Source organism: Quercus lobata, chromosome 7, assembly GCF_001633185.2.
Source record: "Quercus lobata isolate SW786 chromosome 7, ValleyOak3.0 Primary Assembly, whole genome shotgun sequence".
In the NCBI taxonomy this organism is placed as follows: Eukaryota; Viridiplantae; Streptophyta; class Magnoliopsida; order Fagales; family Fagaceae; genus Quercus; species Quercus lobata.
The window spans coordinates 7167471-7239559 of record NC_044910.1 but is presented as its reverse complement, the minus strand read 5'-3'; the positions used below and the strand labels follow the sequence as shown (position 1 = coordinate 7239559).

Below are 72089 nucleotides of genomic sequence, written 5' to 3'. Positions count from 1 at the left end.
CTACTTAAAGGACGGAAGGCTTCCAGAAGAGAAGGACGAAGCTAGGAAGCTCAAGGTCAAGTCAGCCAGGTATGTGCTTATGGACGAGGTGTTATACAAGAGAGGTTTTTCCCAGCCTCTCTTAAGGTGTTTGGCCCCAGACGAAGCGAATTACATGTTGAGGGAGGTTCACGAAGGAGCATGTGGGAACCATTCAGGAGCCAGATCACTCGTCCATAAAGTCATCCGTAGCGGATTCTATTGGCCAACCATCCAAGCTGATGCTAAAGCATATGTCAAAGTATGTGATCAATGTCAACGCTTCAGCAACATTCCCAGACAACCAGCAGAATATCTCACGCCAATGATGGCCCCTTGGCCTTTCGCGCAATGGGGACTAGACATTTTGGGGCCCTTTCCGACTGGAACTCGGCAAATGAAGTTTCTGGTGGTGGGAATAGATTACTTCACAAAATGGGTGGAAGCTGAACCCTTAGCCAAAATTACGCAGTAGAATGTCAAGAACTTCGTCTGGAAGAACATTGTATGCAGATTCGGAGTACCTAGAGTACTAGTATCTGACAATGGACGACAGTTTGACAACACACCTTTCAGGGAATTTTGTGAACAGCTTGGAATGAAGAACCATTACTCCTCACCCTCCCACCCACAGGCTAATGGCCAGGCAGAAGTAGCAAACCGATCCTTGCTGAAGATCATCAAGACTCGGCTCGAAGGGGCAAAGGGAATATGGCCGGATGAATTACCAGGTGTTTTATGGGCTTATAGAACGACAGCGAGAACTCCAACAGGAGAAACTCCTTTTAAACTAGCCTACGGAAGCGAGGCAGTTATACCAGCAGAAGTACACATGACGAGCCACAGGGTGAGGAAGTATCAAACTGAAGAAAACGAGGAACAACTCCGTCTTAACCTTGACCTTATGGACGAGGTCAGGATGGATGCAGAACAGAGGACAGCAAGGTACAAAAATCTCATGGCAAGACAATATGACGCTATGGTGAAGCCTAGGCGTTTCAACATCGGGGATCTCGTCTTGAAGAGGGTTACCTTGGCAACAAGAAACCCGGCCTACGGGAAACTTGGCCCAAATTGGGAAGGACCTTATAGGGTTATCAACTGTAAAAGGCAAGGATCCTACTATTTGGAAGCTTTGGATGGGCGGAGGCTGGAACACCCTTGGAACGTTAAGCACCTCAGGAAGTACCATCAATAAGTGCTGACTCTTCACCAGTGTCCTTGGACGAGATATCTGGACGAGCAGAAATGTTTACTACTATCAAGCGTTTTTAAGTATTTTAATAATCCCCTAGAAAGTACATTAGTGTTTTCACTTTTGTGCTGTTCATGGATGAGTTGGTTTGTATTTTTAATTCAATAAGGCACTAGCTCATGAGCATGTGCCATGCCTGTGGACGAATGTTTACATAAGTTTGGATTTTCAAATATATATATTGTTTTCAAGTATATTGTTGGAATCCTTATATGTTCAGTCAGATTGATCCGCAAAAAGAAAGCGAGCATGGACGAAGGAAATCCTTGGACGCAAGGATATATCGTCCATAAGCCTTCCTCCAAAGGAAAGATGAAAAGGTACATCCGTCCGAAGCAAGAGACGAGATGAAACCTAAACTGAAAATAAAGCAGTTTCATCCGTCCAGAACATAGGACGAGATGAAACCTAAAACTGAAAATTAAGCTAAGGTCCATCCGTCCAGAAATAGGATGAGATGAAACCTAACCTGAAAATGAAATTAAGGTCCATCCGTCCAGAACATAGGACGAGATGAAACCCAAGCTAAAAATAAAACAGTTTCATCTGTCCAGAACATAGGTCGAGATGAACAAGGCATACTCGTCTAGACCTCAAGACGAGGTGAATTCCCAAAAGTGTTCGTCCGAGACACGGACGAGCAAAGACTTCAAAACTAGCTTAACAATCCATTACATTGGACGAGAAATTGCTAAAAAGTCTAATCATCAAGGACGACAAAATGATCGTCCATAATTTTGGAATGATGAAAAATCTAGCCAAAAGGAATCAATTTATTTCATCCCGGTGATGTAATAAAATTCACCCCCATGCCTAAGACGGGGTGAACTGAATTCCTAGATGGACGAACCACACTGATGAAAATAAAAATTTCATACATAAAGCTGGAAACGTATATATTCAAACACAATGGAAGTAAAAATAGAAGTATTCATTTCTTTCATGAAATTCAAAGGGTGGACGACCAACGTCCAAAAACCCCTTTAGTTTTGAATATGAAAATGTATATAAAATTCGTCCATAATCCCTGACGAGATGATTGTACTAGCAGGAATTTTAAAAAAAGAAAAAGAAGTAAAAAGCCCAAAACAACGGGCACCTCCATGAAAAGGCAAATAAAAGTAAATTTTCTAAGGCAATAGATTTCACTTGGGCAAGCTCGTCTTGGGGTCGTCCTGAGTGACTTCAGTGTTAGCATCGTCCATGATGTTGACGTCCTCAGAACTCTTCTGCAACACGGAACTCTCTGTAGCAAGAGGAAGCTTGAACGCGTTGAAGTCCAAATCAGGATACGCCTCTTTGGCATCAGCACGGAAGTCTTCATACCCAGCTGCATAATGACTGTCTAGACGATTCTTATACTCGTCAGACTTCTTAAAGGCAGCAATTGCTCCCTCACGTGCCTTCTCCAAGGACGAGGTAAGCTCTGAAACTTGTCCCTCGAGATGGACGATGCGGGTATCCTTCTCTAGGTTGTCAGCTTTGAGCTCCTCCACTTCGTTCTTCAACTTCGTCTCGCTTCCCAGCAGACGATTAAAATCCTCTGTCAACCTAATGACCTCCCCCTTCTTGAGCAAAACCTCATGGCCCAGCTCCTTAGCCTTATCCTTGGCTGTCTTAGCCTCTGAAGCAAGCTCCTTGGCCTGGCAAGTCGCTATATAAAACTTTGACATAGCCTGCATTTGGACGAAAAGGAGTTAGACATTTCATTCAAAATTAAATGCTTACACACAAGGACAAGGAAGAAACTTACCTTGAAAAGGTCATGGATGCCAGAGCGCTCAAACTCCTTCACTGACATGTTGTAACATTCGTTAACTTCATGTTCAGTGACGATCCCTTTGAACGTCCGCCATGCATAACCCTCGTCCAGAACCAAATTAGAGGGACGATCAGAGGACTCAGACGGGTCAGGTTTGTGAGAATTTTTGGGAGCAGGGGGAGGATCAGACGGAACAGGATGAACCGTTTGGACGGGCTCCACGTCCACCACAGGCTCGTCCAAGTTCACTGTTGGTGGTACGAACTTGGGAACCTTCGGAAGGGAAGTCCTTGGCTTTTGTTTTTTGTGGCCACGACGACTGGGGAGGTCGTCCAGATCCACCGTACTCGAGATTGATTTAGACTTCCTCTTCCCAGCCTGGACGGAAGCCACTTTTGCAGTAGGGGCAGCAACATCCTCGTCCCCGCTAGCCACTGTTTTCTCTTTGTTTTCCCTCATCGTGCTTATTCCTATGACGAGGAAATAAAAAAAAAAAAAAAAAAAAAAAAAAAAAAAAAAAAAAAAAAAAGGGAAAGGAGAGCTGAAATAATGGACGATCACTTACTTCGACGAGTGAGCTCCTCGTGACTTAAGTTCTCAGCAGTAGGAGTTGGACCGAGTCCCCAAGTTGCTAGACGAGTGAAGGTAACCAAGTCGTGGAAAGTCCTTCCTGGAAAAGTGCGAACCACTTCTATCCGATCCAAGAAAAACTTATCCAAGCGTGGACGAACGACAGCTGCATCACCAAGATAAAGGGTTAGACGAATGACAGATAAAAATTTTTTTGAAGGACAAACAGGATAAAATGGAAAGAAAAACATACCCTCAGGACGAAGACGACCTAGAGGGCTGGTAAAAGGAGGGAAGAGGGGAACACCCACATCAGCTGGGTCCCCAGTCCAATTTCCAGAAATAATAAAAAATTCTTTTTTCCAAAGCCGGTCAGACGAACTACGGCCCTTTATTAAACTGTAATATGAACCTCTGGACGAGAATTGGTAGAACCCAGCAGATTTTTTGATCTCTGAGGGCTTATAACAGTAAAGGAACTCGTCCACTGTAATTGGACGATCCCCTCTCAATGCCTCACGCCATAATACTTGCATGGCAACTATCGTCCTCCAACCATTGGGGTTGAGCTGGTTTGGCCTAATACCCAACCTTTGGAAAAGGTCTCTGCAGAAAGAGTTTAAGGGAAACCTAAGGCCAGCTAATAGGTAAGAAGCGTATACCCCTAAGCTAGAGGAAGGGGAACAACACCATTCTCCAGCCTGGGGTAGACGAGGGTTAAGCTCTTTAGGGATTTGATATCTATCTACAAGAGTTTTTAACTTAGCACCGTCTAAGGTGGATGCTACCTCTGGGGCACAACTATAGATTACATCTTCGTCCTCTTCCTCGTCTTGTAGAGGACTTGATGGTTGTCTGGACGAACTAGCCCCAGATCCAGAAGCCGCCCTACGTCGTTGTTCCTGAAATTCCTCTAAAGGAATGCCAGGAACCCCAGACGAGTAATGCTCGTCTGAGGAATCACTACAGGACGAACTATCTACACTACCCTCACTCTCAGAAGAACCGTCCTGGTAGTCGTCTATCTCTCTCTCTAAACTAGAAGTTGAAGACATGGTTGAAATGTAGAAGACTTAAAATGAGAGCCTAAAAAGAAAGAAAGAGGAAATACCTGATGAATCTAGGACGAGAGCTAGACGAAAATCTTGGACGAGTTGGCAGAAGAGAGAATGAAGAAAAAAGTGAGGGGCATGAAAGAGAATGCGCTATTTATAGGCCCCAGCAACAGGGTCAACGAAGCGACACTCATCATTCAGAGATCGACACGTGGCGAACTCTTTGGGAAACGAGATCGACGCGACTGGCCAACCAACAGTTTGGTGACACGTGGCGTACAAAAAAGAGAAATTTTGTTGAAATCACGACAATGTCCTGGACGACCCTTTGAACAAAGGGGCAACTGATAGAGAAGCGGAAAATAATCCATCTCCATCTCGTCCAAATGGCTCGTCCAGAGCCTAGAGCACAGATTGATTCCAGAGTACTGTCCAGAAGAAGAAGAAACGTCCATGAATAATAGCACCACTCCATAAATTAAGTCTTCTATGGACGACATGATCGTCCATCAGGTTCGTCCATGAGCAATCGTTAGATATCCTTGGACGACTAAACCGTCCTGCACCAGACGGACGAAAGCTCAACACTTAAGACTTTCGACTAAACCCGCAACTATCTCAACAAACCCTTCGAATAAGTTAACTTCCATTGGCAGTTACAGTTTTATATCCGTTGAGGTGGTTAACTCCGGAGTTGTTGGTTTCCACAAATCCTGGGACGGTTATTGGACAAATAACCGTCCCAGGCTCCCTATATAAGGGATCGGTCTGAACCCGACAGAGGTAAGATTTTCTCTCAGACATTTTTCCAAAATACTTGGAATTTCTTTCTCTATGAGACTAACTACTTCATCGGAGGGGGTTCGACCGGTCTTCTCCGGTCTCCTCTTTGATCGCATTTTCTTCCTTGCAGGCCAACAACCGTTTCGATAGCCCACCGAAGCCAGGCCATCCACCTTACTGATTCGGAGTGATATCAAATATAATCGGGTTTTTTTGAAAAAACTTGATACTTACAGCAACTTACAGCAACTAGTGACCATCATTGAAGCATCAACTTACTAGATCATCAACAACATCATCTTCTTCTTCGTTTTAGCCACTTAGATCTTCTTTTTAGCCATTGTAATCACTCCCTTCTTCATCTGCTCTCCCCCTGCTTCGTTTGCTCAGCTTGTTGAAATTCTTTCTCTACTTTTTTGAGAAGCTTTCTCTGCTTGGGGGAGAGCAGACGTAAAATTTAAAAGCAAATAAAAAAGAGGCTGCTGTACCTATTTCGCTTGGTTTCTCCGCCGAAAGCATAAAAGCCTCTTATTTTATTTGCTTTTCCCAAAGCCATGTGACTCTCCATGGTTCTTATCTCTTGTTATTTTGCTCTTCCAAATTTCAATTACTTTTTATTTTTTATCTAGTCAATTGCTTAGATGGGCAAGTGTCAACTTCTAGACTTCTAGTGGCATGGAGTTTAGTTTAACTGATTACATGGGTCATAAATAAAAATTTAATTATTCTTTAAATGTATTAACAAATTTTTTTAAGTCCTAAAGAACATAGAAGGGATAAGTTCTAAGAGAATTATTATTATTATTATTATTATTATTATTATTATTATTATTATTATATAAAATAACGGTAAATCCGAAACGGTACACCGGTATTGACCGGTATCCGAAATATATCGTACCGGTAGTCAAACCGGTACAGCTTCCGGTATGGTATTGACTTCCTTGATCACATTTATTCAAATCATTTTGTCTAAAGCAAGAATGGAATAAATCGTTCTACCTTTTTTTTCCTAAAAAAGATAACTGTGAATAAGAAACATAAACAGTTTTACTTATGCTTGATCCCTGATGCAGAATATAGAAACATAAACAGTTCTATCACAAAAGTTTATTCGAAACTTGCTATATGTAGCTAGGTAATAAGATAAAAGACTATAGGGGGTGTTTGGTTTGTGTTTTTAAACAACCATTTTCAGTTTTTAAACAACATTTCACGCATTTCAACGCACTTTTTCACCCACACGTATTTCCACAAATATTTTCAAACAACAATTTTCAATTTTTAAACACATATACCAAATGGGCCTATTTCACTTGAATCACATTTTTAGTTTTTACTGTTTGAAGCTCGAAACAATATTGCACAATTAATCTGGTCGGGTAAACCAATACCTTGTTAAACTTTTTAATAATCTTAACAATAATTCAATACCTTTAACATTTAACATTCACGTCATTCATACTTCACTATTTTGAGGCGAAAAAATCTCCTTTAATTGATATATAGAAAGTTAGAGACTAATCTCACTGATCGTACTAGCTCTTATTCTTTGAATTCAGTGCCACCGTTTCTCCAATTTTGGTGTAGTCAAATATTCCGTTTTCACTAAAAAGATGACCCCAAATGGATATATTATTAGATAAGTACCGTAGCACAGAAAATGACAAAGTATATATTTTTTATGGCAAGAAAAATTATAAAGACTAGGTTTATTGCAAAAGTGTGTCATAAAAATTTGCAATCTAAGTCAAGTCAGGAGGAACAAGTCGTGTGCATTTAATCAAAAAAAAAAAAAAACAAGTCGTGTGCACTGTATCATTGAACTGTTGTAGGGAATGTTTTTTTTGCAAAAAGGGCCAAAAATACAAGAATGACCCAAATCTTCCCTCGGGTTCTTTAGAAGTGATTTTTTGAGAAGAGTCAAGTCCAAAATTCCAATTAATTGTATGATGAACAAAGGCTAATAATGCTTTAATGAAATGCCAATAACTGAAATCGAGAAAAATGCTTAAAAACAACAGGTCTAAAACTTTGAACTACAAACGACAAGAAGAGGAAATTAAGAGAAGTCAGGAGGAAGAGAGGGGAAGTTACCCTGTACCATTATTTTCACCCCTAAAGTTTCAATACCAAGGGTAAAATGTAGCCAGTCATTTTTGAGCCGATGAGAGGCATTTAATATAGAGTTTGGTTTTTGGGTAGTAGAAGAGGCTTTTAGCCCCCATGACACTAATTTTGTGTCTTGGCTTAAGTTGCTTTTTTTTAGGGAAGAGTTTGGCATGCAAGCATGATTTGGGAAATAAAATGGCCCTAACTCAAGGGTTGTTGTTTCTTGATCATTGCAACTCTTGGGTATTGTATTTGGTGGCCAAAATAGCTAAGCTAGGCTAATTATAGTTTAGTAGCTGTGTTTTTTTTTTTTTTTTTTTTTTTGGGGGGGGGGGGTGGGGGTGGAAAAAGAGAGCAAGGCAGCAAACTTTGGCTACAGACAGCAAAAACATAAGACCTCATTTTGGGGTGGAAAATTTTGGTACAAGACCTCCTTCATAGCCTAAGATTCCACCAACATCCCTAACTCACTTGGTAGCATATATGCATGGGCTAATAAGCTCATGCAAAAGTTCTGAAAGGAACCAACCTATACCTTCCAAGCCACAATCCCTCAATTTTCCCAATATATTACATGGGCTTGGGTCATGCATAAAAGAATAAAATATAATATAATACATGAATTGAGCTTGTAAAAAATGTGTCATGAAAATGAGTATCAAAACTGTAAAATTATCAATTTTTCCAAAAGTTTGAGCTATTGGGAAATAGTAAATTCAATCATTTAACTATATAATTTTATCATTCCCTGTTATGTGTGGGCTCAAACTACCTTTTAATAAGTGAGATCCAATACCTGAGATTTTAAATAGGAGCTAGGTAGAGTAGAGAACGCAGTGATCGAACTCAAAACCTCCTACTCCGATATCAAGTTAAGTAACTAACTGTATATTAGAAGAGTTGCATAATTTTTTTTTTTTTTTTTTTTGGAGAAAAAGGGTATCATAAAGCTGGTATAAAAGCAAAGACCAAAATAAAATTATGCATGTTTAAATACTGGACCTGTTAAAATGGATAAAGACATAAAAGCTAGTCACTATCAATACCTTATTCAGAAAAGTGTACCATATATGTAATGCAACCCAAGCAAGTTTCCCTTTTTTCGGTAAACAACCCCAAGCCAGTTTCAGTGTCTTTTATATCTGTTTCCACATATCTGGTAGATTAAATTTTAAACTTGTGATTTTATCAAGTCATAAAAAATATAGTTGATTAAGAAAAGTCAAAAGTGTGTATATTTATTCCCAACATTTAAATATTCGAATAGAACATGTTGGCCTGAAGTACATGCAGTAGTTGGTTTGTGATCTAGACAGTAAGGAGTGTTTGCGGCTGATCTTTTAATAAGCTGCTTGTTCTTTGTAATATCTTTGTATTTGTGCTCCAAAAATTCTTGCTCATTCATCAAAAGAAAAAAAACAATGCAGAGCCTTAAATTTCTCAAGCAAAGTTTCAACGCACTATCAAGTATATATAAATTAAATTCTAGAACTACATGGAACGTTGTCTAAGAGAAGCAGGGGAAACCAGCAGTGACCACGACCAACCTGCTGAGGAGGCACAGTCAGAGGGTTTCATTCCCAAAACGCTTGCAGGAAGCCAGGTTTAAAACGGTAACGGAGGCAGAGGAAAATTTGATGAATCAATATCCAACCTCAAATATACAGAAGGTTAATTCTCTCTGCGACATGGCAAGAATTAATTTCGAGATGAACTATGAAACATGAGTGGCATCATTCAATTCGGTCCTATCCATCATGGTAACCCAAAGTACCAGCTAGGAGAGAAGTACAAGCTTATATTGACATATGAGTTTATCCGACGTAGCGGAAACGATATATTTAACACTATCTACTCATTTCTTTGTTTTATTTTTAAATTTTTGAAGCTTTATATACGTACTAGTTGTTAACACAATAATAATAATAATAATAAGTTTTTTGAAAAATTAACCAAGTCTCAAAAAGGGTTCTTCAGAGAATTTGTTATTAGCAATGAACACAATATGATAATAGTTTTTTTTTTTTTTAAAAAAATAGTGAAAATCTAAAAAAAACAAATTAAGACTGTAAGGTTGAATTTATTCAACCATCTAATTGGCTTTATTCCGTGCCAAATTTGCTTGTAATTCAGCATTTAGTAACCCTGTATTTAGGTGGGTTTGATGTAAGGGTAGTGAGTGAGATAGAGTGAAGTTTGCTCAAGAGTGTGCAAGAAAACAGAGTCTCGCGGCTGGGTCTCGCGGGTGACTCGCGGCTTCAAGCCGCCAGAAGCAACCTCACGTGCCAAGCATGCTGGAAGATGAACAGTCTGCTAGCTGGAGCACTACAAGACAAAACAGGACAACTGGCCATACGGTTATCTCGCGACTGGATCTCGCGACTTAGTCAAGCCGCGAGGTCAAGCCGCGAGCCACCCCTGTTTTGTAAAAACCTGACGTTTCACATTCCTCTCCACTCTAGTATAAATACCCCTATTACCCACGATTGAAAGAGAGCTTCCAGAGAGAATTTTGAGAGAGAAACCCTAAAGAAAAACCAGATTGTTTTCACCCACAATCTCTACCTTAGAATCTCTTCAAATTCTCAACTCTCTTCCTCTCCATTGTCAAATCCTTGAGAGGCATTATACCAAACCTGGTTCTCACCATCATCATCACTGTGAGACAGTTGTTTGGATTTCTGGGAAGCAGTTAGGAAGGAGCCAATCTTCATTGGTTGATGCTACGGTCTAGTAGCGGAATCCGGAAAGCTAGAAAAGAAAAAGGTTGGGCGCAACCTCGTTGGAGCAAGAAGCTTGGAGGGCTTAGGTGCACTGGGTAGATTAGGCTTGGAGGGTCTATTGCTGTCCTTGTATCCCAACTATATTTTCTAGTGGATTGATTACCGCTTGGAGGGCGGCGGAGAGGTTTTTCGCCGAGGGCTTCGGTTTCCTCTTCGATAACACATCGCGTGTTGTCTTTGTGTTTGCATCTCCCTTCCTCTATCTTTGCCTTTAAATTATCTGCTGTGGATTTTATTTTGTTATGGCTTAGATAGTATTTAATCAATTTCGTATGATAGCATATGTTAAGTTTCCGCACACTAGTTGTTTGACATATTGCTTAAATTGATTAAGTTGTAATTTGGGGGTCTAAACGTTCAAAGGTGTTTTTACACGTTTTTGAACTTTCAAAGACATTTTCATAAAAAAAAAAAGGCCTTAAGAATTCTCCGAGAGTCGTGATTTCACATGGGTCATCCCAAGGCCACATCATTTTATAAGTTCTTTAACTTGGTTTTGAAGTTTTCATGCAAGTCTAATAGAAGTTAGTGTGAGTGTACTTTCTAATTTGATGTAATAATCTTAATCTTGCAACCAAAAAAAAAAAAATTGCGTTAGGTGAATTGCATCAACTTAATGCTACATCCTTATCAACATCCTTATCAATGTACAAAAGTCCTGGGCTCTGATCTAACTTATCAAGGGGAAAATGATGGTCTCCATTTGAAATTGATCTATGATTCAAATTAAATTTTATAAATTTAAAAGTGTACAGATTACCAATCACATAAAATTGTAAATGACAAGACAATCTATATAATGTTAAATCTAAAAAACAAATTGTGCAATGGAAAAAATAGAGAAAACTTGATATAGAAAGGATCCTAGGAGCACTCTTTGAATACCGATGGTGGTTTATCTTTATTTATGTGGCTTATTAAGCCCAATGGCTGGTTTTTTCCTTTTTCTTTTTCTTCTTTCTTTTTTCAGACAACTGAACGAAGTAGATTAGTAGATGAAACTTATTATCCAAAAGAAATGTTGAATTATTTCAATTAAAAATCCAAATGTATATTTTTTAATTTCTGAAAATGTAAGCCTTCCATACAGGCTCGATGCAAAGAGGCAAAACAAATGAATAGGAAGAAGTGGTAAAAGAAATTAAATTTATTGGCTTTATTCCAGTGCTATTATTACTGACATAATCTGACAAGTTTTCTTTGAACCAAAAAAAAAAAAAATCCTGTCAGGTCTCAATCGGCATAACAGAACTCTTCCTCTTATAACAAAATGAGTAGCCAAAAGAGGAAAGGCCAATGAAAATAACCTTAATAGATTTGAATGCCACAACGCTCATCCTCTTCAATGCTTTTCATTTTTATGCCCGAGTGCCATAATCTTGCCACCATTCTTTCCTTGATATCTTCCAAAGGCGCGCACTCCAGGCAGAGCAACTAGGGAAGTTTCCTAAAAAAATTAATATCCTGTCAGAGAAAAAGGGAATTGCATATAGAAAAGTGGGGATCCTACAATTTCTCTCTTTCAGCTCCACATTGTTGTTCAGATTTGAATCTCTCTGGTCCATGAAAACGATTTTGTTTACATCAAATGGGTGTTCTTCAACCTCAGCCAAAATCCCATCAGCCACTCGGTAACCAGGATTATAGGGCTTGTCATACTAAACAAGGCATCTAGAAAAGCCAGTCACAACAAGAACCATGGCAGCCTGAACTGTGAAACTATCATTGCAAATCAACAAAGACATAGGCTCCTCATGAATAACCTTAATAACTTTTGCTTGGTGAAACTTGACACCATTTGATATGCATTTTTGCAATATTTTTAACTTCAGCTGCTTCTGAATAACCCTTCCACAAAGGTCTATTAAGGTCCTTCTCTAACAGATCATCAATAAACACAGCAGCTCCAGTCTCCAGAACAGGTAGTTGCAAGGCAATCAAGCAAGTCCATGCACTCCTAACCATGAATGATGACAGCGCATGTGCTAGGCTAGATTACATGAAGTGCACACAATGATTTACGCAGTATGAACTTGTGTGTGGCATTCTAACAAATAGTTTGTGCGCAATACTGAATTAAAGCAATTTCAAGAGAATTAAATAATGTAATTTGGGTGCCGTACCCATATCGTATATGTGTCGTACTCATGTCTTACGAGTGACATCACTGTGTCATGTCCATACTCGACCTATGTCCATATCTATGCTTTCAATATGAACAAGTATAAAAGCACCAAAGCCCTACTTCAAGATTTTGTTCATAACACATGCGTGAAAATAAGAGTTCATAAATCTGGAAACCTAATAAAAAAAGAAAACACCAACAACACTGTAAAAGAAAAATTTTCACAAAGTTTGCAAATTAAACAAATTGAAAAAGGTGTCGCAAATATATTTTTGTATTAATCAAGTAGTGAGTATAATCTTTGTTTTGATTTTTTAATAAAAGAATACTCATCTGATTCTATCTTCTTTGAACTTGACTTGAACAAGAAATCCTCATTGAACAGTCTTCATAATAAATCTCTGGCTTTAAACTTGTTAAAGATTTGTTATTCTTCATGTTCTTCAAGTTCTTAGAGACCGAATTTCTCCAGAACTTGGTCTTCTTGAAAACTTGGTGTTGAAAATGAGAGGGAATGTGCTCTAGTGGTTTCAGAAGAATAAACTCCACTTTGAATTGATATTCTTCAAACTATGTAGTAAACTCTTATTGGCCCAAATTTTGCTTATAGATAATTAACTCTATTTATCTATTTTGATAAAAATCATATTTTGATAGAGATAATAATCAACAAAGATAAATAATTCTCTATTTTATTTAATTATTTTAATAAAGATAATTATCCATAAATTTTGAATAGAAAATTTCTTTATTTTATTTATTTATTTATTTTAATAAAGATAATTATCCATAAATTTTGAATAAAAAATTTATCTTTATCTTGTGGGTCAAATGACACATGGCAAATTTCAATATGCCAATGTGATGTCAATTTGGATGACATGTGTCATTATTTGTTTAATTAATTTAATGACACATAAATTTGGAATTTATCACTATAAATTTTGACATGGCATATTGTAATTGGCTTGACATATTATTGCCTCCTACAAACATTTTCTAGCTCTAGCTTTGCTTCAAAATAATACATCGTGCCATGCCAAACTAACGAGGTAAATAAAGTAAGAAGACACAAGCTTATTCACTATATTATTCAACATTTGTGTATTGTCTTTAATTTAATAGAAAAGATGATCCCTATCCCCCGACTTGGTATATTAGTAGAAAAGATGTTGAAATTACGCATGTTCAACATCAATCTTTCATAATGGATAAAGACATAAAGCGAGTTTCAATTTATTTTGCATTTTTTAGATATATCTTGTAGATTATATTCCAAGCTTGATATGTTAATCCATCATAAAAGATAGTCGCTTTAGGAAAGTGTCTATGTTCAAATAAGAGCGACAGTCCTAATTTCTCAAGCTAAAGTTTCCACGTACTATGTCAAGAATAAATTACAGTAAATACGAGTTAGGACAGCAAACTCACAAAATTCAAATTGCCTTCTTTGGTGCGAACTTTCAATGCCCGGAAGAAAAGAAGGTGAAACAAGCATGGGTATCACTGAGGAGCCCCAGGTGCCCAGCATTTCAATCGGAATTACTAATCTCAAGGCAAAGCTTGAAAAAATAAGGGAGGCAAAAAGAAATGTGATGAATCAATCTCAAACACCAAAGATACAAAAGGTTATATTCTATCTGCGAGAACAAGACGATTTCCACAAGAATTATGAGCCAAAAGTGGTATCACTCGGTCCGATCCATCATGGTAATCCAAATTACCAGCTAGGAGAGAATTACAAGCTACTGTTGACATATGAATTCATCGAAGGTAGCGGTAAGAATATGGAAGATGTATACAACGTGATTAAGGAGAAAATCTATGAATTAAGGACATGCTTCGAGGAGGAGGTGACCAAGGCATATGATGATGAGGCTCTCACTTCGATTTTGTTCGTGGATGGCTGTGCAATTTTACAGTACATATATTGTGCAACTAACAACAAGTTCAAAGAGTTGAATATAAAAACGGATAGTGTAGCATTTGGGCAACAGGATTTGTTCTTGCTGGAGAATCAACTTCCCTATCGTCTACTCACATTGTTGATGAGCTCGAGTGTGAAGAAAGAAGAATTGAACAAATCAATTGAAACTTACATTGACTCACACGTTAAGGTACCAGAGGATCAGCAATCGAATTGGTTATCGTGGAGACCCTGCCAAAGATCGAAGCCACAACAAGCACAAAGGGCGAAAGAAGAAAGCCACGATGATAAGGAGAAGCCACAAGATCGTACCATATCAGTGGCTAAAGAGCCCGTCCATCTTCTTGACCATCTGAGGACACGAATGCTTCATGGACAAGGGTACATTCATGACGGAAAGGTTGGTGAAATCAACCAAAATATACAAAATGTCCAAGAGTACTGGCAATCCTATCGCAATGTCCAGGAGCTTAAAACAGCAGGTATCCATTTGAAACGTGGTGAAAATTGTTACTTGAGTGAGATAAAATTCACTAAACGATTTCTTTTTCGTGGACAACTTCACCTTCCTCCAATTGTTGTGGATGACTCAACCAGGCCTAAGTTCCTGAACTTGATAGCATATGAAAGGTGTCTGGATTTTGAAAATGATTTTGGGGTCACCTCTTATATATCCTTCCTTGATTCACTAATCGATGAAGCCTACGATGTTAAGAAGCTAAGGAAAGCACAGATACTCCACAATTTCCTTGGCAGCGATGAAGAAGTGGCTAAACTTTTCAATGAGATAGGCACCGACTTGGTGCCTAACATCGAAATATACAGGGATGTCAGATCACAAATTCAGAAGCACTATAGGAGCAAGTGGATGACCTGGATAGCTCAAGTCTTTCACGACTATTTCAGTAGTCCCTGGACGTTCATTGCTTTCTTTGGTGCATTGTTAGCACTTGCTCTAACTATCACTCAGACTTGGTATTCTGTCAACTCTCCCCCAGGACCCTGCGATAACTTCTGCAAAAACTTAACACCAAAGTAAATATGCAAAAGGTAAAATTTTATTTGCTGAGAATTACATGGTTTAATTTCTATGCCTTCCAGACGGCCATTTCCAAATAATAAGGTCATTCCAAAGCCATATCATCTTGTTAATTTGTTTACAGCTTGGCGTTGAAGTTTTCTTGAAATAAGTCAGGGTGATTGTACTTTCTAATTTGATGTAATATGTGTGGATTTGAAATAATTGTGTCTGAGTTTGTGCGTGATGTGTGTTAAAGTTTCATATGTAATAAAGTTTCAAGATGAATATACTTGATTCAAATTCAAATATGTCTAATTTTGCAAAGCAAGGTGGCAGTAAACACATTATCGTCATTGCAGTAAGCGTGGCTGTTTGAGTAATGAGGGAGCATTATCTTCAGAATATATTGTTGGCCTAATACAATTCTTGAAAGAATTCTTTGGAAAAAAAAACCTTCAGAATATATTGTTGTTTGCAATTGGTGATTTTGTTGCATGGAGGTGAATTTCTTATAAGCCAACAGAAAACTCTTTTAAGCAGGGGGCACATTGTCACCTTGAAGAAAGCATTTTCAACACGCCTTAAAGTTGAATTATGTTTTTTTTATCATTGTTTTCTACTCAATTTCTTTGATAAAACATTTATTTACTAAATGTATAATTATATTCCTACTTGATACAGTGGTTTAAAGCTACACTTTTTCAAATTACAGTTTTTGTAGCCTCACCTTTTTTTTTTTCTTAAGCAGAACAATTTCAAACAATGCATTTTCAATAAACTTATAAATATTCACTTTTTGAAATTTTTTAAAAAAAATTTCAAAAGTAAAATCCCATTTTTTATTTTGCATTTGGAGAATTAGAGATGAAACTATATTGTCCTTATATTAACTTGTATATGTTTAGATATGTAAAGTGACATTTATTTTAGACAAAAATGTAAAACATAAGTCTAAATATGACCAAAATTAATTCCAGCATTTTAACTTTACTTTTTAATTTTTTTCAATTCAATTCTTTAAATTTCAACATGGTTCAAATCAGTACTCCCGTTAGTTTCTGTTAGAATTGTGCCATTAGTGACCTCAAAACTACATCGTTTTAGGTTTTACAATTAAAATAAATCTAAAAATCTAATAAAAAATTTTCTTTTTCAGAAAAAATAAATTAAAAAGATATTGATATATTTTACCAAAAACATCCAGCAAATTTTCCCCAGCAATCCATAAAACTTTCCACGCAACCAAACAAACTATAGAACAATCCAATCACAACACGAAAAAAATTTAGAAACAAAAATTTACGTCGCCAGTGAAAGAAACACCATCTAATAACAAGAACAATACTAAAATCAGCCAAGGAAACCCAGATCTAGAAAAATTAAATATTTTTTTTTATAAAAAAATTGCTTCCCACACCAAATCCGACGACGCCGAACCCTGAAATGCCTGGATCAACCTCAATTGGCTGCAAATCTTAGAGGAGTCGGGTACAGGAACACACAAATCTCCTGTATGTTTTGTAGATCCGAACCCATACTTATCGACCCATTTGTCAAGTTCAATGGCTTCGTCTCCCACTCTCTCAGCGTAAACCGTTCAGGTCATGCTTTTGCTGTAGAGAAAAAACTTTCTTCAAGTGCTTTGGACTTTTGCGAATGGATTTACGTTTGAATGTGCAGAAATTGTGTGTAGATTAGTTATTATGAGTTTGATGCTTCTGTGGAGCATATTTTTTAGTTTTTTTTTTTTAATTATGGTGCAAAAATGAAAAATGATTCTAAAAAATATAGTTGGGAAAATGTTTTTTTATTTTATTTTATAGTTTTCTGGAACTTTTTTATAATTAAAGAAATTTTAGAAAATCAAAATAACATAGTTTTGGGAGTTACTAATGGGGAAATTAATAGAGGACTTAACATGTGTTTTTTTGCATTTTAGCCTCTATTTTAAGTTAATAAATCTATTATCTATATATGTTTTTAAATTTTAAAACTATTATCATACTCTAATGTTGTAAGAAAAAAAAAATAGAAGGTCTTATTCAAGGCATAAATCTTCGACTTTTGCAACGTCTAAAAAAGTTATCAGCAGGCCACCTAAAATTTTCTTTTGTAAATATTAATTCTATAGCTTTGTTTATGTGATCTTTCTAGTTTATTTTAAAGACTAACATGATATAAGTTTTTGTTAAATATAAAATAATATATATTAAATCAGTTAAGGCGTAAAGAGACGGAAGTGGTATGGTGGAAAAACATGCTTTTATGGTTTCCTCAAGCAATACAAAAACATGCTTCTATGGGGTGGCTTACTTTGAAAAATAGGTTGACTAGAAAAAAATATATTGATGCAATGGGGTTTCTCCGAGATAGTTATTGTGCATTCTATAGAAATAAAATCGAGTAGGGAATTGTTACTCAAAAAAAAAAAAAAATCGAGTAGGGAACATTTGTATTTTGAGTGCTCCTTCACCAAGAGAATTTGGAAGCATATTATGGGGCTTTGCCTAGGGACTGATGTTCCTATTATTTGAGATGAAATAGTCCAACGGAGGTGACTATTTTAAAGGGCAAAGTTTTAGAGCTACCTTTTGCAAACTGGTCTAGTGGGCTACAATTTACCATATATGGTTGCAAAGTAATAGCATGTCATGGAGGAGTTGTTTTGATAGAGTAACAAATTATATAGAGAATTAAATGGGATATTAGAGCCAAAATAGAGCATGTTGTTGTGGCTGGAAATATCATTCTTCACAAAGTTTTAAGCTCTAGATGGGACATACTTCTTTGATATGATAATGGCACTTATGGCCAAGGCCAATTATGTTTACTAGTGTTTTTTATAGATTAAGTTGTTGCTTTAGTCAGTGTGTAATAGTAATGTCAGGGAAGTTACAAGAAAACAAACACGTTGCTTTTTGAATGGAAAAGAAACTAAAAATGTTAGCTTCTAAATGAAAAAAGAAACAAAACATGTTAGCTTCTTAATGAAAACCTTGAATTCACGAGGGGTCCATTAAATTCACAAGGTGAAAGGGTTCTAGAATCATCAAAGAGAAATAGACAAAATTTTTATTTTTATAAATTTGAAAACTAAACTACCTTGGAGGCTACAATATGTTTAAATAGTAAAAAGAAACCCTAGGTGGCTAGGAAAACGATCAAAAACCCTAATTTGCACTAATCATGTAATTAGGTGGCAAAATAGTAGTTTTTGCCAAAAATAGCAAAATTGAAATAATTGCAAAAATTGAAAATACTATCTCTAAGAAACATCTCAAAACAAATGAGACCTTATTTTGACTTTTTAAAATAAAAGTTATTAAGGAAAAAAATATTACTATAAATAACGAAAACACTATTTTCTGGGCCTTAACGAAGAAATTTGTCTAAATTTAAGAGACGCTCGAGATTTTGAGTCTGGATCAAAATGTTGTTTCCCTTCAACCTGCCAAATTTCATGCAATTCCGATATCGTCGCCCCGATAGCCTCTACTAGCACCCCCCTTGATCTTACTCCATGACTTCCAGCACCCTTGCTCTCCAGGAAGGACTATGCTATCTGTTCTACATCAAATAGGAGTGCTAGATGGAAGTTTGTTGTTCTCTTGTTTGCAAGTTGTAGCCAGAGGAGTTGACTCTGTTTTTATCTAAACTGGTCACAGACCCACACGATGCGTGGGAATATACAACTATTTTGTAACATTTTATAATATATGATTTATTCTATAAAACGTACTGGAGATTTTATTTCTAAAATTATTTTTCATTTCCCCATCTCTACAAATATATCATTCTATTACTTTGAGTTTTTTTTATTATTTAAAAACTTTGGTGCATTCGATTGATATTAGTCTATTATATTTTTTTGAGATGAAAGATAGAAATACTATTTTTTTTTTTCAAGTGATCTATTTTATTCAAACTTTTGTATAGTGTGTTATGGTTTTTTTTCTACAACTAAAATTTTTAAATTCCAATATTAATTATTTGAATTTCTCATTCTCTTAAGAAGATTATCATGATAATCAAACCTCATTACAAATTTACAATTGATATTACTCAAATAATTTATAGAGATATTCAAATACATAATCATCTCACTTCTTAAATATCTAAAAATTAACTCAAACCAAAACTATAAGATAGAGAATGCATGTGATAAATAACTCAAGAAACACACCATCAAAGTGTATCATCCAAAAGTAGAGACACAAAAAAAAATTCATTAATCTAAATTTACAATTGCAAGAAAGAATTAATAATTGAGAGAGAGAGAGAGAGAGAGAGAGAGAGAGAGAGAGAGAGCAATCACCTTTTTTGGAAGAGAATGTGAGACAAATAATAAAATTATATAAAATAAGATGAGTAGAAAAATATTTAAAAGAAAAATGTATAGTTCTTAACACCAAATTATCCAAGTCATGCTATGTAATAGAATAATAGTAAATCATTCTATAATTTCAAAGGATAACATGTCACAGATAAATAAAATAATACTAAAAAGATAATAAATTAAAATATAACCAAATCATATCAATCTAAAGTAGAGTTAAACATAAAAATTTATCAATCTAAAGAATCAAACATCCACCAAAATAAAGAATATATATATATATATATATATATAGAGAGAGAGAGAGAGAGAGAGAGAGAGAGAGAGAGAGAGAGAGAGAGTATTCACCTTTTTGTATGAGCAAAATATGGATTGAATGTAAGAGAAATAACCAATTTTTATAGTCAAAAAATGGGGAGAAGAAGAGTCAAAATAAAAAGAAGATGAAGGGATGGAGAAAGTGTAAGGTCAAGGTGTAGAGTAATGGGGAGATAAAAAAGTTAAAATAAGTAAATGTTGGAAAATGTGTAATTGTAAAGTGGCAAATTAATAAGGAAAAAAAATTTAAAAATAAGAGAGAGAAAATATTGAAAATAGATTGATGATATGGTGTTGGTGTGGCGCTGATGTGGCTCAATAGGAGCACGGCAACATTAAACTCTACGCTTCAGCTTTTAGATATACTAGTATTATACTCATGCGATGCACAGCTTCACCAAGAATCATGTGTAAACTAAAAAAAATAAGAAAATATTTTTTAATTTAATTAAAATTAAATAATAAAATATATTTAAGTAGTAATCTCAATTTAATAGTTAAGAATTATAAACAAGCCAAATTACTAAACATTAAGAATTTACATAAGAACTGAATTTTTTTATTTGAAAGCGAAGGAGGAGGTACCGAATTTCAACCTATTAAAACAAAATGTGTAAATATAAACTTCAGGAAATTTTTTTTGAGAAAAATTAAGAGTTAAGACCCTAAAAATAAGTTTGCATCAATAATTGAAAATAGCTTCATTAGCGTTGAGATGTGATGAAAATTAAAAAGTAATACTTTTTGTGAGGTCCTGCATATCCCTTCCAGGCTGTTTTTGTGAACAACAATCTATATTATGAGTAAATTATGCATTTGCAATATAGGTTATAACTTTAAGGTGTTTAAAACTTCAATGGATCATGCCATATTTTGAACAATATTCTTTTTTAACCGTACACCTTCAGTAAATCTCATTTTAGCAATAATTTTCTTATTTTATTCCGGTGTATATTTCAATTGACCCAAACTTTCTAAGCCAACTACATTTTTATTCCTCTTGAGAATCCTTTGTTGCGATCATATCCCAATAAATTATAGTGATGAAGATCTAATTGATTAAGTTCCAACAATTCAAGCTTATATAGTAACTAAGCTTTTCAAAGTTTCCTTCAAACTCTATAGCTTCAAAGAGTTCCAATATAGTTACTTGTAGTATAAAAAATATGATGTATTTATGAACATAATGAAACAAAAAAGGAAAAAAAAAAATGAAAAAAAGATAAGAGTTAAATAACCTTGGAGAGGAAAATAGAACTTCGAGCTTTCATTGTAGGCATCCTTAAAGTATCCACACAATCTGGCCTGATACAGTACACTCTAGTTCTTCGATTATAGCTTCCATTGCTAACCCATTTCCTATTGGATTAGGATGTTGATACACCTAGAAACTTAAAAATCAATAAATCCATTATAGAACAAAACCATCCAACCAAAAATATACACAAAAAAACTTAGAATACAAAAAATATAACCTTCATCACAAATTTACAGAGAGAGCATAGTCCGAATGAGAAGTTTGAGGGACATGGAGCAAAAATATTTATAATTTTTTTTTTTTCAGATTGATTTTATTCCCTATGATCTAATCGCAAGTTTTAGATATACTTGAAGGTAAGCAAAAATTGCAGCAATTTTTTTAGATAGACACAAAAATTGTCCTTATCAACTTTTCCTCCACTAATCTTTGGATAAATACAAAAATTTAATTTTTCTTGTCAACTTTCCTCTATTTATTTTTGGATAGACACAAAAGCTTAATGTTGATATTAACATTTTTTTTTCCTTCACTTTCTGAATAATTGTGACATGGTGGGAAAGTTTAATTATTAAGAGTTTGAGTTTGAGACAAAGAGTTTAATTAGAATTGATTTTACTATTTTGATGGCAGGACATCTGGACATGTACTCAGTTCTCACTTCCTAAGAGTTTTTTTTTTTTTTTTTTTACTTGTAGTAATTAAAAAATAAGGATTAGATCGATAGACCTAAACACATACTTTTAAGATAAGGATTAGATGGACCTAAATGTATACTTTTAAGATAAGGATTAGATGAAATTAATTTGGATGGTAATCAAATTAAGATTTTTATTAACTTAGAAATTATAGGAGAAGAAGAAGATAAGAACAAAAAAAATTATATCTATTTTTTTTATAGATCTTTAAAAAATTGCAATTTTTATGTGCAGTAATATAATTTTAAAAAATATATGGATTACATGGACATTTTTTTACGTAGGAATTTATATGAAAGGTTTGTATTGTAATCAAATTAATATTAGAAATTATAGGAGAAGAAGAAGAGAAGGAAAGAAAATTATATCTATTTTTTTATAAATCTAAAAAAATATTGCAATTTTTACGTGTAGTGATATAATTTTAAAAATATATATGGATTAAATGGACATTTTTTACGTAGGATTTTTAATATAAAAAAGAATGATTGTACATTAAAAGAAAGAAAATTTATTCAAAATTACACTCTTATATTATATTAAAGACAATTTGCTTAAAAATAAACTTTATTAGCTATACGTTGTTTCTTTTTACGTGTAGTAATTAAAAAATAAGGATTAGATGGACCTAAACTATACTTTTAAGATATGGATTAGATTAAATTAATTTGGGTGGTAATAAAATTTAAAAAAAAAATTAACTTAGAAATAATAGGAGAAGAAGATAAGAACAAAAAAAATTATATCTATTTTTTTATAGATCTAAAAAAAATTGCAATTTTTTTGTGTAGTAATATAATTTAAAAAAAATATATATGGATTACATGGACATTTTTTACATAGGATTATATGAAGAGTTGTTTCTCAAAAAAAAAAATATGAAGAGTTTGTATTGTAATCAAATTAATATTTTATCAACTTAGAAATTATAGGAAAAGATAAATTATATATATATATATATATATATATATATTTTAATCTTTAAAAAATTCTGCAATTTGGTGAAGCCATTCGGCACGGCCACGCCGTCTAAGCCCGACTTTTATTATATAGTATATTATATAGATGTGTAGACTTATTGTCATTTGTTATATGAAATTACTGAATTCTCAACAGCAATCCCAAAAAAAAAAAAAAAACATATATTAAATCATTTTAAAAGTATTCTTTATATTTATATTATACATAACATTATTAATTAGAGTTTATTTTTATATCTAAATTTTGATATATTTACCTTCGTCTCCTAAAGAAATTTCTGACTCCGACACATTATTCGTTCAACTTGAGTAATAAAATATAAGTTAAAACTTCACAAAATTGTGTACACTTAATTAGTTCAAGTGGTCTATCAATAAGCTCAAATTAAGATTCTAAATTCTTCAAGCTAGAGTTTCAATCCGTCACAATCAATCTTTTGTGTATCACAATTAACTCGCATTGTCTGAAGCACGAATGGCATAATATATATCGTTCTACCTTTTGCTCCCTGAAAAAGTTAACCGCGAATAAGAAGTATAAACAGTTTTACTTGTGCTTGATACCATGCTTGATGCAAAAGATAGAAACAAAAACAGTTTTGTGGCAAAAGTTTATCACTTGAGTAATAAAATAAATTAAAACTTCACAAAATTGTGTACACTTAATTAGTTCTTGTGGTCTATCAATAAGCTAAAATTAAGATTCTAAATTCTTCAAGCTAGAGTTTCAATCCGTTACAATCAATCTTTTGTGTATCACAATTAACTCGCATTGTCTGAAGCACGAATGGCATAATATATATCGTTCTACCTTTGTTCCCTGAAAAAGTTAACCGCGAATAAGAAGTATAGACAGTTTTACTTGTGCTTGATACCATGCTCGATGCAAAAGATAGAAACAAAAACAGTTTTGTGGCAAAAGTTTATCCGAAACTTGCTATGTAGGTAAAGGCTGCTTCACGTGTATATCAGATTTTTACTTTTTATTGTTTGAAGCGGATACATTGCATAATTAATCTGATCGAAATCTCCTGGCCGGTTCAACCAATTCCTATTTAAAATCTTTAAAAAATCTAAATATAATTCTATACATACCTTAAACATTTCACATTCACAAATTCTCAACCAAAAAAAACAAAAACAAAAAAACAAAAATATTCACATTCACATCATTCATACTTCACTAAGAATGAAATCCTTATAATCACAAGTGATCCAAAATTTTAGCGGATGGAAGGACAAAATTTAAAACAAGAAGTGATATAAAAAAAATAACGTATCTATAATCATTAACCAATACTCACTTCTTTCATTAAAAGGACTATTGAACTACTTTTTTTTTTCCTTGGGTAGGGGCTCCTATATATATTTTTGTATGCCAATCACTTCAATTGCCCCTAGGCATAACATAATTTTTTTTAAGCTCATATATATAAAAGATTAAGATTAACAGTAAGCTTTATAACTCAGTCACATAGCCTACTCTCCTCTATTAGGAGAGTTAGTGTTTGAATTCTCTCTCCTTATTGTTATAACTAAGATTGTAAATGAACCAAATTATTTATAAATAGTTCGAGCTCATTCGTTAAAAAAACTAAGTTTGAACCCAAGTTTAGGCTCAATTATTAAAGGAATCAAGCTCAAACATAACAATATGATCATAAACATGATGCTCAATCTGACCATAAAAAATATTATAGTTTAATATGTATAATTATCTAAAAGTATATCTATATATACTTGAAAAAAAACTATTATTTGTAGCTTATTGATAATATAATTAGTCAATTCTTAGTAAAAATTAATCATAATATATGAAAACTTAAAATATTTTATTCATGATTTTTCTATAAATGAAAAAAGAAGCTCATGAACAAACTTGAACATGTAATTTTATATATGATGAGCTAGAGTTTGACTCATGTTCGAAATAAAAAAGTCTGAACTTAATAATTAGCTCGACTCGACTTGGATTGGTAATTTATAGCCTTAGTTGTAACTATGGAATTATACAAAATAAAAAATAAAACAACCACAACCCTTGGAAAAACAATGTATAACTCTGGCTCTACACAAAATATAATATATCATACCAAACTAGTTAGATAAATAAAGTAGGAAGGAATCAGTGTGTGTCTATATATATATATATATATATATATATATAATGGTTTTAAAAACTTGCATGTACGATCAAAGAACCAATTTTGGCTTCGGTTTTCAGTTTTTTGGGATTTTACTAGATCGAATTGGTGCCTAGTTCCTAGTTGAACCAGCTATCCAATTTTTAAAATAGTGATATATATATATATATATATATGTAAGGTTGAAATTTTATCAACCATCTTGTTGGTTTTATTCCGTGTCAAATTTGCTTGTATTTTAGCAATTAGTAACCCTATATTTAGATGGGAATCATGTAAGGGTAGTGTGTGAGAGAGTGTGAAAAAATGCTCAAGATTGTACAAGGATGCAGAGACTCGCAACTGGGACTCACAGGTGACTCGCGACTGGCAAGCCGCCAACTGCATCACAGGAGTGAAGCGTGTAGAGAAGATAAATAGTCACACCAGCTAAAGCACTACAGGACAAAAAGTCCAGCCTGGTCGTTCTGTTAACTCGCGACTCAGTCAAGTCGCAAGGCCAAGCCGCCAGCCAGCTCTGTTTGGGAAAAACTAACTCTTCGCATTCCTTTCTCACCCCACTATATATAGACCCTTATACCCACGAAATATAGAGAGCTTCTAGAGAGAAACCCTAGAGAAAAACGAGATTGATTCATCCACAATCTTCACATAGAGACTCTTTAAATTCCTTTACTCTCTTCCTCTCCATTGTTACATCCTTGAGAGGTACATTACCAAAACATTTTCTCACCATACCCATATCTGTGAGAAGGCCATTTGGTGTCTGGGAAGCAGTTAAGAAGGGACCAATTTCATATTGGTTGATGCTATGGTCAAGTAGCGGAATCTAGTAAGCTAAAGAAAAAATAGGTTCGGCGTAACCTCGTTGGAGTAGAAGCTTGGAGGGCTTAGGTACATTGGGTAGATTAGACTTGAAAGGTCTTCTGCTGTTCATGTATCCCAACTACATTCTTTAGTAGATTATTTACCGTTTAGAGGGCGGCGAAGAGGTTTTACGCCAAAGGCTTCGGTTTCCTCTTCGATAACACATCGTTGTGTTGTCCTTGTGTTTGCATCTCTCTTCCCTTAATCTTTGCCATTTAATTTCTGCTGTGGATGTGATTTTATTTGATTTAAATTGTTTATCAATTCTGTATTAAGCTTATGTTCATATTCCGCACATTAATTGTTTGATATTAAGCTTGAATTGGTAATTTGTTAATTGGGGGTCTAAATGTTCATAGTGTTTTATACACTAATTGAACTTTCAATTGGTATCAGAGCGGGTTCACTTATATTGTTTTCATTACCTTAATGTGATCCTTGACCCCAAATTGAGATGGACCGGTCTCAATCTTTAAATGCTCCACCATATTTTAATGGTAGCAACTATGCCTTTTGGAAGTTGAGGATGAGAGCATTTTTGTGTTCTATAGATGAGGTTGTTTGGGATGCTGTTGAAATAGGTTGGACAAAGCCAGAGGCAGCCAAATCCACATGGGATAAGGCATCTCTCGCGGCGTCAAATGCTAATAACAAAGCACTTAACGCAATTTTTTGTGGTATGTCCCCAGATGAGTTTCATCGGATTTCTCATATAACCATTGCCAAGGAAGCATGGCAGATTTTCAAGACCACTTATGAGGGTACAAAAAAAGTTAAGGACACAAAGCTACAGATGCTGACTACCCAGTTTGAGGAGCTCAAGATGAGCGAGGATGAGTCCTTTGACTCTTTCTATTGTAAGCTAAATGAAGTGGTCATCGGCAAGTTTAACTTGGGAGAGAAAATGGGGGACTCAAAAGTTGTGCGAAAAATTCTTCGTTCATTGCCGGAGAGCTTTTGTGCAAAGGTGACTGCAATTGAGGAGAGTAAGGACCTTGATGAAATCAAAGTCCAAGAGCTGATTGGTTCTCTCCAAACGTGTGAGCTTTCATTACCGAATCAAAGAAAGAGCAAATCACTAGCTCTTAAGACGAAAAATGAAAGGGTAAAAGCTCATGGTTCATCGAATGAGGATGTAGTCAAAAAGGATGTTGCCTACCTTGCAAAGAATTTCCGCAAATTTCTAAAGTTCAAGAACAGTGAGAAATTTGGTGATAAAGGGAAATTCATGAGTTCCAGAAAGGAGAAGAAGGACTTCAAAAAGAGAGAAGGGAAGGAGTCCCAATCTACTCAAGGAGTCACTTGTTTTGAGTTTAATGGACAAGGCCATTTCAAAAAGGAATGTCCTAATTACCTGAGATCGAAGGGCAAGGCGTATGCCACCACTCTCAGTGACTCAGATTCCTCCACCTCTGATTCGGAGGAAAGCTGTGATGAAGAAGCGAATTTCTCAACATTCATAACTGTTGCTCATGTTGAGTCTTCGGAGAACTTGAATTTGCTTGTGGAAGATCTTGAGGAGCATAGTGACGAAGAATCCATGGGAATTGTAGAAGAATCAGATGCTGAAGAAGACGAAGATACAGCTGGTCTTCAAGAGAACTACAATTCATTACTTGAGAAGTCAAGAGAATATGCAAGGGTGGCCAACGCAGCTGTGAAAAAGATGAAGAAAGCTGAGGAGGACTATAGAAGTCTTCTAGTGAGATATAAGAAGGCCAAGTGTAAGATAGAGACACTAAATGGCAAGCTAACAAAAGCTTACACCAAGGTGAAATTCCTTGAGCTTGAGGTGATTCAAGCAAATGCCAAGGTAGAATGAGTCTCCACAAAGAAGTGAAAGTTCAATAAGTGTATAAAATACCTTGAACATTTAGACCCCCAATTTATAAATTACCAATTCAAGCTTAATATCAAACAATTAATGTTCAGAAAATGAACATAAACTTAATACAGAATTGATAAACAATCTAAACCAAATAAAATCACATTCATAGCAGAAATTAAATGGAAAAGATTAAGGGAAGAGAGATGCAAACACAAGGACAACACTCGATGTGTTATTGAAAAGGAAACCGAAACCCTCGGTGTAAAACCTCTCCACCGCCCTCCAAGCGGTAAACAATCCACTAAAGAATGTAGTTGGGATACATGAACAGCAAAAGACCCTCCAAGCCTAATCTACCCAATGTACCTAAGCCCTCCGAGCTCCTATTCCAACGACGTTACACCGAACTTATTTCTTCTTTAGCTTGCCGGATTCCGCTACTTGACCATAACATCTACCAATATGAAATTGGACCATTCTTAACTGCTTCCCAAACACCAAATGGCCTCCTCACAGATATGGGTATGATGAGAAAAGGTTTTGATAATGTACCTCTCAAGGATATGACAATGGAGAGGAAGAGAGTAGAGGAATTTGAAGAGTCTTGATCGATGCAAAATTGCAAGTGCACAGTATCGTTGTTTTATAGTAAAGTGATGAGAAGAGTATCGTCCTCAGGGATTAGTAACTTACTTTTGACAAATACCAAAATTATGCTAATCTCGATTTTATCTAGAGAAATCACTAAGGTTTTTGTAATTGGAATTCAAAATAAAATCAATTTAAATAAAAGATACGCAGAAGAAAAGAAAGATGTTGCTTGAAAATCAACTTAATGAGAAAGAAACTTCTAGGAAATCGATTTCACCTAATACCTCACTATGCTTTACTCATCTAGCTAATTGAATTTAATTCTCTCTGTTTGTTAGCAATCTCCAAACTCTTCCAAAAGCCTCTTTCGACAGTCAATTGGAAACATTCTTGTTCATCAATTTACACAAGAGTATGCAATTTAATAAAGTAAGAAAGCATTAAGACCAACGATTTTAATACTACATAGGTTCATACAAGTCTTTCGATCTCTATATTTACCTATGCTGAAATACTCAAGATCTATCCTATAATTCCCTCTTTGGACAGCAAATCACAATATTAAAATCATCTAATTAATGACCAGTTAATTAGAAGCAATAAGCTTAGAATAAATCAAACAAACATGAAAAGAAATTGTTCAAATTAACATAGAAAAGCAAACATAGTTCGGAACTAGATTACATCGTTTTCTTAGAATAAAGAAAATTTAATTCATGCCAAAAATTAAATTCAATATAAACGAATTCACCATAATTTTTCTGAGAAGATTTGAAGGAAAAAATGAACGCAAAAGAATCTTTTTCAGTGTCTTTTCTACTTCAACCATCTTTTCTGCTTTACTGTTCAGCGCCTCCTTTCTTTTTGTTCAGCCCTCTTTCTTTCTTTTCTGTTTCAGCGCCTCTTCTTCTTGTCTTCTGTTTCGGCGCCACTTTTCTTTCTTTTCTGTTCAGCGCCTCCTCTTTCTTTTCTGTTCAGCCCTTCTTTTTTTGTTAAGCGCCTCTTCTTCTTGTCTTCTAGCGCCTCCTTTTTTTGTTTTTCTTTTAGCCCTACGTTTTTAAAGGCAAGCCCAAAACTTGTTGCAGCCCAAAAAGCCCAAAACATTTTGCTTCAAAAGCCCCAACGTGTATCACGGAAATGAGAATCAACAACTCTAAAATTATCAATTTTTCCAAAAGTTTGAGCTATTGGAAAATAGTAAATTTAATTATTTAACCATATAATTTTATTATTCCCCGTTATGTGTGGGTTCAAACTACCTTTTAATAAGTAAGACATAATACTTGAGATTTTAAATAATTAAGAGGTAGGGTGGAGAACACAGTGATCGAACTCAAAACCCCCAACTCTGATATCATGTTAATTAAGTAACTAATTGTATATTAGAAGAGTTGCATAAAATGTTTTTTTTTTTTTTTTTTTGATAGGGTATCATAAAGCTGGTATAAAGGCAAAGACCAAAATAAAATTATGCATGTTTAAATACTGGACCTGTTAAATGGATAAAGACATAAAGGTAGTCACTATCAATACCTTATTCAGAAAAGCGTACCATATATATAATGAAACCCAAGAGCAGGTTTCTTTTTTTTTGTTTTTTTGGTAAACAACCCCAAGCAAGTTTCAGTTTCTTTTATATCTATTTCCACATATCTGGTAGATTAAATTTTAAACTTGTGATTTTATCAAGTCATAAAAAATATATTTGATTAAGAAAAGTCAAAAGTGTGTATATTTATTCCCAACATTTAAATATTCGAATAGAACATGTTGGCCTAAAGTACATGCAGTAGTTGGTTTGTGATCTAGACAGTAAGGAGTGTTTGCGGCTGATCTTTTAAGCTGCTTGTTCTTTGTAATATCTCTGTATTTATGTTCCAAAAATTCTTGCTTATTCATCAAAAGAAAAAAAAATGCAAGAGTCTTAAATTTCTCAAGCAAAGTTTCAATGCACTATCAAGTATATATAAATTAAATTCTAGAACATGGAACGTTGTCTAAGAGAAGCAGGGGAAACCAGCAGTGACCACGACCAACCTGCTGAGGAGGCACAGTCAGAGGGTTTCATTCCCAAAACGCTTGCAGGAAACCAGGTTTAAAACGGTAACGGAGGCAGGGGAAAATTTGATGAGTCAATATCCAACCACAAATATACAGAAGGTTAATTATTCTCTCTGCGAAATGGCAATAATTAATTTCGAGATGGACTATGAACCAAGAGTGGCATCCTTCGGTCCTATCCATCATGGTACCCCAAAGTACCAGCTAGGAGAGAAGTACAAGCTTATACTGACATATGAGTTTATCAGAGGTGGCGGAAACGATATATTGAACACTATCTACTCATTTCTTTGTTTTATTTTTAAATTTTTGTAGCTTTATATACATACTAGTTGTTAACACAAACAAAATAATAAGGTTTTTGAAAAATTAACCAAGTCGCAAAAGGGTTCTTAAGAGAATTTGTTATTAGCAATGAACACAATACGATAATAGTTTTTTTTTTTTTTTTTTTTTTTTTTTAAGTGAAAATCTAAAAAAACAAATTAAAAAAATTTTCATAAAATAGGCCTTAAGAATTCTCCGAGAGTCGTGATTTCACATGGGTCATCCCAAGGCCACATCATTTTATAAGTTCTTTAACTTGGTTTTGAAGTTTTCATGCAAGTCTAATCTATATATATATATAAAACCGAAGCTTTTGAAGCTTCCACAATTTTCCACGTCAGCACATCATTAAAAAAAAAAAAAAAAAACAATTACCAAATAATAAAACAAAAAAACAATTACCAATTACACGAGTAGCTTTCCCGATACTGGACCTCCACACACGAATAGCTTTCCCTTTCACCTAACAGGACCTGGCTTCTCCGATTCTCTGCCCCTCCACACACGAATAGCTTTCCCTTTCACCATACCGGACCCTGGCTTCTCCGATTCTCTGCCATTTCTTTTCCACGGCAAGACCCAACGATCCTTTCACGATACCGGTAGCTTTCCCTTTCACGATACCGGCCCTGCCTTCTCCGATTCTCTGCCATTTCTTTTCCACGGCAAGACTCACGATACCGGACCTCCATAACCACAGGAATAGGTTTCCCTTTCACGATACCGGACCTGCCTTCTCCGATTCTCTGCTATTTCTTTTCGACGGCAAGACCCAACGATCCTTTCACGATACCGGACATGCCTTCTCCGATTCTCTGTCATTTTTTTTCCACGGCAAGACCCACCGATCCGACCCAACAGACCGATCCTCTGCCTCTCCCTTTCCACGGCAACACCCAACAGCCCGATACCGATCCGACCCAACAGACCGATCCTCTGCCTCTTCCTTTCCACGGCAAGCCCATGGCCACAGATCCCACCATACCCAAATCCAATTCGCTCAATTTCCACTCTTCCCCAGCCCATTGCAACCGACCCAGCCCGTCAAGACCGGCCCAAAGGTATTATCTTATAAACCTATAATATACTTCCTCCGTCCCATTTTGTTTGTCCTCTATTCCATTTTGAGATGTCCCAAAATATTGTCCTGTTTCTAAAAATAAAAGTTATTAATTTACTAATGTTCCTATTATACCCCTATTAATTTACTAATTCAATTTTTTGATAAATTTATTTAAGGATAGTTTTGGAAACTTATACATTTTTAAAAGGTAGATAAAACAATAAATGATATTCCTTTAAAAAGTTTGACTTTTCAAACAGGACAAACAAAGTGGGACGGAGGGAGTATATATTTTTTTTCTGAATCCGAACTCTATATAGATTAGGACTCTATAACTCTATATATATAAAACTTTCACGATGCTTTTTTTTTTCACGGCTATTCAATTTGTAGGTATGTTTTCTTTTTTCTTTTTTTTTTTTCACGGCTATTCAATTTGTGTGGAAACTGAGCTAATTATAGAATTGTAGTTTTTGTGCACACACTTAGATAATCAATTTAACGTTTTTTTTGAATTTTAGTTATATGTTTTTGTGTTAAAATTTGTGTTGCAGCAGAGGCTATCTTCTCAACTCCAAAAAATTCTTCTCAAATTTCTAAAATTTGGAGGTACGTTAAACTTTTGGGTTATAGATTATTTTTTTACCCCAGCCTATTTTGTATTCTATAATTGATTGAATTGTAGTTTTTGTGCACACACTTAGATAATCAATTTAACTTTTTTTTTTTTGAATTTTAGTTATATGTTTTTGTGTTAATAATCCTTATTTTTAGTGATTGAATTGTTTTTGTGTGGAAACTGAGCCACGAGACTGAACTTAATGGAAATTTGTAAAGGTTTTTAGTGCTTAGGGTGACAGGTTAGAAACACATTGATTTGTGTAGGCAAATTGTAGTCTTTGAAATTGTTCAATTTGATCTTTCTGAAGATTTTTGCTTCATGGAAATCTGAATGGTACTTTAACTTGGTTGGGTACTCTTTATTAACATAATGGGGCATTTGTTATGAGACACTGATGCTGTTTGCAGCACTGAACCTAAGATAAAACTTTTCATAGTAACAGATACTGGGATTTATTTTGATTGATCTGAAAATTGAGAATTTCTTGAATGGTTAGTTTAATATTAAAAAGATTTTTTTTTTCTTCTTAAATTGGCTGAGTTTTGTTGGGAATGATTATTCAACCATTAACTTGGGCTTGACGAATGATTATTCAACCATTAACTTGGGCTTGACGTGGATAAAACTAAGGGAGGAATTCAATTGAGTCTCTGAGTTGAAATGCATTTAGAATATTTTTATGCTTTCTACCAAGCAAACCTCTGTTGCTCATAAAACATTAGCTTGATGTGTGTTAGGTTCTTAGTGGCTCCTCAATATCTAGAATATAAGCCATAATCACAAACTTTTCATATCCAGACTTTGCTTTCATTGTTGCGTGGAAGTCAATGTGATGTTTTAGTTCTCAGTTCTTTTATTCCCATGTGCCATACCTGAAACAAAGTAAAGTCGCATTTTTTCCCCCTCTTAAGTAAACGATTTTTGTTCCCGTTTATATGACAAATTTGACCTTCATTAAGAAATTGAGTCCTTTTACATTTGAATTGGTTTTCTATTAATTAGAAATATATGTGAAGCCCTAGAAAGCCTTGACATCTAATTATGTGTATTATGCAGTTATGATTATGTGTATTATTTGCAGTTGTGATATAGAAATTTGAGTTAGAGAACATGCAACCATTTAATTTGAATTTAGGAATTTGCTTTTGATAATCAAGTATGCTATTCATAAATCACCTTTGTTTTTTTCTTTCATCTTCTTCTTTTTTTTTTTTTTTTATGTTTTTTGTTTTGAAATTAATTCTTCTTTTCCTGAATTTAGATGTTCTGATGACAGATTTTTGTGACACAATAAGTGTATTTGCAAATTCAATAGAAATAGTTGAATATCTCTCCTGCTTGTGTGTTGTTCTTACTATGTGGTGTGCCAGTTGAATAATCTCTGTTAATTCTATCAGTCAAGGAGAAAGTATACTAATTGTAGGATACATTTTTGGGAGCTGTAAACACCTTTTAAATTTCCCTTTGAAGTCTTGAATGCCACATTCTGATTTTATCCTAAACCATACTAGGCTGAAGGCTATTGCACATAGTAATGGAAGATACATAGGGAGAGACAAATATATACTTCACGGATTGTGCTTCGCAGTTTTTTCCCCTCTTAAGTAAATGTTTGCTGGTACTTTAAGAGCACATTGATGATGCTAAATTTAAGCAAGCGTCTTTTTTCATTTGTACTTTCCTTTCCAGCTTTTCCCCCTCTTAAGTACTATCATTGTGTGTGTCAAGAGTTTTTTTTTTGTTTTTTGTTTTTTTGTTTTTTTTTTTGTTGGCTGTATATATGTGTACATAATAATAATGTTTGTTGGTTGTACATATGTTTTTGTTATTGGCTTCTCACAAGAGTTTGATAGAATTCGTAAATAGTGTTCATATGGTTGCTGTTTTAAATCTGCTTTTATCATTGTCTTCTATTGGTTTTGCAGGTAGGGATTTAGAATTTTGATATCTTGCTTATTTGGTAATACAACCACAAGACCGGGAAAGTCAGGTATTTACCAGTATTTCTTTTATTCTGTACTGTATATAATTAAATTAAATTATATTTTGGCTTATTTGGTATCTGTATACTAATATATGCATGCTTTATTGTATATTTATTGGTAATATGTTTGTAGAGAGAATTTGAACATTTTATCAAATAATCATATCTTTATGTTTTTTTAATTCTGAAGTTAGTATGTGAATGTTATATTTTTCTTCAATTTTTCACCTTTCTATAACATGTACTGTTAATTTGTAATATATGTTTTTGCTATATAGTTATATTTATGAGTTAAAATTTTGTGAATGTTTTCCTTTTAGTTTATTCCCCAAGCATGGACTCTGCTTTCTATGCAAGATTGAGACGAAGATTAATTTTATCTGAAAAGAGAAATAGAAGGGGTATGATATTGACATATTAAAAAAATATTTTCCTTTAAAAAACTCATAATTAGTATGTAACCTAATAATTAGTATGTAACCTAGGCCAAACAAGAACAAGAGATGACGAGCCATTTGAAAGGAGTATTCGACGTAGACAATATAGCATTAATGATGAAAGCAGAAAACAACGTAAGTGTTGCATTTTTTAGTTCTCCCAAAAAAGTTCTAAAATTAGGAAGAAAAAGTGAATTTTTGTTTTTGTTGTCATAGGAAAATTTACGGAACCATTGGATTTAGGACCTCCAACAATAGTATGTGAGCATTGTGGAGCTCAACTTTGGTATGAAGAGAGAACTGTAAAGTCAAAAACGCCTACAAAACCGAAGTTTAGTTTGTGTTGTTCTGAAGGAAGAGTTCAACTCCCTCTATTGAAAGAACCTCCACCCTTTCTTGGAAACTTACTCAATATTAATAGTGATGAGAGATCAATAAACTTTCAACTAGGGATAAGAATCTACAACTCTCTCTTTGCTTTCACTTCTTTGGGGGGTAATGTTGATAGATCAGTGAATAATGGTTCTGGTCCATATGTGTTTCGTGTAAATGGTCAAACTCATCATAGAATTGGATCACTTCTTCCTGTCCATGGCCAAAAACCTAAGTATGCACAGCTTTATATTTATGAAACTGATAATGAAGTTAAAAATAGAATTGATGCAGTTATACGTGAAGATGATAGAAATTATGTGGATCCAGATATTGTTACTGGGTTGATGGAAATGTTAGATCAGTGTAACCAATTGGTTAAATGTTTTAGAATGGTCAGGGACAGATTTGATGAATCAGATATACATAATGTCAGAATTCGTTTAATACGAAGTCGCAATTCTGGTGAAAGGCAATATGACTTACCTGTAACGTCTGAGATAGCTGCTCTTATTGTTGGAGATTTTAATATTGAAAGTTCTGATAGAGATATTATTGTTGAGAATCGAAGTTTAGGATTGCAACGTATAAACGGAACTCATCCAAGCTTTATGGCATTGCAATATCCATTACTTTTTCCGTATGGTGAGGATGGGTATATGCTTGGTATACCTTATAGGAATTTGAATGGGAGCAATTCTAGAAAAAGGGAATCAATAACAATGAGAGAATACTATGCTTATAGGCTTCAACAACGCTTTCATGAGGGCAAGACATTGTTGCTTGGTAGGAGGCTTTTTCAACAATTTATAGTGGATGCATACACTTCTATCGAAGAAGAAAGACTACAATGGGTTAGATTCAATCAAAAAAAATTGAGGTCAGAGCTGTACTATGGTTTGAAAGATGCCGTTCTTCGTGGTGATACAGATCCCATTACCGTAGGCAAACGAATAGTCCTACCATCCTCATTTACTGGAAGTCCAAGGTACATGGTTCAAAATTATCAAGATGCAATGGCGATATGTAGATGGGCAGGTTACCCAGATTTATTTCTTACATTTACTTGCAATCCAAAATGGTCAGAAATCAATCATTCCTTAGAATTTATAGAAGGCCTGAAATATGAGGATCGGCCAGATATTGTAGCAAGGGTTTTTAAGATAAAATTAGATGAACTATTACATGATTTGAGGCATAAATCTCATTTTGGAAGAGTTATTGCTATTGTGTATACAATTGAATTCCAAAAAAGAGGACTCCCACATGCACATATTCTTCTATTCTTGGATCCAAAGGATAAGTGTCCAAGTCCAACAGACATTGATGGTATCATTATGGCTGAGATACCAGATCCAGATGACAATCCTGTTGCTAATGAAGCTGTAAAACAATTTATGATGCATGGGCCATGTGGATCTGCAAATCCAAAATCACCGTGCATGATGAATGGTAAATGTACAAAACATTTTCCGAAAAGATTTTATGAAGAAACAACAATTGATGAAGAAGGCTTTCCAGTATATAGAAGGAGAAATGATGGAAAAACAATAGAGAAGAACGGAATTCTTTTGGATAACCGATATGTTGTACCTTATAATGTAGATCTTTTGGTGAAGTACCAATCCCATTTGAATGTAGAATGGTGTAATAGATCTCGATCGATCAAATATTTGTTTAAATATATAAACAAGGGATCAGATAGAGCAACAGTTGTTGTAGAAGAGAATTTGCCAAATATTGGGAGTGATGGACAAGAGACCGAAATTGTTGTTGATGAGACAAAAGCATACTTAGATTGTAGATATATTTCAGCTTCTGAATCATGTTGGAGAATATTTGAATTTCCAATTCAGTTTCGATATCCACCTGTTGAAAGATTAAATTTTCATTTGGAAGACGAACATCCCATCATTTATCCGGAAAATACAAGCTTGGATAATGTTTTAAATATACCTGGTATTGAAGAAACAAAGTTTACAGAATGGATGAAAACAAATGAGGCTTTTGAAGATGCTCGAGAGTTGACTTATGCTGAATTTCCTACAAAATGGGTATGGCATAGTAATGATAAGCAATGGCAAAGAAGGAAATCAAAATATTGTATTGGAAGAATGTACTACGCACATCCTTCAAGTGGTGAAAGGTTTTATTTGAGAATGTTGCTTAACATTGTCAAAGGTCCAAGAAACTTTAAAGAATTAAAGACTATAAATGATGTTACTTATCCAACTTATAAGGAAGCCTGTTATGCACTTGGACTTCTTGATGACGACAAAGAATGGCATGATTCCCTAATTGAAGCTTCGAATTGGGCCAGTGGGCAACAATTGCGTCAACTATTTGTTACAATGCTATTGTTCTGTGAGGTAGCTGATCCATTAAGTCTTTGGGAATCCAACTGGAAACTGATTACAGAAGATATACTAAATAGGCAAAGGCGTATCCTCCAATTCCAAGAACTAATTTTATCAGATGACCAATTGAGAAATTATGGATTGTATGAAATCGAACAAATCCTCCAACAATATGGAAGATCACTTAGAGATTATCCACAACTGCCCCAGCCAAATATGGATCTTATTCAGAATGGGAATAGACTTATTCAAGAAGAAATGTCGTATGATGTATCAAGTCTGAAAAGAGAACATGAGATCCTAATTTCTGGCCTAAACAATGAACAGAGAATAATCTACAATTCTATAATGGAAGCTGTTGCTACTGAAAGAGGGGGAATGTTTTTTGTCTATGGACATGGTGGAACAGGTAAAACGTATCTTTATAGAACCATCCTGTCTGGTATAAGATCAAAAGGCAAAATTGCCCTTGCTGTTGCGTCTTCAGGAATTGCTGCTTTGTTGCTTCCTGGTGGAAGGACTGCTCACTCAAGATTTCATATCCCAATTAATGTAAATGATGAGTCTACCTGTGACATAAAGCAAAGAACACAAGCAGCGAAACTTCTCTCAAAAACAAGTATTATACTTTGGGATGAAGCACCGATGGCACATAGGAATTGTTTTGAAGCTGTTGACCGCACGTTACGAGATATACTACAAATTGAAGATCCTCAAAATGCTGAAAAACCTTTTGGTGGTAAAGTTGTAGTTCTAGGAGGTGATTTTCGACAAATACTTCCAGTTGTGAGAAAGGGAAGACGAGAAGATATAGTCCAATCCTCAATTAGCAAGTCATATCTATGGAATGATTGTAATGTCTTTAAACTCCAAACAAATATGAGGCTTCTACAAAACGGTATGAGTGGAATAGAAACATCATCTATAAAGGACTTTAGTGAGTGGATTCTTAAAATAGGTAATGGTGAATTGGGAGAAGGAGATGGGGATTACAACATTTCAATTCCAAGTGATTTGATTATCCAACCTTCAGAGAATCCAATGCAAGATATTATTGACAGCACATATCCAGGTTTGGAAAATAAATACACAGATCCAAGTTACCTACAGGATAGGGCAATTCTTGCCCCTACAAATGAAGTTGTAGAAGAACTAAATGACTATATTGTGTCATCCTTAAATGGAGAAGTTCATGAATATCTAAGTTCAGATTCTATATGCAAGGCTTCTTCAAATGTTCCTGACCAAGATCTCCTATATACTGTTGAATTTTTGAACACGTTGAGATTTCCAGGATTGCCAAACCATAAACTGACATTAAAAATAGGTTTGCCTGTAATGTTGCTTAGAAACTTGAATCAGAATGAAGGTCTTTGTAATGGAACAAGACTCATAATAACAAGATTGGCTACATGGGTGATAGAAGCAGAAATCATAACTGGCACTAATATAGGCAAACGTGTGTTCATTCCAAGAATAACATTATCTCCAAGTGATTCAAAATGGCCATTCGTTTTAAAGAGACGACAATTTCCAATTTCAGTGTGCTTTGCAATGACTATAAATAAAAGCCAAGGACAATCATTGAAACATGTTGGAGTGTATTTGCCAAAACCTGTTTTTAGTCATGGGCAATTGTACGTTGCAGTGTCTAGAGTTACAAGCAGAAATGGCCTAAAATTCCTCATCATTAATGATGACACTGAAAAAAAGTCTGAAACAAAAAATATTGTGTATAAAGAAGTTTTTACCAATCTTTAACTCAAGAAACCAACTAATAAAGGTAACATAATTTCATATATATATATATATATATATATATATTTTTCTATTTATCTTCTCCAAATTAATTTATGCACTTCGTATATGCTTACTGTTTTGTTAAATTTCATGTCTATAACATAATTGAATACAAGCTAATTACTATTTTCTATCTTTAATAAGCTAATTACTTTTTGATGTCTTTGTTATATTGCTTTGTTTTGTTTTATTCTATGCAGTATCTAAATCGAGTTGAGAATTTTTATAAACTTTCAAATTTATTAATCTATGCAGGTAGGGATCCAAGATGATGCAATATTCTCTCCTTAATCAGCTTTGTATAGACAAACACAAAGCAAATTGGAAAGTCAAGGTCAGAATATCAAGGATGTGGAATGCAATCAACTCAAAAAATAATGATATTATTAGTTTAGATATGATTTTAATCGATGAGCAGGTTTGTTTTTCTTCTATAGCTTTTAATATTGTTTGATCATTATATATACCATGAACTCTATCTATATAAAACTGATGCACTTTACTTGCAGAATAATTCAATACATGCAATCATTAAAAATAATATTGCTAAAAAGTTCAAGCCTCTTCTGCAAGAAGGAAAATTTTATGAACTCTCTTATTTTCAAGTGGTTGATGGCAATGCATTGTATAGACCAGTAGACAATGACATCAAGATCATGTTCACATTGAAAACTAGCATTAAGGAAATAAAGGAGGTTGATGTTGATATACCGCGTCATAAATTCGAATTTGTTGACTACAATAAAATACATGAACGCGTTAATAAACATGTCCAGCTATCAGGTATCTCTATATATATTATGCGTTATATTAAATTTATGAATAATTATGTATTATATTATTGTTATATATGAAAATAATTACATCCACATCTTTCTAATGCCTAGATATCATTGCAAATGTGATTGGTGTTGGACCGATTGAGCAACCTTGCATCAAAGGATCAAATGTCTTGATGAGAAACATAAATGTCATGACTATAGAGTATGTCTTTTTTTTAAAAAAAAAAAAAAAAAATTATTTTCAATACAAGCACTTTTTATTTCTTTATTTATTTTTGATAAACTAATACATGCACTTATATTATATGAACTTACACTGTAACATTGAAAATTTTTGACAGAGGACATGAAATAAAGCTTACACTTTGGGGATCAGTTGCAAATGAAGTTGAGGAGAGCTTCTTTACTGAAAATCCAGGCCCTTTTGTCATAATAGCTACATGTTTGACTGTCAAGACTTTTAAAGGCAAGTTCATTTCTCTTTTCTAATTCTCTTTATAACCATCTTCTGAACTACATAAGAAATCATCCAATTGTTTGAAATACAAAGTATTTTGGCTAAATTATTATGTAAGCATCCAATGAATCAAGATAATTGTCACTTACTGTTGGGAGATTCATTCCCTTCCTTTACATTTTTCATTGTTGAAAGATATTTTTCTTTTCCTTTTTTTTTAATCCGTTTCAAGAGCATGGTTTTTAGGATCCATTGGTTTTCAAAATGTGACAAACATTTTCTCAAGTGTCATTATCTTTAGCATCTATCTACCATGGCAAAGTTGGATTATTTACCTCTGTATTGTACATGTCTACAACATACTATGCCCTCTAATCTAGACCTCTCACTCATTACAGTAATCATTTCATTGAAACTTTAATGTACTATTTTTCCTAATGAATCCTATGCATTCCAGGAGAGTATAACTTATCGTCAACAAGTGGAACAAGAGTTTATATTGATTTGGACATTCCTGAGACTGCTGAATTCAAAGATCAGTAAGTGCTTTGTTTTGGATTCAGATTTTTAATATATTTACAGTCTACAATACTATGTCTAATATCTTTATATAATATAATAGGCTGGTGGAAAATAACCAACCAATAGTACAAATGCCCAAGCAATTCAAACCACAAGTATCAATTGAAGAAGAGATGAACATCAACAGAAGAACCATAACTGAAATAAAAGAAGTTATGTGGGACTCTGATAATAAGGTCAGAAAAAAATATACCTTCAACAATAACATTGTGTCCTTAACATTGCTTTATGTATTTTAGACTTGCTTTTACAAAATTTAACTATAAAATTATAAATTGATTCATATTAAATTCAATTTCTAGGAAATGATCTTTACCTGTGAAGGAAAGATTATAAACATTGACATAGATCGTCATGGTTGGTACTTTATCTCTTGCGAAGTATGTCGTAGAAAGGTAAACTCAAAAGATGAATTTTTATGGTGCGACAATTGCAACAAAAAGGCATGCTTCCCAATCCCAAGGTACACAAAATGAAAATGTTTACTTTTTATATTAAAATACACAACAAATAATATGATATTAACGTTATATATGTCATTTCTTTTATCAGGTATAGAATTCAATTAAAGGTTAAAGATAGCTCAGAAATGGCCACATTCATTTTATTTGATTCAGAAGCAGAAAAATTACTCAACATATCAGCCAAAGACCTTTTGAATAAATCTTTAGAGGTGAGAAAGTCGAATATAAAATTAGTATTTAATATTTACTACTTTATTTCAGTGTACAATTTGAAAAGTGTTACTTTTGTTAGGAGCCCGATGAAGTCATCCTTCCTGTGCAAATAGAAAATCTTAAAGGAAAACAATTTGTTTTCCAAATACAACTAAATAACTATAATCTCAACTATGGATGGGAATTCTTCACTATCAAGAAACTTTTTGACTCTTTTGAAGAAACTGACAAAGCAATTCAGCTTGATAAAATGACAGAAGTAAGTATTATTTAATTTAGCAAAATTACAAATATGATATTTAAGATGTATATGTTGTAATACATTCCTCAACCTGTTCTATTGCTAGGTTTACATCAGTGATACTTCAAATGAATGTAGCAACAACTTATCAATTGAAGAAGGTGGTGATTGTACAACATTTCAAAAACTTGATGTTCAAACCAATGTGCAGCTCACACCAACATCTGTACTCAAGGAAAACAAAAGGGCATATTCAGGGACTACTACAAAGCAACAAAGGAAGAAGATACAAAAAACACTTTAAAGTTGTCTTTCTATCTCTAAGATTTTCTATGCACAATTTGGTTTTAATGAATTTGTGATTTTGATACTAGAGACGTATTGGAACAAAGGAAATTTTTTTGCTTTTATACACAATTTGGTTTTAAAGAATTTGTGATTTTGCTACTAAAGACGTATTGGAACAAAGGAAATTTTGTTGCTTTTATGCACAATTTGGTTTTAAATTGAAACATAGAGGAATTAAACTCTTATATTTAGTTATTTGAGGATTTCTTTTACCATAGCGTTAACTGTTTCTCTATATACATTTCATTTATAAATATTGTAGTATTCTCTTTACATTTAAAAAACTCATGAGACTTAATTTGAATTGTAACTTATCATGTTTAAATAATTTATTTTGAATTTTAAGTGATTAATATTTGAATTGGTATGTTGTTCAGATTCAATAGTTGTGTCTTTAAAATCAAGAGGAATTCAAAAACAATATCTAAACTTCAACGTTTTTTAAATATAATGAATGCATTCAATATTTAGTGGAAGACATCAAATAAATGAAATTGAAAATTAAGAATGTGCTACCAGAGAATCAATGCTAAATTCCAAAACCTAATGTCACATCATTTGGAAAAAATTCGTAGCTTTCCCGTGCATCGCACGGGTTAGCGACTAGTAGAAGTTAATTAGTGTGATTGTACTTTCTGATTTGATGTAATGCATGTGGATTTTAAAATAATTGTGTCAGCTGGAGTTTGTGCGTAATGTCTGTTAAGTGTTATATGTAATCAAGTTAAAAGATGAACATATACTGGTTTTTTTTTTTTTTCTTTTTTTCTGAACATAGATGAACACATTCTTATACAAAATGCTGCCTATTGATAATTTTAATCTTGCAACAAAAAAAAAAGGGTTAGGTGAATTGTATCAACTTAATGCTACATTCTTATCATTGTACAAAAGTCCTGGGCTATGTTGCACGGACACGGATACAAGAATACAACAATTTTTGAAAAATAAAGACACGACATGGTAGGGACACGGCAGTTAAATAATTAATTAAATTTTATATTTAGGCATATTTTTTAATATTTTTAGACATAAAATACGTTTATGTCTAGAATTTAAATTATGTAAGAACTACAAATAAGTAAATTAACATCCAAAGTAGTACAATAATACACATAAAATATTTAGAGTACAAACCAAAAAAGGATAACAAGTTCAACATCAAATAAATAAATAAACATTATAGCAGGACACCCAAAAACAAAAATCACTAAATTCATAATAAACATTATAATTTATGAGGCAAAACAAAAGACTGAGTAAAGAAACACAGTAACAGTGACACTGGGACGGTGAGACTGTGAGAATGGGATAAAAAAAAAAAAACAAATGCGTTATAACTTATATAAATAAGTGAGTAACAGTACACCCATGACCCATTCACCAAAATTAATATCTAAAAAATAAAAAATAAAAATAAATAAATAAAGAAGAGAGAGAGAGAGAGAGAAGAGAACTAGAGAAGAGGTCAGACCTCTTGTCCACACTGAGAGAGAGAGAGAGAGAGATTGGAAGGGACAAGGAACGGCGTCGACGTTTATGGAGCTTGCTGATCGGCCCGATCTAGCTCCGGCGAGGGACAAAGGGCAACGGCAGTGGCAGCGAGCAAAGGTCAGAGAGAGGGTGGGTTGAGAACTTGAGATGTGGGTTTTAGGGTATATCACAAAATCAATGGTATTGGTGAGTCCATCTGTTAAAATCTGTGATTTTCTTTTCTTTTCTTTTCTTTTTTCATTGTTGGCATGTCAAAGCCGTGTCGGCGTGGTGTCAGCGCCGTGTCGGAGAAGCGAAAAAATAAATAAATAAATAAGACACTCGCCAGACACCGGAATCGGGCAAGTCATACCCATTCTGGTGTCCAACACCGACACGACGCCAAAAATGGCGTGTCCGTGCAACCTAGGTCCTGGCCTCTGATCCAACTTATCAAGGGGAAAATGATGGTCTCCATTTGAAAGTGATCTATGATTCAAATTAAATTTTATAAATTTAAAAAGTGTACAAATTTTCAATCACTTAAAATTTTAAACGACAAGACAATTTGTAGAATGTTAAATCTAAAAAACAAATTGTGCAATGGAAAAAATAGAGAAAACTTGATGTAGAGAGGATCCTAGGAGCACACTCTGAATACCAATGGTGGTTTATCTTTATTTATGTGGCCTATTAAGCACAATGGCTTTTTTTTTTCTTTTTTTTTTTCGAAAAATGTAAGCCCTCCATACAGGCTTGATGCAAAGAGGCAAAACAAATGAATAGGAAGAAGTGGTAAAAGAAATTAAATTTATTGGCTTGATTCCAGTGCTATTATTACTAACATAATCTGACAAGTTTTCTTCGAACCTTAAAAAAAAAAAAAAAAAAAAAAAAAAAAAAAAAAAAAAAAAAAAAAAATTCTGGCAGGTTTCAATCGGCATAATAGAACTCTTCCTCTTATAACATAACTAGTCGCTAACCTATGCAATGCACGGGATAGTTAAATAGAAATTAAATATATTTATTTTTTTCAAGGTATTGACTTGAAAATATATGAAAATAAAAACAATTTATTCAAATAAAAGTTCACATAAAAATAAAAATAAACACAAACTTGTAGAAACCTAAAACAACATAATTTCAAAAGATCGCAAAAATAATACATGTAAAATTTCATAAACATAGAAGAGTAGGTGTTATCAATGCTAGTTGAATGTTACTTTTATGAGCACCACCACAAGTTGAATAAGCAAATCTATAATTGTACATAGACATTTGTACATTTACAGTCCATATTTCTATGGTTTATGAACTGGTTATGCAACTGTGTATGTGAAACTCATGAGATGTTTGTCTTCTTGTCCTCATTTCCTCCATGAAAGCAGGATCATAATTGAATTGAGTTATCTACTTTTTGTCGATGCTAAATCAAACCTTTCAATTAGAAAAACAGTCCCAGTAATTTAAAGCAAAATCATCAACACCCTTTTAAAATGATTGGAATGTGTAAACCACTTTAAAATTAGAATCTATATTTGCTTAAAGGATTAGATAGTGATGTTTTTTCTCCAAAAAGTTGTTACATATTTTCAAAAAGTCAATTCTCAATGCATATGATGTTGTCAAGAGTCACCACATATGTTAGTAGTTCAATGTAAAATTTTGAGAGAATGACCATAAGAGATCCTATGCATGCAATCTAATAATGTTGTAAAAATTTAAATATTTTTGCTTTCCTTCGCCGACAATGTAATTTATTTGAGATTCTAATTTGAACTTGATTTCCTTCAGCAACCAAATAGAATTCTTTTTTTGGGGGGGGGGGGGGGGGGGGGGAAATGAAGCCCAAACAACTATATAAAGAAGATGCCCAAATCCCAACCAAACTAAATAAAAACCTAAAACTATATGTATTCTATTGCTACACTTTCTTAGTAACCAAATAGAAATCATTATTAAAAAAAATTGCAATGGCACAAAAAGAGAGAAGGTTAAAAGAAACCTCATATAATACGCGAAAGTACTCATCAGAATCCACTGGCAGCCCATGTAGAGAATACTTGTAGTCAACAACATTGCAAGGCTGCAAGCAATCTGCTATGCAAATTAAGATCATTCCCCAAGAAAATTTTATCTAAAATGAGAGAGAGAGGAATGGGAAGGGACATAAATCATATATTTGAACATCTTGTTTGGACTACATGATCTATATTATTAATTTAAAATTTCAAAGTTTCCTAGCTTTCATATGAAAGGTTGTTAGAGCCATACATCAAGAAAGCTAGGATTTTGAACATAATAAAGAATTGTATCAATGTACTAAATAGTTCATCATCATTGTGTAGAAAACCCATCAAATTTAAAAGGGACTACTTCTGAAACTATTGCATCAACATACCATCCACCTACCATATTTTGGGTTATCATCTCTAATCACCCTTTAAAATTTTGTGGTTGTCTATGCTTCCAGCCAACAAAAAATTACGTTTCCCACCATTAAACAATATTCTCAATTTTGCAAATATTCTTAAACCTACCAATTTCATTGAAGAAACCACAATACACTCTCAATAGTTCCATCACTATAAACAATACAACAAACTAAGCTATACAAAATCTTGGTAACACAAATCTCATAAATGATGTAAGGGCATATTCCCAGAGGTAAAAAACAACAAATTTTTAATCCAAATGGATAGTCTATCTATAAGTTGGAGTATGTATATCTATAAGCCTATCTTAGTTCAATTAAAAAGGAATCTAAAATTTGGTGGAGTGCTCCTGAGTTGAACAATTGTATAGGATAAAACAGGAGAAAAAAGAAAATAAAAATAATGAGACAAAGTTTAGAAGAAAAAAAAACATTTATATACAATACATTTTTAATTGATAAATAGTAATAAGAATCAAACATAGCTTACCTTGATTAAATCAACAATAGAGCATCACATTTCTTACCTATCTTCCTCCTTATAACTCTCCATGTATTATGGCTTCTAGAACTCATAAGAAATTTCATCGAACACCTTGTGTACATGTAAAATGATGTGCATGAAATATATACAATAAAGTACTCACATATCTACATATTTAGCCTTACTTTTATGTTATTTTGTAACTAATTATATAATATCTTTGTGTTGTAGGTAACAAGGGCTTTACATGCAAAGTGGGGCTAGGCCAATTGAATCAAGCCAACTTACATTCAACCAGGCATGAATTCAAGAAAAGACCAACCCAATTAAATTTAAGTCCAATTGGAGTAAGGAATCAAAGGAAATTTGCGCCAAATCCAAGTCCAATTCGGATTAGGATTCCAGACTGCACATCAGTTAGTATTTTTGGCATAACTTTCGACTCAGATGTCCAATCGAGATGATTCAAGTTGGGCTGGAACGATAACTTAAAGGGCTACACCTTTGTAGTTTACCAAAAGTCCAAATTCTGACGTTAAATGGGCCAAAATAGTCGGTTAAGTGAAGCCTAAAAATCTGGGATTTTCTCTACACGAGAATTCAACTTGTAATAGGATTCCTTGAACTATTTAAGGGCTCTTTAGGGCAAAATTCAGGGAGGCGGAGGCTAGTGCTAGGGCTGAGGGCTGAATGTATAGAGAGTGCGGCTACTTCCTTGGTTTTCTTCCATGACAGTTAGTTTTATTTTATTTGTCTAATTTAATGTTTAGTATTTTATTTTTGTGTTTTCTTTCAATTACTATGAGTAGCTAAATTTATAATTAGGGTTGAGGATGAAACCTTGTTAAGGATTATCAGTAATATTTATGTGATTTGATTTTTCCCACAATAATTATTCTTTAATGATTTAAATTGTTCTTACTTCATATCAATTGACTCAGATGAGATTCTAGATATGAGTTCAATCATGTTTTTCTCATGATTTAGGATTTGTCTTAATTAATTGAATGCTTGGTTTATTAATTCTTGATTATAAAATTGGATATCACTTGTGATTTATCTGTCAATGGATACAATTTATGATTTGATTTTTAGAATTGGATATATCTTGTGATTTGTTTGGCTACGGATACAATTGATGATTTGATTTTATACTTAAGAAGCGAAGAAGAACATGCTTTTGATTTTTAAAATAAGGGTTTAAATGATATATTTTCCATGATAACAAGATTGATTTCTAGATTATCATGTAGTGAGTTGGGAAAAATTAATGATCATAAATATATGCTGATTTGACTTACAAGGTGGATTCCAAAACCTTAATTCCTTTCTCTTGATTGTTTACATCTTTTTATTGCTTTATATATTTTGCTTAGTTTAACTATTTGCTTAATTTTATTATTTGCTTAGTTTATTTTATTGTAACCAACCAATTTTTATTTAAACTAGATTAGGATTAATTTGGTTAAGGTTTAATTAATTTTCCTACGTTCATACAAGTCTCTGTGGGTTCGACCTCGTTCTTGTCCAACTATACTTCGGTACGGTTCGTACACTTGCGAGTATTTTAAAATTTCACAACATAAAAGAAACAACACTTAATGAAAGTGAACATTATTAAAAATGTCTATACTCAACTTTAAAATAGTAGCATAATAGTCATAAATCATTACAAAACTACAAATGTAACAGGAAAATTTCCAAAACATGTATCTATTAGTACTTCCAAATTTGCTATCTAAGCCCATATCTGACAGATCAAATAGCTTTAGTGAATTTCTCAAACGATTGGCTCAATCTAAAATACAAATAGATTGTACAATAATAATCTTATCAATTGGGATGGCACCCACTGTTCAATTCAAAGATTCAACTTAAATTTATCAAGGACAACCCAAGAAAAATCACAAAATTAACACTAAATGTATTGTGACTTTAAGAAAAAAAAAATTTATGAATTACTAATGGTGAAAAAAAAAAAAAATTGTAGGAAAAAAATAATATGAAGAAATTACTTGTGTATGAAGAAATCATATAACGGTTTCGCTAATGTCAAAGTGAAAAAATAATATTCACTACTAAAACAACTTAAAAGTAAGAAAAGAAAAAATTTCATTCCTAAATAGCATTTACTTATGTGGGGACCGTTCGATTAATGGGCCCATAGGGTTCAGAATTGGTTCAGGATTGTTGGGCCCGTGGCCCATCCGAGGACGTGTACCCGTCCGAGGACACCATGCTCCTCGGCAGTATGCGTCCGAGGACGATCGCGTCTGAGGACGATCGGGACGTGGCCCTACTGCGATCAGATTTCCGAATTAGGTCACCGTAAAGAATAAGAGTAACCGACTGGGGACGAGGGAGATAAGGCCAACAAATATCTGTAACTACAGCTGTCTCCGCATTAATGACCTCTCAACCAACTCTCTGGCCGCATTAATGTGGAGGTGATACCTGAATAGTAAGGAAGCAGCCTTACAGCTGCCCATAGGAAGTTCCAGGAGGTGCCAGATGGGACAAAAAGAAATCCTCCGGACCCAACCTACACGTGTGCGGTAAGGATGGAGCGCAAAGGGGAGTATATAAACTAAAAGGAAAGCGCGAAGGAAGGGGGATCGGAACAGAAAAAGAAAGGAGAAGAACAGAGATAAACAAGAAAGAAGAAAGTAAGAGAAGAGAAAAAGAGTTACGCTAGTCACTAAAGAAAAACATTCATTGTGCCAACTTTAAAACTTTGAACGTTCTTGAGAGTGGATCTTTGGAGGAGAGAACACAGTTAACCTAGTTCTTTACATCCACGCTCTAAAAATCATATTATCTGGACCTTTTACGTGCGAACCCAATACTGTTTAGGTTCGTCACAAAATCGTGTCCTTACAATTGGCGCCGTCTGTGGGAAGAGCTTGTGTTAGCTTGTACAACCTCTGATACAACGTTTCAGATGGAAGTAGTGGAACTACCTCATCCCGCAGCGGGGCTGCATCGGGATGATGTTAACCTGCATCAGGCGGAGTCAAGGGGCTCTCAGCATAGTGGTCCTCGAAGGAGTCCCGAACGGAGGGAAGTCCGGGAGGGGAGTATACATACCACTCATACCACAAGGAGCCATACACGCGGGAAGAGTCACGTTTCCCACGCGAAACATGATGGGGATCTGCAACGTGAGATTGCAGACTTGAAGAGAGAGTTGCGCCATGCACGACGGGAACGTTCCCCACCTCGCTCTGAACCATCATCCGGGGAGTCGGATGGAACTAGCTACAGGCGGAGGTCGAGGACTCCGCAAAGCGAGACTTTCTCCTACGAAGAGGAGCGTCGCCATAGGCGTAGGCGTAAAAGTCCAACTAGCAGGGGCTTGGGAAACGATGCCATGAACAAAGCCTTGAGTCAAATCTCCAGGTCACCCTTTACAAGAAGCATAAATGATGCTACCCATCCTCGGCGGTTCAATCAACCTACGTTCTCTCTGTATGATGGCCATTCGGATCCGGTGGAACATGTAAGCTATGACAGCCAAAAGATGGCTATTCATTCCAGGGATGATGCTCTGATGTGCAAGATTTTTCCATCGAGTTTGGGTCCAACGGCGATGAGGTGGTTCAATGGCTTAAGGGCCAATTCTGTTGGATCTTTCAAAGCACTGACCCAGGCTTTCGGTGCTCGCTTTATTACATACAGCCGAACTCCTTTGCCTTTGGGATCCTTGTTGACTTTGTCTTTGCGAGAGGGCGAGACTCTCAAGAGCTATTCGGATAGGTACTGGGAAATGTTTAACGAAATAGGGGGGAAGAATGACGCTGTGGCTATAACCACTTTCAAAGCCGGTCTCCCAGCTAATCACGACTTGAGGAAATCCTTGACGGGTAAACCTATCACCAGTGTGCGCCAGCTGATGGACAGAATAGAGAAGTACAAAAGGATAGAGGAAGATCAACTTCAGGGGAAAGGAAAGGCCAAGATGATCCCTCAGGAGAGGAGGGATTTTAGGTCGAATCGTTATAATAATAACCGACCGAGGAGGGACTTTGTTGGGCAGTCGGCCTCGGCGGACGCCCAAGTTATTAATGCAGTATTTCGGGAGCCTGTTCAGCAGGTTTTGGAGAAGATAAAGGACGAGCCATTCTTCAAATGGCCGAACAGGATGGCGGGAGAGCCTACAAAACGCAACCCGAGTTTGTATTGCCATTACCATCAGGACCATGGGCACACGATAGATAACTGCAGGAATTTATGGGACCATTTGGAGCAGTTGGTCCGGGAAGGGAAATTAAAGCAACTCTTGCACCACTCCAGCGGAAGGGCGAGCCAAGCAGGTTCCGAGGTGCGTGGGGATGCTTCATCAAGGCTCCCCCGGGGAACAATCAATGTCATCTTTGCAGCCCTGGGAAGGACTAGATCTTGCCCCACGAGAGTGTTATCGGTGTCCCGATTCTCGGCCGAGGATCGTTCTCAAGCATTGAAGAGAGCCAAGAGGCGTGTCCCTTTGATTTTGGGTTTTTCAGACGAAGATTTGGTTGGAACCATACAACCCCATGAGGATGCCTTGGTGGTAACACTGAGGATTAGTGGGTACGATGTCCGAAGAGTGATGGTTGATCAGGGAAGCGCAGCGGATGTGATGTATCCGGATTTGTACAAGGGGCTGGGTTTGAAACCGGGGGACTTGACAACCTATAATTCCCCTCTAGTCAGTTTTGAGGGAAGGTTAGTCATTCCTATGGGGCTAATCAGGCTGCCCGTGCAGTCAGGCACGGAGGTGGTGGAGGTGGATTTTATTGTCGTAGATGTTTATTCTCCGTATACGGCTATCTTGGGCAGACCTTGGCTTCACACACTTAAAGCGGTTTCATCCACCCCACATCAAAAGGTGAAGTACCCATCCGGAGACCGAGTGCTGGAGATAGTAGGGAACCAAGCGGCTGCTTGGCAATGCCAAGTAACGGCTATTCAGCATCGGCCAGAGGCAGAAACCTTGGCTACAGCCGATAATGAGTCATAGCAATTAAAGCCCCTAGCATCAGGTTTAGACGTACCAACCAATGGGGTAGAGTGTGAAGATCTGGAAAAGGTGATTGTCGCTGATGATTCGGAAAAATTCTTCCGGGTTGGGGCCAAGCTGCCTCTGCAAGAGAAAGCGTGTTTGCTGGAGTTCCTCCGAGCCAATGTGGACGTCTTTGCGTGGGACCCGTATGAAGCCCTAGGAGTAGACCCAAGTTTCATTTGTCAAAGACTCAACGTGAACCCTGCCGTTCCCCCAGGAGGCAAATTCCTCGGCGACCATCGAAAGAGCATGCCGAGGCAGTCAGAAGTGAAGTTGCCAAGCTAAAACAGGCTGGGGCTATCAAAGAAGTCTTTTACCCCCAATGGTTGGCCAATACGGTGAGTGAAGAAGAAAACGGGGAAATGGCGAGTGTGCGTGGATTTCACGGATCTTAATAAGGCATGCCCTAAGGACCCATTTCCTATGCCGAAGATTGACCAGTTGGTGGATGCGACCGTGGGCCACCCTAGGATGAGTTTCTTGGATGCCTTTCAAGGGTATCACCAAATACCACTGGCCGCCGATGATCAAGAAAAGACAGCTTTCGTGACCCCGGTTGGGAACTACCATTACAAGGTGATGCCTTTCGGTTTGAAAAATGCTGGATCTACCTATCAACGCATGATGACGAAAATGTTTGAGCCACAGCTGGGCAGAAGTATTGAAGTTTATATTGATGACATGGTCGTGAAAAGTAAAGTAGTAACAGAACATGTGGGGGACCTCACTAGTATCTTCGAGATACTGAGAGAACACAAATTGCGCCTGAATGCATCGAAGTGCTCCTTTGGTGTAGGTTCCGGGAAATTCTTGGGGTACATGGTGACCCATAGGGGAATTGAGGTGAATCCAGACCAAATTAGGGCCATTAACGATTTGCAAGCGCCTCGGAATCCAAAAGAGGTGCAGAAGCTGACGGGGATGACTGCTGCGTTGAACCGGTTCATCTCCAGGTCGACTGAAAGGTGTCGTCCTTTTTTCCGTCTGTTACATAAGTGGCAAGGATTTGAATAGACCGAGGATTGCGCTGAGGCGTTCCAGCAGTTGAAAGACTATTTGTCCAAACCGCCGATCATGTCTAGCCCTAAAGTGGATGAGGTGTTGTATGCCTATCTGGCGGTAGCTCCGCACGCAGTCAGTTTCGTCTTGATACGAGAAGACAATGGCGTCCAGAAGCCAGTTTATTATGTAAGTAAATCCCTCCATGAAGCCGAAGTGAGATATCTGTCGTTAGAGAAGGCCATACTGGCGGTGGTCCATGCAACACGTAAACTTCCGCACTATTTTCAAGCTCACACTGTAGTTGTTTTGACCCAATTGCCCCTTAAATCCATATTTAGAAGTGCTGACTACACCGGCAGAATTGCCAAGTGGGGTACGATTCTGGGTGCTTTTGACATCAAATACATGCCCCGCACCTCTGTAAAGGGTCAAGTTCTTGCCGATCTGGTAGTTGAATTTGCTGAGTGCCCTGAGGAAGTTAGTAGGAATCAAGATCACATGGATGAAAAATCGATTGGTGTGATATCCGCACCAGGAGGGCCTGTATGGAAAGTATACGTGGATGGGGCCGCAAACCAACGGGGAGCTGGATTGGGATTGGTTCTGATATCCCCCGAAGAGGTCATCATCGAGAAGTCGCTAAGACTAGCGTTCTCGGCTACTAACAATGAATCAAAGTACGAGGCTTTGATAATGGGAATGAGCATGGTCCATAAAATGGGTGGAAAGGCGGTGAAACTGTTCTCGAACTCGAGGCTGGTCGTTGGCCAGGTGACTGGAGAGTTGGAGGCCAGAGACCCAAGGATGCAAGGGTATCTGGACCGAGTTAGGCGTATGCGAACAGAGTTCGAATCTTTCGACGTATTACATATTCCACGAGGTGAAAATACCCACGCTGACTCCTTGGCGACCCTTGCCACCTCCTTAGTACGAGATTTCCCTCGAGTGATTATCGTCGAAGACTTGCGTACTCCCACCTCACTAGAAAAGGAGGTTTGCCAAATCCGTCAAGCTAGTTTTTCGCCAAGCTGGATCGACCCTATATTAAAATTTCTCGACAGTGACATATTGCCCGAAGATAAGGTGGAAGCTGAGAAAATACGAAGGAGAGCACCTCGGTACTGGTTATCCGAGGATAAAAAGCTGTACAGAAGGTCTTTCTCTGGGCCATACTTGCTCTGTGTGCCTCCTGAAACAGCAGAATCAATCCTGGAAGAGTTGCATGAGGGCATTTGTGGAAGCCATACAGGAGGAAGGTCCTTATCTTGCCGAGCACTAACGCAAGGTTATTGGTGGCCGAATATGCAGAAAGAAGCGCAGGAGTACGTTAAGAAATGCGATCAATGTCAAAGATATGCTCCGAATATCCACCAACCGGGAGGAGTTCTTAACCCTCTCTCAAGTCCTTGGCCTTTTGCACAATGGGGGTTGGACATTGTCGGCCCTTTTCCTAAAGCGATAGGAAACAAGAAGTACCTGCTGGTCGGCACAGACTACTTTACTAAATGGGTTGAAGCTGAGCCCTTGGCGAACATCAGGGACATAGATGTGAAGAAGTTTGTCTGGAAGAACATTGTTACACGATTTGGAATCCCACGAGCTCTTGTTTCGGACAACGGGCTCCAGTTCGATAGCAATGCCTTTAGGAAATATTGTTCAGAACTGGGAATAAGAAATAGATATTCCACTCCAGCTTATCCGCAAGGCAATGGGCAGGCTGAAGCTGTTAACAAAGTCATTGTCAATGGGCTTAAGAAGAGGCTGGATGACGCGAAAGGAAAATGGGTGGAAGAACTGCCACATGTGCTTTGGACGTATCGGACGACACCCCGACGTTCGACGGGGGAAACTCCCTTCTCCATGACTTATGGGGCCGAGGCCGTCATTCTCCTGGAAATCGAATTCCCGACGTTAAAGACCAGTGCATTCTCTTCGAGTAATAATGATGCGATGTTGGGAAAAAGTTTAGACCTGATTGAAGAACGAAGGGAGAGTGCGATGGTTCGACTAGCTTACTACCAGCACAAACTCAAGCAGGGCTACGATAGCAATGTGAGGATGAGGCCGTTAGCCATAGGAGATCTGGTGCTGAGAAAAGTCCTGGGAGCCACTAAGAATCCAAATTGGGGAAAACTGGGACCCAATTGGGAGGGACCATATCGGATTACTTCTGTAGCAGGAATAGGGGCTTACTATCTAGAGGACCTAGATGAAAAACCTGTACTCCATCCTTGGAATGTAAATAATCTCAGAAGGTATTATTATTAGTAAAGAAGTTTCAATTCAAATATTCTCTTTTAACTTACGTCAAATATGCATCCTGTAAATCTTGCATCCTGTCATATCATACTAAATTGTTAAACAGAAACTAGGTTATGCCAGGTCCTCGGATCGCAAACCTAGTGGAAATTAACATCCTATCATACTGAATTGTTAAACAGAAACTAGGTTATGCCAGGTCCTCGGATTGCAAACCTAGTGGAAATTAACATCCTATCATACTGAATTGTTAAACAAAAACTACGTTATGCCAGGTCCTCGGATCGCAAACTTAGTGGAAATTAACATCCTATCATACTGAATTGTTAAACAGAAACTAATTTATGCCAGGTCCTCGGATCGCAAACTTAGTGGAAATTAACATCCTATCATACTGAATTGTTAAACAGAAACCAAGTTATGCCAGGTCCTCGGATCGCAAACTTAGTGGAAATTAACATTCTATCATTCATACTGTATTGTTAAATAGAAACTATGTTATGCCAGGTCCTTGGACCGCAAACTTAGTGGAAATTAACACCTTGTGATTTATATTAAAACGTGGAATAAAGGCTAAGTTATGCCAAATCCTCAGATCGCAAACCCGGTAGAAATTGATCTTCTAAGTTGTGTATTGAATTATTAAATGATAATAAAGTTGTGATGAGTTTTCTAAATCATAAACTTGATGAAAAATAATGCCCTATAAACATTCGTTAAGGAGTCAGAAAGAGAGAGCTTCAAACACAAGATTGGCGTACAAAGAAAAAGGTGGTCGAAATGAACCCATACAAAATTACGACGACAAAGTAAATAAAGTGAAGGTAACTTGGAGCCGTCAGAACGATAAGAAAGTAAGCGAAAAAAGTCCTCTATTAAGTGTCTATTTAAAGTTACAAAACAATTTCTACTTTTTTACTTTCAATTGGTAATGCCCCCGGTTGATAGAACTGTGGAATCCAATTCTTGTTGAAAACCCTACGAGGCCGTCTCTGCCTTCGAAGCAGTGGTGGATTTGTTTGGGGAAGCTCCTGGAGGGGAATTGCGAGGCAAAACCTCCTCGTTAGGGTTAATAGCTGGTGGAGGAGTATCAGCCTGGTATGGTTGAGGAGCTGGGGAGCGTATCGCTTCGGGATAATATACGTTCTCTAACTTACGTAGATCAGATGAGGCTTCAACCCTATCACGGTTAAGAGCCTCACTCCAGGTTCTCGCGCAGTAGATGCGGCACACCTCCGGAACCTCGGCTCTTAAAGCTTTCTCAGTTTCAGCTATCCCAATTTCGTAGCCCCTCTGCTCGGCTTCATTCATTTCCTGTTCGGACTTGATTTTTGCTTTCTCGGCTTGTTCTTTGTGCTTTTCAGCTTGCTCCCTTAGCTTCTGAGTTTCTTCTAAATGCTTCTTAAGAACAAGAACTTGCTCCTGAGTCTTTTTCAGCTCGGCATTCGCCTCGTGCAGAAGCTGTGCTTGTTCCTCGGCCTGCTTCTGGTAGCCTTCTGATGTCGATTCAGCACTCTTGCGAGCTTCTTCTTCGACTTGTAGTTTTTTTCTTGGGTCGACTAAATCCTGTTCAGATTTGGACAAGGTCTGTACAGCCATTACCCTTCTTTTCCTTTCGCCGTCTAGCTTATTGGAGCAAGCATCGAGCATCTCATCTAGCTTGAAAGTATTTTGGATGATCTGTAAAAAATGGGGGGGTGAGGTAGCGCTATAGTTAATGAAAAGTGCGTATTAGTAAGTAACAGTCATAGAATGAAACAGTGTAAAAGACAGCTTCTCACCATGCCCAAGTATCATTTGTTGTCAAGGATGATTTGATTCTTCCTCATGTTCTTTATCTCAGCCATATCTTTTGGGAGCAATAAGGCCTCCTCTATGGCCAAGGCTACATGACACCCAATGCCGCCATTAAAGTCCCTTATAGAGGCATCGTCTCGCAGGGGCTCCCCACCGAGCATAGGAACTGGCAGCCACGCCTGTGAATCAGGATGTGGGGAATCGGATTTCTAGTGGCCCCGTGTAGCGGGGTGCCTAGTTTTTTGCTGCTTTGCAGCTCGTTGGACATCCTCCTCTCGAGTGGGAAGAGACTTGCTCGCATCTGCCACCTCCTTGCCCTTCTATGCCATGCGTTTCTCCTGCTCGGCAGGGCTGGGCAGCACTGATTACGGAGATGATCGAGGAGGGTGGCGAGGAGCTGGAGGAGGAGACCTGGCTGGAAGAGATGAAGCCGGGGATGGCATTGTTTTGGCAGGTGCAGGCTTATGACGTCAAAATCCACCTTTTCTCCTGAGGAGTCGAAAAGTAGGATTTTTAGGGGCTATTGTGGGGACCGTTCGATTAATGGGCCCATAGGGTTCAGAATTGGTTCAGGATTGTTGGGCCCGTGGCCCATCCGAGGATGTGTACCAGTCCGAGGACACCATGCTCCTCGGCAGTATGCGTCCGAGGATGATCACGTCCGAGAACGATCGGGTCGTGGCCCTACTGCGGTCAGATTTCCGAATTAGGTCACCGTAAAGGATAAGAGTAACCGACTGGGGACGAGGGAGATAAGGCCAACAAATATCTGTAACTACAGCTGCCTCCGCATTAATGACCTCTCAACCAACTCTCTGGCCGCATTAATGTGGAGGTGATACCTGAACAGTAAGGAAGCAGCCTTACAGCTGCCCATAGGAAGTTCCAGGAGGTGCCAGATGGGACAGAAAGAAATCCTCCGAACCCAGCCTACACGTGTGCGGTAAGGATGGAGCGCAAAGGGGAGTATATAAACTAAAAGGAGAGCGCGAAGGAAGGGGGATCGGAACAGAAAAAGAAAGGAGAAGAACAGAGATAAACAAGAAAGAAGAAAGTAAGAGAAGAGAAAAAGAGTTACGCTAGTCACTAAAGAAAAACATTCATTGTGCCAACTTTAAAACTTTGAACGTTCTTGAGAGTGGATCTTTGGAGGAGAGAACACAGTTAACCTAGTTCTTTACACCCACGCTCTAAAAATCATATTGTCTGGGCCTTTTACGTGTGAACCCAATACTGTTTAGGTTCGTCACAAAATCGTGTCCTTACAACTTACATTATATCATCCATACCATCTAGTTACCACTTCCATTCTGGGTTGTCATCTCTAACTACCCTTGAAATTTTGTGGTTGTCTATTGTTCCTGCCTAACACAAAATCTTGTTTCCTACCATTAAACAAACTTCACAACTTTGCAGATAATTCTTGTCATCTTTAGAGATCTTAAACCAACTATTTTCATTGCAGAAACCAAAATACACACTCAGTTGTTCCACCACTATAAACTATACAACAAATTGAGCTACAGCAAATCTTGGTAACACAAAATCTCATAAAGAATGTAAAAGCATATTCCAGAAGGTAAATTTTTAATACATGTTTTCTTAAAGAATACAATCATATGAAACTTGAAAGCAAGTTCAAAGAATTGGTGTAGCACATAAAAGCCAGTCATTCGTTTTAAGTTGGAGAAACAAAATCCATCCTGGTTCAATTAAAAAAGCATAAGAAAAATGAGTGGAGTTCTTTAGACTATTTCTATAAACCATTCATGCTATCCCTCATCCAAAATCATATATGGACCTTTTATATATCATACCTACATATCAGATCATAACAATTTTGTAACCAAGAGCCTATTACTAACATTCAATACTTTACCATTAAATCTGAAGCAAAAACCACAGCAGCCAATTCCAAATCATGAGTTTGGGTAATTTTTGTTTAAAATTCTTTAATTTTCTAGAGGCATAAGCAACCTAGCCAGTCATGTTTTTACATCGCAAAAAAATGACATTGAAAAAAGAAGGCCGACAAACACATCTCAACCTAATTAAATCAGCAACATAGCATCACATTCTTTACTTATCTTATTCCTTACCAATACTCTTCAAGTCCACAGCAATAGCAGCCCAACAGAGGCCCCTATAGCTCCAAAGTAACACCAGTCCACATACTAATAATCAATATGGTAAATCATTATTACAATAGTGCAGCCAAAAGAAAAAAAAAAACATTTGTACAATACTATAAACTATTACCAAAACTATCTAAATGTCGTTTTCTACAATATAAACCTATCCCACCATCAATACCAATCCCAATATCTAACATACGAATCATAAAAGAATTTCAAATACACAATCTCAAAGAATTAGAAATTAAAATTCCTTATGAATTTCGAATTTAAATCCCCAAACTATACACTAAAATCAAGTTTTTAAGGGGTAGCCACATGAACCCAAATAAAAATTCACATAATTAAATCCAAAAAAAACTGAAGAATTATAAAGAGAGCAATAAAAATTTAGAATTATAAAGTGAGCAAAAAAATTCATAAGAGAGGAATGAAAAATACAAGGTTATGGATTCCTAATCAAATTTAGTTAGGGTTATGGATTCCTAATCAAAATATTATGAAATACCCAGATCGGAAAATTAAACATTTACATTTGTGGGTCCGGGAAGTCTACAATCCGGCCCAAACTCTATCTAGGCCCAGGGCCCGTGCCGAGGAGGTATTATACTGAGGACGACTAATCGATGGCCGGGGTGTCAAGGGGAACGGCTGAGAAGCTACCCTGTCCTCGGCATTCCAGAACTTCAAATAGGAAGACCAACTTCTAGGTGGATGTTGTCCCTAAACAGCCCCCTGAAGGGGATGTGTGTGGAACGGGGCCCATAGGGAAGCAGGGTGTAGGATTGGATCAAGGAAGATGCGTCCCCCCCCCCCCCCCGGCATTAAATACCCCTGCCAACGCCCAGATCCGATTAATGAGAAAGGACGTTTGGACGGTGTAAACTTCGATCTTCGCAACTAGTAGAAAGTAAGAGAGGACGGTTGATGGGATGGGTACAGAAATAAGCACCTGCCTGACCAACAAGTGGAGGGCTAGGATCAATCAAGATTGACTATATAATAAAAAGGTAGGTGCACCAAGCAGGGGGCTGGGAAAAATGGCCAAAAAACCAGAGCCTCCCAGCCCACCTCCAGGAGAAAGACTCCAGGGGTGAAAACACCTCAACGATGTATGAACAACACGAAAAACCCACCGCCGGGTGACCAAGGCCTAGCCTTTCAAACCCACGCTCTACAAATGATATTGTTCGGGCCTTTTTACGTGTGAACCCAACACCGCTGTGGTTCGTTACGAATTGTGTCCTTACAACATTTATTGGGAAAATTATATAAAAAAAAAAATATGTTAATGGTATAGAAATTATTTACCAGCAATGGCAGTGTCTGATTTGATTTTCTCTTCAAGCTCTGTTACGGTCCCATCATCACCTTTGCTTCCGAAAAAACTCTCCGACTGTGAAACCATAGTTGTATGCATCACCGAAGAACCAAACTATATGGTTGGTGATGCCTTCTTTCTATCTCAGACCTAACCATGTGGGGATGGCTTCTTGGCAGGGTTGATTTTCAGTGTTGGGTTTTGGGGACGAAAAAGGTAGAGAAATAGAGAAGAGAGAGGAACGGTAGAGCATGGGTTTACTTTCTTTTCTTTTTTTTTGCGTTATGTTTTTTTATTTTTTGGTTTTTATCGGGTTTTAGAAAAGTTTTTTTTTTTTTTTAAATACTATGCTGATGTGGAAAATTGTGAAAACTTCAAAGGCTTTGGTTTTATATATATATATATATATATATATTGATGAGTAGCCAAAAGAAAATAACCTTAATAGATTTGAATGACACAACGCTCATCTTCTTTAATGCTTTTCACTTTTATGTCCAGGTGCCTTAATCTAGCCACCATTCTTTCCTTGATATCTTCCAAAGGCACTCCAGGCAGAGCAACTAGGGAAGTTTCCTAAAAAACTTAATATCCTGTCAGACGAGAAGGGAATTGCATATAGAAAAGTGGGGATCCTGCAATTTCTCTCTTTCAGCTCCTCGTTGTTCAGATTTGAATCTCTCTGGACCATGAAAACCATTTTGTCTACATCAAATGGGTGTTCTTCAAACTCAGCCAAAATCCCATAAGCCACTCAGTAACTAGGATTATAGGGCTTGTCATACTGAACAAGGCATCTAGAAAAGCCAGTCACAACGAGAACCATGGTAGCCTGATCTGTGAATCAACAAAGATTTAGGCTCCTAATGAATAACCTTGATAACTTTAGCTTGGTGAAACTTGACACCATTTGATATGCATTTTTGCAGTATTTTTTACTTCAGCTGCTTCTGAATAACCCTTCCACAAAGGTCTATCAAGGTCCTTCTCTGATAGATCATCAATAAACACAGCAGCTTCAGTCTCCAGAACAGGTAGTTGCAAGGCAATCAATCAAGTCCATGCACTCCTAACCATGTATGATGACAGCGCACGTGCTAGGCTAGAGTACACATGAAGTTCACACAATGATTTACGCAATATGAACTTGTGTGTGGCATTCTAACAAATAGTTTGTGCGCAATACTGAATCAAAGAAAATTCAAAAGAATTGGATAATGTAATTTGGATGCTGTACCTGTGTCATATATGTGTCGTACTCGTGTCCTAGAAGGGACATCGTACCGATTATTTAATAATATAATTTTTCAAAAATTACTTGTGTCATGTCCATACTTGACTTGTGTCCATATCCGTGCTTTCTAGGTCAGAACACACAGACAATATGAACAGGTATGAAAGCACCAAAGCCCTACTTCAAGATTTTGTTCATAACACATGCGTGAAAATAAGAGGTCATAAATCTAGAAACCTAAAAACAAAAAATCACTAACAACATAGTAAACACAATTTTTTCACAAAGTTTGCAAATCAAACAAATTGAAAAAGGTGTCACAAATATAACTTTTGTATTAATCAAGTAGTGAGCACAATCTCTGTTTCGATTCTTTTACAAAAGAATACTCATTTGATTCTATCTTCTTTGAACTTGACTTGAACAAGAAATCCTCTTGACTTTGGTTAGAAGATGAATCGAATTCTTAAGATAGAATTTCTCCAAAGCTTGGTCTTCTTGAAAACTTTCTTTGAACAAAAAATCCTCTTGACATTTCTTAACTTTGGTTGGAAGATGAATCGAATTCTTAAGACAGAATTTCTCCAAAGCTTAGTCTTCTTGAAAACTTTCTTTTAACAAGAAATCCTCATGACTTTGTGTTAGGAGATATGTGATTCAATGTATGTCACTATTTTATGTAATTGGCTAATCCTTTGATAAAACGCGCTTTACTTGTAATTGGATAAATCTATGATGTGTTTAATGGTTCAAGAAACAAGGTTTTAAGTTCAAGTGTTAAAGTCATGCAAGCCTATCCAAGAACCAAGTCAGGAAGTGTTGTTCATTAAAACTCGATAGCTAGTATCTATCGAGACTTAGAGCTGTCTAAATCTCGTGGCTGGACAACAATTCGACAAATAGGGTATCTGTCAAGGTTTATGAAACTCAAATTTTCGAGTCTGTTTTTCATCCAATCTGTGATTTTATGTTTGGGCTTTCTTTTCCTACAACCCTATACATATAAAGGATTATTTTAAGGGCTGAAACAGGTGACACACACAATTGCACAAGAAGTGTGACCGGAAACCTAGTTTGCCCTAGTTCTTGAAGAAGTTGCTGTGTTTGTACACCATAGGGTTTTGTGACCAAGCAACTTCATGATCTTCATCATATGATGAACAGAAGAACTTTGTAGCCAACATCCTTCTCCAGTTAGTGATCAAGTCGCGTACTGAGATTCGCGTAATTGGTTATTCACATACTGGGAGACGCGCATTGAAAAATAGATATTGTCACTACAGAACAAGTCCAATTTGGTATTGGAGTAAGGGTTCAACTATAGGTTGGTATAACGTACTGGGATTCCTTTACTTATAACAGCTTGTTTTGATAATAGTGGATTCTCGGGAGTGGTGACCTTAAAATCACCCGGTGGGGGTTTTGCCGTATAGGTTTTCCCTATTCGTAAACAAATCACCGTGTCAATTTATTTTCCACTACATACTTAGTTAATTGGTGATTTGTTTATGCTACCACGCTTCTTGTATGTTAGTTTGATTAATTAATAAATTTGACTAATTAATCAATTAATTTATCACAAAGGAGTCAATACATTTTTGGTCTATCAAGTGGCATCAAAGCAGGCTCACTCTGATTAGGTTTTAATCTTTGTTGTATGACCCATTAACCCCTGTTTGTCATGGATAGACGACAATCTCTCATTATACCTCCATTATTTGATAGCACTAACTATGCATACTGGAAAGTACACATAAGAGCTTTCTTGCAGTCTTTAGATGAGAAAGTGTGGCAAGCTGTGGAAATAGGCTGGACCAAGCCTACAGAAGCGTCGGCCGATTGGAATGATACTAAGATCAAGGCAGTAAACTTCAACAGTAGGGCATTGAATGTTCTATTCAATGCAGTCACTAATGAGGAATTCAAGGAGACATCCTCCACTGAAACTGCGAAGGAAGCATGGACCATCCTCCAGAAAACCTATGAAGGAACCATGGCTATCAAAGATTCAAAGCTTCAGAGGCTCACTACAAGCTTTGAAGAGATCAAGATGGAAGAGAATGAGTCATTCGATGAGTTTTATGCCAAGCTCAAGGACATAGTGAACTCAACATTTAATCTTGGAGAAACCATTCTTGAACCCAAGATTGTGAGAAAGGTTCTTAGATCTCTATTCGAGAGATTCCATGCCAAGATCACCACAATCGAGGAATCAAAGGATATCGACAAAATTCCTTTGACTGAGCTGGTTGGAAATCTGCAAACCTATAAGTTGGGTTTCACAAGGATCGGGAAATCGAGCAAAAGCAAGATGAAGATTCTAAGATGAAGTCCTACATCACCAAGCAATTCAAGAAGTTCATGAAGAATGCCAATGCAAAGAGCTTCAACAAGGACTATAGACAGTCAAGTTCTTCTCAGTCTAAGAGCCAAGACAAAGGGAAGAAGGATGCTAGGGATAGTGGTCAATACACTGTTCCCACAGGACCAAAGTGTTGTGGGTGTCACGGTTTCGGTCATATGAAACAAGAGTGCCCTGCGTACCTCAAGACCATTGGGAAGAGCAAGGCACTTGCTGCTACTTTGAGCGACACCGAGCCTAAGGATGATTCCGACAATAAGGATGACAGAATCTTGAATGCCTTCATTGCCACTGTCAATCCTACTGAGGGGATTGTTGAAGATGAAGTGGATGAAGAAGAGGAATTGGTGGAGTCTAAGTTTAAGAAGATGGATGAACAAGATGACATCCACACAGTTTATGCAAAGTTGTAGAAAGTCTCAGAAAAGCATGAGAAGTTGTATAGGTTGACCACCAAGAAACTTTGTGATGTGGAGCTTAAGAGAGAGGAAATCTCTACAAAGTTTGATGAAGCCAATCAAACTATTGGAGCACTAAGATTTGAGAACAATTTCTTGGCTGAGAAGACCAAGAAGCTTGAGGCAGAACTATTCCAAGCCAAAGCTCAGCTGAAAAGGACTTCACCTGCTAAGCTCGATGAGATGCTTAGTTTTCAAAAATCTACTTCTAATTGAACTGATTTAGGGTATGATTTCTCTTATCCTAGTATTGCTTCTACTAGTACTACTATTTTTGTTCCTCCTGCTAATAATATTGAAACTGAGAACAATACTGTTAAAAATAACTTAGCTAGTGAGAACATAGATAAGGGTAAATCTATCTTAGGAGCACCCCATAAGCAGGATAAGAAAGAAGTTAAAAACTCTAGTGCTAAGAAGGCTGATTCTCAAAAGCCTAAACAGAAGAAGCAGCATCTCTGTCATCACTATGGAGCAGCCGATCACACTCGACCAAATTGCTACAAGTGGCTAGCCACTCAATAAAGTAACGGCATGATCACATCGGGAAACCAGAATCAGTTTCCATCATCTTTTGCTCCCCTTAGAGGTCTTCTCAAAGCCCTCATGTTCCTTTCGAACTTAAACAGTTTCAATTCTTCCCCCTCACCACCAGATCAAAGGTTCGCTAAACGAAAAGGTTATTCCAAGTTGTAGAAGGAAAAAGGCTACAAGTGATTCTGTCACTTTTTCTCTCTCCTCTTCTTGTTTTTGTTTACATTACTTGTATGTTTTGCTTTATTGTTTTGAGTCAGTCTAGTTTTATGCATTGCTTTGTTTAATTTGTTTTTTTTTTATTTTCTTTTCAATTTTGGTTTATTTTGTTTTTCATATAAAAATAAATAAATAAAAAATTGAAAAATCAGAAAAATACAAAAATAGTGTGTGATTGTGTACATTGGTACTTATGTACCTTGGATGGCCATTGAAACAGAGTTTTCTAAATTTTGTATCTTTTGTTGCTTAGACGAGCATCTCTATGCACAACTAAGCAAGTAAGCTTTGTGGCTCGTGTTTGTGATGAGTAAAGTTAAGTGATCTCTTGTACTTAACACTCATATCACTCTTTTTTACAGGAAGAACTAGAAAATCCTAAGAGAAAGGTATAAATAATCATCTCACCACTGTTACCTGCCAATCATAAAATGACATTTGTATGCTTTGGCATAGTAAAAGTAGAATGTCAAATGCTTAACATAATTGAGTATTTCTTTTCTATCTCTTATATGCCCATACATGGTTTGCTTAAAAAGAAAAATATGCAAAGAATCAAAAAAAAAAACAAAAGAATAAAAATGATTTATATATGATTGCAAGCGTGTATTCTAGGAGATATGGGAGTTATAGGATGTACCTCGAAGGTGATAGTCTCCATCAAACAGTTATGATTGTGTGTGAGTTAAAAGTGATTTTCTCCTATCTCAAATCATCATAACATGTAGACGCTTATGCAATCTTGCAATGTTTTTTACACACAACATGCAATATTCTTTTCTACTCTTGATACATGTGTAGGTACAACGTGATTTGGCCATCACAAGGTTTACATGTGTTAATGAATGCTCACTAAACTGTCTTGACTTGTTTTTGAAATATAAAATTGGTTAAACTTGTTTAGTGTGTGTATATGTTTTGGGATCAAAATGCTTAACATTTTTTTGTTGAAAGGTGATTTTGAGAGTTCATAATATTGTTTGGATCCTTGGTTTGAGTTGCATGTTTGATTGCATTCATGTATGTGTTTTTCTCCTCTTTGAAAAAACTGTTTTTAAACAATCTCGACAGCTCCTCGACACCTCTCGACACCTAGCTTATCTATCAAGCTCGTCAATTTCTTTTTATTGCAATCTCAACACCTCTCGATAGCTAGGTCGATCGATCGACAAACTTTCTGTCCCCTTAATAGTTTCTCGATAGCTATCTCGATCCATTGAGCTTCTGTTTGCCTTAGACACCTCTGGACACCTGCTGGATAGCTACATCTGTCAACCCTATTAAACCTCAACACCTCTTAATCTATCGAGAATTACTAAGGTGCTATAAATAGGGTTAGAGCGATTCAACTCTCATTTTCACTCGATCTCTCTCGATCTCTCTTGACTTCTCACCTCCCAAAGCCTCCCTCTTTCACTTCCAACCTCTTCCTCAAAGGATTTTTCGACCTTAATCAAGTTTTCTTCACTTGGTAAGTGTCTCCATCCTTCATTTTCATGCATTTTCACATATTTTGACCTAAAAATTGAGGTTTTTGGAAAATGTTTGGGATTTTCTCAAAATGATGAGGTTTGTGAAAATTTTGGGATGGGTTTTGTAGTTTTTGATCTTAAAAATTCATGCATTGCATCTCATGTGCATTATAACTATATTTTCATGCATTTAGATGTGTGTTATATATGTTATCTGATTGTGTGCTGGTAGGATTAGATTGGGCTGAGCCCATGATGCAATTTCTTTTGCATGTCACATATTCATGCATTCCCATGCATACGTTCTTCCTATTCAATATATTTTGACATATTTGAACTGCTTTGGGACTTTTCTGATTGTCTCTCTCCCTCCCTATCTCTTCTGTTTTCGTTAGTCTGCTTCTATGACACCCAAACGCAAATCTACTTCATCCTAGAACCCTCTTCGTTCTGGGGTATCCATTTCTTCTGAGCCTACACCTTTTTCTGTCCGGTTTCGTGATGAGAAGGCCAAATTGGACTTCTTTGAGAACTTTTCCCGATGAGGCATTCATTCTGAACGCCAAGTCATTTTGTTGGACTTCTCCAACATTGACCTTCCCACTGTCATCTACAGTAGGGAATGGGGGTCACTATGTGGCGTCCCGGTCACCTGTCCATTCATGCTGATCCAGGAGTTTTACTCCAACATGCATGGATTTGATCTTTTAGTACCTCTGTTTATTACTCGCATTCAAGATACGCGCATTGTTGTCACATCGGATATTGTATCCGATGTGCTTCGTGTCCCTAAGGTAGAGTATCCTAACTGCCCTGGTTGTGATTATCTTAAGACCGTGTCTAAAGACGAGCTTATTTCTTCTTTTTGTGAGCGCCCTTCTAATTAGGGTGAGCATCTGTTTACTTACTGTTCGGGTTTTGCTAAAGGCCCTCGTTTTCTTAACATGGTCATGACTTTTGTTTTACATCCCTTATCTCATTATAACTCTATTACAGAGCCCCGTGCTCAGTTTTTGCTTTCACTTTTAGAGCATCTTAGTATTGATTTTCCCTCTCATTTCATTCTTTCTATCATAGATGTGTATAGGGATTCGGCGACCTGTGATAAGCTCATTTTCCCTTCGGCTATCACGCGGATTTTACGCCATTTTTCTGTTCCCTTTCCCATGTCCAACCACTTTTCTGTTATTGGTAATATAGATGCTGCTACCGTTAAACGAAGCGAGGCACAGTTTCAGTAAAGGCAGTCCGAATCGGCAGCTCCTCCCATTTCTGCAGCTCCATCCACATACGTTCCCTTTTCTTCTACGAGCAGCATGACTCTCGAGGACATCATGGCACAGCTTCAACGCATGGATGCTCGCCTCGACACTCTCAGTGATGAGTTGTGTCAGGTGAACACCCATGTTGGTCGTATTGCACAACGCCAAACAGTCATGGGTGGCTTCCTCCTCCACCTACTCTAGAGGCTTCTGAGGATGAAGATGATGATGATGATGCTACTGCTTCTGATGATAAGGATGATGGAGATGCTAGCTCTTCCAGTGCTGACGAGATGTCTACTTGACACTCTTACCCTTAGTCACTCATGACAAAAAGGGAGAGTAGTCATTGTTAGGAGAAAGTTTAGTACAGGAGATTTTTGATAGGGGGAATGTTGATACTGAGGGATGTAGTAAGGATTTTATGTATCTTTTTCTTTTCTCTCCTTTTTAGATACATTGTTCTTGTACATAAGTCTTGTGACCACTTTGACATACATTGTACTTATACTTGCTATATATAGTTTTGATGTATGTCCTTTCACCTATCTCTCCATGTGTTGTTTCTTTTCTTTCTTTATACACATGCTTCTTATATCTTGTATGCAATCTATTATTTCTGTTTCACACTAAGATGCCTTGATATGTTTTGTTTAAAGTGGTTCAGAAACACAGGTTGTCAAAGTCTACTTACCATAAACTCTCTTCTTGCAAAGTTTTTTCAAGAGTTTGTGTTAGGATAGATTTTATTGTATTCAACAAGTGAATATAAGTTGAGTGATTTATGATTTCTCTCATATATCATTTGTTTGTTGTGGTTTTATCACAGATTACCAAAGGGGGAGATTGTTAGAACATATGTGATTCAATGTTGGGAACATATGTCACTGTTTTATATAATTGGTTTATCCTTTGACAAAACATACTTTACTTGTAATTGAATAGATCTAGGATGTGTTTAATGCTTCAAGAAATAAGATTTCAAGTTTAAGTGTTAAAGCTATGCAAGTCTATCCAAGAACCAAGTCAAAAAGTTTTGTTCATTAAAACTCGATAGTTAGTATCTATTGAGACTAAGAGCTGTTTGAATCCCGTAGCTCGACAGTAGCTCAAGAGATAGGGTATCTGTCAAGGTTTATAAAACTCATATTTTTGAGTCTGTATCTAATCTGTGATTATATGTTTGGGCTTTCTTTTCTCACAACCCTAAACATATATAAGGATTATTTTAAGGGCTAAAACAGGTGACACATACAATTGCACAAGAGCACAATTCAAGGAGTGTGACCGAAAACCTAGTTTGCCCTAGTTCTTGAAGAAGATACTGTGTTTGTACACTGTAGGGTTTTGTGACCAAGCAACTTCATGATCTTCATCGTGTAATGAACAGAAGAACTTTGCAATCAACATCCTTCTCTAGTTGGTGATCAAGTCGAGTACTGGGATCCACGCAATTGGTTAGTCACGTACTAGGAGCCGTGCATTGAAAAGGAGAAATTGTCACTACAGAACAAGTCTAATTGAGTATTGGGGTAAGGGTTCAACTGTAGGTTAGTATAAGGTACTGAGATTCCTTTACTTGTAACCACTTGTTTCGATAATAGTGGATTCTCGAGAATAATGACCTTAAAATCACCCAGTGGGGTTTTTGCCATGTAGATTTTTCCTCATTTGTAAACAAATCACCGTTTCAATTTATTTTCCATTGCATACTTAGTTTAATTAGTGATTTGTTTGTACTACCACACTTCTTGCATGTTAATTTGATTAATTAATAAACTTGGCTAATTAATCAATTAATTTATCACAAAGATGTCAATATATTAATCAATTAATTTATCACAAAGATGTCAATATATTTTTGGCCTATCACTTTGATTGGAAGATGAATTGAATTCTTAATACTGAATTTTTCAAAGCTTAGTCTTCTTGAAAACTTGGGGTTAAAAATGAGAGGGTGTCCTCTATATATAGTGGTTTCAGAGGATAAGCTCCACTTTGAATTGATATGATTAAAGATATGTAGTAAACTCTGATTGGCCCAAATTTTCTTAAATAATTATCTCTATTTATTTATTTTGATAAAGATAATAATCAACAAAGATAAATAATTATCTCTATTTTATTTATTTATTTTAATAAATATAATTATCCATAAATTTTTAATAGAAAATTTATCTTTATTTTATTTATTTATTTATTTTGACAAAGATAATTATCCATAAATTTTTAATAGGAAATTTATCTTTATCTTGTGGGTCAAATGACACATGGCAAATTTCAATATGCCAATGTGATGTCAATTTGGATGACACATGTCATCATTTGTTTAATTAATTTAATGACACATAAATTTGGAATTTGTAACTAGATTTTGATATAGCCTATTGTAATTGGCTTGACAAATTTTTGCCTCCTACAAACATTTTCTAGCTCTACCTTTGCTTCAAAATAATATATCATGCCATGCCAAACTAACGAGGTAAATAAAGTAAGAAGAAACACAAGCCTATTCACTGTATCATTCAACATTTGTGTATTGTCTTTAATTTAATAGAAAAGATGATCCCTGTCCCCCGACTTGGTGTATTAGTAGAAAAGATGTTGAAATTACGCATGTTCGATCAACATCAATCTTTCATAATGGATAAAGACATAAAGCAAGTTTCAATTTATTTTGCATTTTTTAGATACATCTTGTAGATTATATTCCAAGCTTGATATGTTAATCCATCACAAAATATAGTTGCTTTAGGAAAATTTCTATATTCAAATAAGAGCGACAGTCCTAATTTCTCAAGCTAAAGTTTCCACGCACTACGTCAAGAATAAATTACAGTAAATACGAGTTAGGACAGCAAACTTACAAAATTCAATTGCCTTCTTTGGTTCGAACTTTCATTGGCCGAAAAGGAGCATTTTGTTTCCATGGAGAACTCCCATTCAAGGAGCAGCGGCATCACTGAGGAGCCCCAGGCGCACAGCATTTCAATCGAAACTAGTCAAAATTATACCCTCGAGACAAGGCTTACCCTCGAGGCAAGGCTAAGGGAGGCAGAAGAAAATGCGAGCAGCGGCATCACTGAGGAGCCCCAGGCGCACAGCATTTCAATCGAAACTAGTCAAAATTATATCCTCGAGGCAAAGCTAAGGGAAGCAGAAGAAAATGCAAAGAATCAATCTCTAACACCAAAGATACAGAAGGTTATATTCTTGCTGCGAGATAACAACGATTTCAACAAGAATTATGAGCCAAAAGTGGTATCACTCGGTCCAATCCATTATGGTAAGCCAAAATACCAGCTAGGAGAGAATTACAAGCTACGATTGACAAATGCATTCATCAAAGGTAGCGGTAAGAGCATGCAAGATTTATACAAGAAGATTAAGGAGAAAATCAATGAACTGAGGACATGCTTCGAGAGGGAGGTGACCAAGGACTATGATGATGAGGCCCTCACTTCGATTTTGTTCGTGGATGGCTGTGCAATATTACAGTACATATATTGTGCAACTAACGTCAAGTTCAAAGAGTTGAATATAAAAACGGACAGTGTAGCATTTGGGCAACAGGATTTGTTCTTGCTGGAGAATCAACTTCCCTATCGTCTACTCACATGGTTGATGAAATCGAGTGGGAAGGAAGATGATTTGAAGAAATCAATTGACATCTACATTGACTCGCACGTTAAGGTACCAGAGGATCAGCAATCGAATTGGTTATCGTGGAGACTCTGCCAAAGATCGAAGCCACAAGCTCAGGCTCAGGCTCAGGCTCCAGAGCCCGTCCATCTTCTTGACCGTCTGAGGACACGATTGCTTCATGGACAAGGGTACATTCATCATGGAATGGTTGGGAAAATCAACCGAAATATACAAAATGTCCAAGAGTACTGGCAATCCTATCGCAATGTCCAGGACCTTAAAACAGCAGGTATCCATTTGAAACGTGGTAACAATAGTTACTTGTGTAAAATATCATTCACTAAAAAATTTCCTTTTCGTGGACAACTTCACCTTCCTCCAATTGTTGTGGATGACTCAACCGGACCTAAGTTCCT

At 36.1% G+C, this 72089-nt stretch overlaps 5 protein-coding genes and 2 pseudogenes across 5 annotated transcripts in view; 5 read left to right on the top strand and 2 right to left on the bottom strand.

The window, feature by feature from the left end:
- Positions 1-11646: 11646 nt before the first annotated feature.
- LOC115951487 lies at positions 11647-12289 on the bottom strand (annotated as a pseudogene).
- Positions 12290-13863: 1574 nt separating this feature from the next.
- Positions 13864-15727, top strand: LOC115954110 (UPF0481 protein At3g47200-like). Its single transcript, XM_031071986.1, has one exon. The coding sequence runs from the start codon at positions 13930-13932 to the stop codon at positions 15427-15429; it is 1500 nt and encodes a 499-aa protein (XP_030927846.1). The 5' UTR covers positions 13864-13929; the 3' UTR covers positions 15430-15727.
- A 14689-nt stretch (positions 15728-30416) lies between these two features.
- Positions 30417-39415, top strand: LOC115951486. The gene is made up of 3 exons (XM_031068680.1): positions 30417-30524; positions 32437-32491; positions 35142-39415. Exons 1-3 carry the CDS (start codon positions 30417-30419, stop codon positions 39413-39415), a joined length of 4437 nt encoding a protein of 1478 aa, XP_030924540.1.
- A 516-nt stretch (positions 39416-39931) lies between these two features.
- Positions 39932-40730, top strand: LOC115952482. Its single transcript, XM_031069663.1, has 3 exons — positions 39932-40237; positions 40342-40438; positions 40578-40730. The coding sequence occupies exons 1-3, from the start codon at positions 40111-40113 to the stop codon at positions 40723-40725; spliced, it is 372 nt and encodes a 123-aa protein (XP_030925523.1). The 5' UTR covers positions 39932-40110; the 3' UTR covers positions 40726-40730.
- Positions 40731-41629: 899 nt separating this feature from the next.
- Positions 41630-42927, top strand: LOC115951485. The gene is made up of 5 exons (XM_031068679.1): positions 41630-41670; positions 41828-41948; positions 42032-42211; positions 42300-42419; positions 42919-42927. Exons 1-5 carry the CDS (start codon positions 41630-41632, stop codon positions 42925-42927), a joined length of 471 nt encoding a protein of 156 aa, XP_030924539.1.
- An 18001-nt stretch (positions 42928-60928) lies between these two features.
- Positions 60929-61550, bottom strand: LOC115951484 (annotated as a pseudogene).
- A 9297-nt stretch (positions 61551-70847) lies between these two features.
- Positions 70848-72089, top strand: part of LOC115951217 (UPF0481 protein At3g47200-like) — a 1892-nt gene continuing 650 nt past the window's right edge. The window contains exon 1 of the mRNA XM_031068407.1: positions 70848-72089. This exon is cut by the window's right edge and continues 441 nt beyond it. Within this exon, the coding sequence (XP_030924267.1) occupies positions 70957-72089 (1133 nt within the window). The 5' untranslated portion in view covers positions 70848-70956.

Coding starts and splice junctions, on each gene's coding strand:
- LOC115954110 (XM_031071986.1), top strand. CDS start 13,930: ATGCCCGGAAGAAAAGAAGGTGAAACAAGCATGGGTATCACTGAGGAG.
- LOC115951486 (XM_031068680.1), top strand. CDS start 30,417: ATGGAACGTTGTCTAAGAGAAGCAGGGGAAACCAGCAGTGACCACGAC. Junction 30,525..32,436: donor AAACGCTTGCAGGAAACCAG/GTTTAAAACGGT, acceptor TTTGTGTTGCAG/CAGAGGCTATCTTCTCAACT. Junction 32,492..35,141: donor CAAATTTCTAAAATTTGGAG/GTACGTTAAACT, acceptor TTGTTGTCATAG/GAAAATTTACGGAACCATTG.
- LOC115952482 (XM_031069663.1), top strand. CDS start 40,111: ATGTTCACATTGAAAACTAGCATTAAGGAAATAAAGGAGGTTGATGTT. Junction 40,238..40,341: donor TAAACATGTCCAGCTATCAG/GTATCTCTATAT, acceptor TCTAATGCCTAG/ATATCATTGCAAATGTGATT. Junction 40,439..40,577: donor ATAAATGTCATGACTATAGA/GTATGTCTTTTT, acceptor AATTTTTGACAG/AGGACATGAAATAAAGCTTA.
- LOC115951485 (XM_031068679.1), top strand. CDS start 41,630: ATGGTTGGTACTTTATCTCTTGCGAAGTATGTCGTAGAAAG. Junction 41,949..42,031: donor TTTTGAATAAATCTTTAGAG/GTGAGAAAGTCG, acceptor TACTTTTGTTAG/GAGCCCGATGAAGTCATCCT. Junction 42,212..42,299: donor AGCTTGATAAAATGACAGAA/GTAAGTATTATT, acceptor TTCTATTGCTAG/GTTTACATCAGTGATACTTC.